The sequence below is a fragment of the Dasypus novemcinctus genome, chromosome 22 (assembly GCF_030445035.2).
Source record: "Dasypus novemcinctus isolate mDasNov1 chromosome 22, mDasNov1.1.hap2, whole genome shotgun sequence".
NCBI lineage: Eukaryota > Metazoa > Chordata > Mammalia > Cingulata > Dasypodidae > Dasypus > Dasypus novemcinctus.
In genome coordinates this window covers 8,760,495-8,832,583 of record NC_080694.1, presented here as the reverse complement: position 1 = coordinate 8,832,583, position 72,089 = coordinate 8,760,495, and the positions used below count along the sequence as shown (strand labels likewise).

Below are 72,089 nucleotides of genomic sequence, written 5' to 3'. Positions count from 1 at the left end.
GATGCTAAGGGGGGTGAGTTTTTCTTTTTGGAGTAATGAAACTGTTCTAAAAAATTTATTGTGTTGATGAATGCACAACATTTTGATTATACTAAAAGACATCAATTATACCCTTTGGATAGATTGCATGGTATATGACTATATCTCAATAAAACCGCTTAATAAGTAAATAAGCAAGAAGAGCCACAAATAGAGCTATTTACAATAGGTGAAGTATAGCTAAATTGAGGGATGAAGAAACTTCTTGTGTGTCTGGTTTTTGTTTATTATTATTATTGAAATAATGAAAATGCTATAATATCAGTGATGCTTCAGAGAAAGTAAAGAATCCTCTTCATTCTAAATAGGAAGAAATCTGATGGGAAGCAAGATGGTGGCTGAGTGAACTTGCCTTGTGGTCTCTCCTGGGAAGAGGTGGCTGGGCACTGCTGAATGTTCTCCGAGGCTGGGCTTTTTCAGGATTTTTGCAGGGCAGGAAGTGTCTGGGCATCGATTTGGTGGAAACGTAATGGAGAGGATTGGTCTATAAGATATAATTAGGGTTCTATTGCCTGGAGGTGAGACCTGCACACGGGTTGCTCACCCTTTGGGAGTGGGTGGAGCCATGGCACTGGCACGGTGGCTCCGCTTTTTGGTGGCTCTGCAGTGCTGGGGAGTTCGCAAGTCCTGGGCGGGCTGTTGGGGGGTTGATGGGACAGGACGCCTTTGCGGATCAATTTGGGGAGACAGACTGTGTTTTGTTGTGAAGCGGGGGAATTTTTGATTGCGGACACAAATAATAGCGCTTCCACCTGAAGACCTGCCCCCACAAGCCCGGCTGCTGATCTCCAATGGAATTAGGTTGTTGGCAATAAAGGGACGTAATTGGGAAGTTGTTACAGGGTGCGGCGAGGGGGGGGGACACGTCTGGAAGCCGATTGGGGAATATTTTGCGAAGCCTGGGAATTCCAGCCTTGGAATCTGTTTTTGGTGTTTCCAACGGGAGCCCAACCCACCGGCCGGGCTTTGGATCTGTGTCATTAAATTGGCTGCCGTGTAGAGGCGCCCTCAGGTGGCTGTTTTCTGGGATCACAGGGTGGGAACTGTCCAAAAGCTGAATTGACGATATACCCACATAAATAAACCAGAGTAAGTGAATTGCAGGGTTCAGACATAATATAGAGTTTGCAGATCTGACTTTCCCCATAGGGCTGGCACCCAGCTGCGGGGATCCATGAGGGCTGTGTTACACTGCGGGGTTCCTAGGATTCCTGTTGACCAGATTTGAGGTTGCCGGGTCTGAATCCCCTAAACTCAGGTGGCCCACACCCCAGAGTCTCACACCTCTTGAGCCTTCAATATCTCAGACTTTCCACCCCTGAATCCATCACGCCCTGAGGTCCATCTGAGTACTTGAAAGCCCTAGCCTAAAATGTTTGCATTTTTTCTTTATTGTTTCATTTTGTTTTGTCTTTATTTTCATTTTATCTTATTTTTTACTTTTTTTAATGTCCTGACTGCTAATATTGCATTATCCCCTAGTCTTTTCTCCCAGCGTATCCCCCAAAGTCTTTTTTTTATTCAGTTATTTAGCTTTTTGTTGTTGTTGTTACTGTAGTTGGTGTTGCAATTGTGGTTCATGTATATTTGTTTTTTCTTTTCCCCACCTGTTCCCCACCCTTTGCCCACTACCTTTTTCTGTCTTCCTTTCCTCTCTTCTTTTTTTTTTCTTTTTCCATTTTCTCTCTCCCTCTTGTCCCTAATTTTCTACTTATTTTATTTTAACTCAATTATACAATAGGTGCGGCAAGGAACACCTCACATTTGCTGGGTTTTCTCATCCTCCACTGCCTCATTTGTGTGTGAACTGATTTAGGCTACCTACACTATCGCCTTTCCCCTACATCTTTTTATTTTTTAAAGATTTATTTATTTATTTAATTTCCCCTCCTCTCCCCTGGTTGTCTGTTCTTGGTGTCTATTTGCTGCATCTTGTTTCTTTGTCCACTTCTGTTGTCGTCAGCAGCACGGGAAGTGTGGGCAGTGCCATTCCTGGGCAGGCTCTCTTTCTTTTCATGCTGGGCGGCTTTCCTCACGGGCACACTCCTTGCGCATGGGGCTCTCACGCGGGGGACACCCTTGCGTGGCACAGCACTCCTTGCGTGCATCAGCACTGCGCATGGCCAGTTCCACATAGGTCAAGGAGGCCCGGGGTTTGAACCGCAGACCTCCCATATGGTAGACAGACGCCCTAACCACTGGGCCAAAGTCCGTTTCCCTCCCCTACATCTGGATATCCACCATCATCTACTGTCTCTCCTATATTCCACCTCCCACCTCCCTTTCTTTGATCCACAAAGTGTCTAACTCTTAATTTCTAATACCTTTGTTTTGTTTTCTGTCTGTTACCCACTCTTGAAACTATTACCTTTCTTTTCTCTTTCCCTCTCTCACAAAAACAATAGCTGTTTAGCTCATACCATATTCCTCCCATATTCTGTCTCTAACTCATAATAGGTACTCTACCTACTGCTATAACTCTACACAATTTACATGAATCTAACCTCCATCCTCCCAGTTCTCATATTCTTGCTTTGTTAACATATATGACCAATACTACTTTACACTTGTTCCTTGCTTACACAATTGCCTTTCCCCAGCACTAATACTTTCCTTTAAAGTGAACTTAACCAGCAACAAGAAATTAGAATAAGAAGAACAAAGTGACAAAGAGAAGATATAACATTTACACACACACACACAAAAAAACAGCTAATTAATCTCCAAGAGTAGACAAAGAAGCTAAGGAACTGATTAAACCCATCAAGATAAAATGTTGATGAGACAGCAACAAAAATATACAAACCAAACCAGCAATCAGGAAAACATGGCTGAATCCAATCAACAAACCAAAAATCAGGAAGGGGAGCAGAACTTCACACAAGCAATGAAAGATCTCAGAACATTTATCACTGACAACTTTGATGAAGTAATGAAAGAGGTTAACATGAAGACAACAATTGGAGGGCAAATTGCAGACATATGCAAAAAGATAACAGATATGATGGGAATGAACACCACAGTTCAAGAAATCAAAAATACATTTGCAGCAAATATCAGCAGACTAGAAGAGGCAGAGCAGAGAATTAGTGATGTGGAAGACAGGACATTAGAAATCAAACAGATAGTAGAAGGGGTCCATAAAAAGATAGAAAAAATCCAGCTAGGACTTAGCGACCTGAATGACAATGCAAAACGCTCAAACATACGTATTATAGGCATTCCAGAAGGAGAAGAGAAGGGAAAGGGGGCAGAAGGAGTGTTGCAGGAAATAATGGCTGAAAACTTCCCAAATCTACTGAAAGAGACAGATGTACATATCCAAGAAGCACAGCGCACTCCACTAGTCATAAAACCCAACAGGCCCACCCCAAGACATATACTTGTCAAATTATCCAATGCTCAAGACAAAGAGAAAATCCTAAAAGCAGCAAGAGAAAAGAAAACCATTACATACAAGGGAAGCTCCATAAGATTAAGTGCTGATTTCTCATCTGAAACCATGGAGGCAAGAAGGCAGTGGTATGATATAGTCAAGGTACTAAAGGAAAAAAATTTCCAACCAAGAATCCTCTATCCAGCTAAACTAGCATTCAAACATGATGGAGAGTTCAAAATATTCGCAGATAAACAGAAACTGAAAGAGTATACCAACAAGAAACCTCCCCTTCAAGAAATTCTAAAGGGAGTTCTGCAGGAAGAAAGGAAAAAACAGGACAGGCAGAGTTGGAGGAGAGTATAAGAGCAACAAAAAAAGACAAAAATAGAAGGGGAAAAAATACAAACAAAATATCACAAACACAAATCCAATCAAAATATGGCTAACACAAATAATTCCTTGAAAGTAATAACATTGAATGTCAACGGATTAAACTCACCTATCAGAAGAATTCAGACTGGGACACTGGATAAGGAAATATGACCCATCCGTATGCTGTCTACAAGAGACACATTTTAGACCGAGAGACGCATGGAGATTGAAAGTGAATGGCTGGAAAACAATCATACAAGCAAACAATAACCAAAAAAAGGCAGGAGTAGCTAAATTAATATCAGACAAAATAGACTTTAAATGTGAAACAATTGTGAGAGACAAAGAAGGATACTTCATTTTAGTGAAAGGGAAAATCTGTCAAGAAGATCAAATAATCATAAATATTTATGCTCCTAACAAGGGTGCCTCTAAATGCGTGAGGCAAACGCTGGAAAAACTAAGTGAAACAATAGATGAATCTACAATTATAGTGGGGCATTTTAATACACCACTATCTACCTTGGACAGAACATCTCAAAAGAGTATCACTAAAGAAACAAAACATTTCAACAGTATATTAGAGGAGCTGGATCTAACAGACATATATAGCTCATTACACCCAAACACAGCAGGATATACATTCTTCTCAAGTGCACATGGGTCATTCTCCAAGATAGACCATATGCTAGGCCACAAAGAAAGGCTTAATGAATTCAGAAATATTGAAATCATACCAAACAATATCTCTGACCACAGTGGAGTGAAGCTGGAAATTTGCAAGGGACAGAGGCCCAGGTTTCACACCATGATTTGGAAATTAAACAGCACACACTTAGAAAAACAGTGGGTCAAAGAGGAAATCTCAAAAGAAATCAATGACTACCTTGAAACAAATGATAATGATAACACAACATACCAAAATTTATGAGATGCAGCAAAAGCAGTACTGAGAGTGAAATTTATAGCCACAAATTTATATATCAAAAAAGAAGAAAGAGCAAAAATTGAAGAACTGCACATTTGAAGGAATTAGAAAAACAACAACAAAGTAACCCAACAGGAAGAAGAAGGAAGGAAATAACAAAGATAAGAGCAGAACTAAATGAAATAGAAAATAAGAAAGCACTTGAAAAGATAAACAAGACCAAGAGCTGGTTTTTTCAGAAGATCAACAAAATTGACAAACCTTTAGCGAGACTAACAAAGAAAAAAAAAGAGAAAATGCAAATACACAAAATAAGATATGAGAAAGACGATATTACCACTGCCCCACAGAAATAAGGACTACCATAAGAGGATACTTTGAAAAACTATATTCCAACAAAAATGACAATTTAGAGGACATGGACAAATTCCTAGAAACACATAAGCAGCCCATATTGACGAAAGAAGAAATTGATGATCTTAACAAACCAATCACAAGCAGAGAGAGAGAATCAGTCATTAAAAATCTCCCAACTAAGAAAAGCCCAGGGCCAGCAGGCTTCACAGGTGAATCCTACAAAACATTCCGGAAAGAACTAACACCAATCCTGCTGAAACTATTCCAAAAAATCAAAACAGATGGAACATTGCTGAACTCCTTCTATGATGCAAACATTACCCTAGTACCAAAGACAAACAAAGACACCACAAGAAAGGAAAATTACAGACCGATTTCTCTAATGAACCTAGACGCAAAAATACTTAACAAAATACTTGCTAATCATATTCAACAACACATTATATGAATTATAGACCACGACCAAGTGGGATTTATTCCAGGTATGTTAGGATGGTTCAACATAAGAAAATCAATCAATGTAATACACCATATAAACTGATTGAAGGAAAAATATCACATGATTATATCTATAGATGCAGAAAAAGCATTTGAGAAAATACAGCACTCTTTCTTGATAAAAACACTCCAAAAGATTGGAATACAAGGAAATTTTTTGAACATGATAAAGAGTATACACGAAAAACCTAAAGCCAACATTGTTTAAAATGGAGAAATCCTAAAATATTTCCCTCTAAACTCAGGAACAAGACAAGGATGCCCATTGTCTCCGCTCCTATTTAACATTGTCTTAGAAGTACTTGCTCGAGCACTGAGGCAAGAACCAGATATAAAAGGCATTCAAATTGGAAAGGAAGAAGTCAAAATTTCATTATTTGCAGATGACATGATCCTATACATAGAAAATTCTGAGAAATCTACAACAAAGCTTCTAGAACTCATAAATGAGTTTAGTAAAGTCGCAGGTTATAAGATCAATGCGCAAAAATCAGTAGAATTTCTGTACACCAATAATGAGCAAGACCAGGAGGAAATCAAGAAACAAATACCATTCACAATAGTAAATAAAAAAATCAAATACTTAGGAATAAATTTAACTAAAGAGGTAAAAAACTCATACACCGAGAACTATAGAAGACTGTTCAAGGAATTCAAAGAAGACCTAAATAAATGGAAGAATATTCCTTGTTCATGGATAGGAAGACTGAATATTATTAAGATGTCTATCCTACCAAAACTGATCTACACATTCAATGCAATCCCAATAAAAATCAACACAGCCTTCTTTTAGGAACTAGAAAAACTAACTATGAAATATATTTGGAAAGGAAAGAGACCCCAAATAGCCAAAGACATATTGAAAAAGAAAAACGAAATTGGAGGAATCACACTACCTGACTTCAAAACATACTACAAAGCTACAGTAGTGAAAACAGCATGGTATTGGCATAAGGAGAGACACACAGACCAATGGAATCGAATTGAAAGCTCTGATATAGAACCTCACATATATAGCCATATAATATTCGATAAAGCCACCAAACTCTCTCAACTGGGAGAGAATGGCCTATTCAACAAATGGTGCCTGGAGAACTGGATAGCCATATGTAGAAGAATGAAAGAGGATTACCATCTCACACCTTATACAAAGATCAACTCAAGATGGATCAAAGACCTAAATATAAGAGCCAAGACCATTAAAACCTTAGAAAGCAGTGTAGGGAAACATCTACAGGACCTTGTAATAGGAAATGGATTCATGAATATCACACCAAAAGCACGAGCAGCAAAAGAACTAATAGATAAATGGGACTTCCTCAAAATTAAAGCCTTCTGCACCTCAAAGGAGATTGTCAAGAAAGTAAAAAGGGAGCCCACACAGTGGGAGAAAATATTTGGCAATCATATATCTGATAAGAAACTTATAACTTGCATATATAAAGAACTCCTAAATCTTGAAAATAAAAAGATAAACAACCCATTTAAAAAATGGGAAAAAGATTTAAACAGACACTTCTCCAAAGAAGAAATACAAATGGCTAAAAAGCAAATGAAAAAATGCTACAAATCTCTAGCTATCAGGGAAATGCAAATCAAAACTACAATGAGATACCATCTTACTCCCATAAGATTTGCAGCTATGAAAAAAACAGAAGAATACAAATGCTGGAGAGGATGTGAAGAAAGGGAACACTCATCCACTGCTGGTGGGAATGCAGAAGGATCCAACCATTCTGGAGGACAGTTTGGCAGTTTCTCAAAAAACTAACCATAGATTTGCCATATGACCCTGCAATACCACTGCTGGGTATATACTCAGCAGAACTGCAAACAAGGACACAAACCGATATATGTACACCAATGTTCATAGCAGCACTGTTCAGTATCGCCAAAAGTTGGAATCAACCCAAATGCCCATCAACAGACGAGTGGATCAATAAAATGTGGTATATACACACAATGGAATACTACTCAGCTCTAAGAACAAATACACTACAAACACACGTGATAACATGGATGAATCTTGAGAACCTTATGTTGAGTGAAGCAACCCAGGCATTGAAGGACAAATACTACATGACCTCAATGATATGAAATAAGCAAGCTGCCTCTGAGAGCTAGAGCCTGAACGATAGGCTTACAGGAAATCGGGGGGTGGAGGAAGGATATGAGCCGATGTCTGCAGGGGTGGAATTTATGATGAGCTGGCGGTAAGTATGAACACAAAGAAGAGATAAAATGGGGGCAAGGGGTTGCCTTTGGGTGGGTCTTTGCGGGTTTTAGAGGGGCTGGGGATAGGCAGATGGGTAATATTGCCCAAAAAGTGGAGGGAGGGGTAGCATACAAACATAGGAGAGTGTCAGGTGTTAGTTGAGAGTAAAATGCTGAAAAAATTGTATCAAAATATAATTAAGAGGGTTACCTGTGTAGGATGCTCGGAGGGAATGGTCTGATGCGGGTCGGGCTCCTGGGGAATGTCTGAATGCTCATTTTGCCAGAGTGGTTGGTACCACTGGGTAGAGACCCAAGTAGTGAGAGTGGGGGTGGACCCACATCCTGGGGAGGACTAATGCCATCAAATAGAGGGAACTGTATCTCTCGAGAGAAAGGTTGGCTCCCAGGGCATTGGGGCAGTTGAGCAAGTTAGGCCCTGAACACTCTTGTAAGTATCTCTGGACGTGGCTCCTCGGGAAAAGGAGGTTGGCTGTCACTGTGGGCACCAAGGGGATGGGAAAATGGATGTTAAATGTGTGGAACCAAGGTAAATGTGGGGTAAGAGAGGAGTTTCGTGAGAGTACACAAGGATGGATATAAAACATGTAATATTACACCATAAACATACAGGGGATGACAGACTGATAATGTAAACCATAATGTAAACCATAGGATAACTACAAATTTAGAAAACTGTGTGTCCTAAAGTATCCACCACAATGTAAGCACAGATGTCACCTTGTTTGAAAGCTATTGTTTCAGACTCTGTACCTCACTTTAAGTAAATATGATGTGAATACGTTGTAAGAATATCGCTGTGGAAGGGAAAAGACTTTGTGGTGAATGTGTGGGAGTGCTGTATATTGTATATATGAATTGCTGTGGTCTAGGGCTCTTGTTAAGAGAAGTTCAATAATTAGGGGGAAAAAAAAAGAAAAAGATAGGATGTAGAATTTTTCCAAGTCAACACGTATTCTATATCTAACCTTTAAACCCATCGCTATATGCCATTTTGCTAGTAAGGGATCCTGACATTATATTGGGCTTCAATTTTCAGGAAGTTCTGGATCACAGAGTGGTTCAACAATGGCAGCGGAGGAATACTGGTATAGGATAGTATTGAGAGGTGATATATGGCTGTCAGGGAGCTATACAGGGCATATGTCCAGGGTGCATCCTAATGTTTGGATATACTCATAGTGGCAACAATTAAAAACTACAGCTGGGGGGGTACTGGGTTCCTGGCTGGGGGTGCTCTGTCATGGTCCCTAGGGGAGCAGCGGCAGTCCCCCACATGCAGCGGCAAGGACCAAGAAGGAATGAGGGTCCAACAGTGAGCCCCTGATACTAATGACTATGCTTGTGAGCCTATACGCCTGCAATAAGAACAAGGCCTAGAGCAGCACTGCGTCTGGGAATTTCCTCCTGACAGCCTTCATGTTACTCAAATGTGGCCAATCTCGAAGCCAAACTCAGCATGTAAATGCAATGCCTTCCCTCCAGCGTGGGACATGACACCCGGGGATGAGCCTCCCTGGCACCGAGGGATCACTATCAACTACCAACTGATGATGCAGCTGGAAAATGACCTTGAATGGAAGGTTCGATGTGGATCAGCAGAATATCCCTGTCTACATATAATAACATGACTTTAAAATGCTGTTTGACCTAATGTAAGGGGGAAATGGAAAGGAGAAATGAGTTTATATGGCTACGAGTCTCTAAAAAAGAGTCTGGAGGCTGTCAGAAGGATTGCCCTTATGCACAACTGAGCAGAGTCTATGAGACAGATAAAGTAGATACAATCCCCAGGTATTGGTTCCTTGGAGGGCAAAGAGACCCACGGGTTCTATGGTCATGGCAGATGGGGTTAACTGCCATGTCAGATGGCCCTTCTTTGGAGCTGGTGTTTATGCGTGATGAATCTGGACTCAGATGGGATCTCTCTTCATAAGACTTTCATGCTACTGTGCTTGAGTTGTAGTTGGTGTTGGGGTTTAAGATATATTTAGGGGATTTGAATCTCTGGACTGACAATGTGATAGCCAGGCCTTGAGCCTCAACAGACTCCAGCTCCTACAATCTGATTTATTGGACTCACCGCACTCAGCTAAGATGGAGTTGAAGAAGGACAACCACCACACCATGGAGCCTAGAGTGCCTACAACTGAAAGCGGGAGGATTGCATCCAGTATTCATGTGGAATCTGAGCCTCCTCTTGTCATAGAGGTGCAATGGACACAACCAATCCAAGGTCCACAGAGAAAAGGTGGCATTGGAGTGGGAAAAGTAGACATGGCGGCTGATGGGTATGGGGAATGGCAGGAAGAGATGAGATGTGGAGGCGTCTTTGGAACTTGGAGTTGCCCTGGATGGTGCTTCAGGGACAATCATCAGACATTGTAAATCCTCCCAGGGCCCACTGGATGGAACGTGGGAGAGTATGGGGCATGATGTGGACCATTGACCTTGAGGTGCAGAGATGTCCAGAGATGTACTTACCAAATGCAATGGATGTGTCATGATGATGGGAGTGAGTGTTGCTGGGAGGGGAGTGGGGTGGTGGGGGTGGTGGGGTTGAATGGGACCTCATATTTTTTTTTAATGTAATATTTTTACAAAATCAATAAAAAATAAATAAATAAATAAATAGGAAGAAATCTATGTTTCCACTGTGACTGAATATTTTTTAAAACAATCAATTTTTTTATACATATTAGTAAAGCACATGATCCATCCAGGGTGTACAATCAATGGTTATTTGGAATAATCACATAGCTGTGCATTCATCACTTCAATCATTATTACAGCACTTTCATTATTTCAATAATAATAAACAAAAAACAAAGAAAAAATTCATTACCCCTCAATCTCTCTATGAGCCATGAGATTGACTTTATGTTAAAAAATCCAATAAACAAATTCCACCAGAATTATCTAAATTCTATCTGGGAAAGGGCATATGCAATTTTTTTTACTGAAAACTCAGCATAGCCTTTGGAGCAGAATACTTATTCCACAACAGGTAATTATCCGTTTTAAAAGTATTCATTGAGTTCTCCACACTGCACTGAGTGTTGGAAATGGAGATTCACAAAAGACATTCAATTGTGGTCAAGATTGAATTATATTTGGGTGAAATAGAGGTAAGTAAAAGTAAGGAAACAAATTTCGTTTAGGCAATTGTATGTGTTATGAAATAATATATTTAAATTATAATATATAAAATATAAGAGAAAGTAATGATTATATGACAATATGAAAAAAGCTGACCTACATATTTGAATTAACAAATGGAAGATGATTTATGGTAAATATATAGGTAAATAGTAGATACATAAGTGAGATAGATTGAAAATAGGGATAGATATAGATGATAGATAAATTTTTAGATTCTTACCCACTGAGACCAAGTGATTGATATTCTCCAGCATCACTTCTCTGAATAGCATTCTCTGGGAGGAGTCTAGCATGTTCCACTCTTCCTGGGTGAAGTCTACAGCTACATCTTTGAAGGTAACTAACTCCTAAAACATCACAGAAATTTGGGGTTCACACAGGGCTATCTGTAACAATGTTCTGAGTGTGATGCTCAAATTAACAGTACTAACCTCTAGAATAAACTCACATGTTATACTGAAGTCTCTTAATCATAAAAACTCTTTCATATTTAATGATTCCCCATTTTGGCCAAGGTCTTTTCCAAATGCATCACTAGTTCGTGCTTCATAATAGTCCCTTGGTGCTAGAATTCATGTCCCTTTCAGGGAATAAGGTAGTGATGTTATTTGTTCATTAGGGGTTTGGCATTTTGTCTGTTTTCTTTTATTAGGCATTGTTTATGTACTTGAGAGATTCCTGCCTCTCTATTTGAGAATGTAACAGGAATCCCAGGGTGGGAGCTTAAAATTTTGTTATTGTGTGCGTCTCTATCTACTTAAGATAATATTTGATGTCAACATGAACACATTCATATTTCAAAGGGGCATGTTCCAGATGTACCCTTCCCCATATATCCCCACACTGGCAGCATCCTGTATCAGTGACCCTCTCCTGCCATAGCTGCCAAAATAACATTCCCACAATGTATTATCAACTACAGTCCTCCACCTCCCCAAAGTTCATCTGGTCCTTACTCCTGCCACATTCACATTCCATTACCACTGACCCCACTCACACTGTTCCTCCAATATTAGCCCATTTTTGCCAAACCAAACCCATCTACCTTATCACAGTTTCTCCCTAGATTGAGCATAACCTCACCACTCTCTACTCCTTATTTCCTGGCAAACTATCTTCCAGAATCTATCTCTGTGAGTCTGCTAAATATCCTTAATACCAGTGAGATCATGCAATATTCCTCTTTTAGTAACTGGCCTATATCACTCAACATAAAGTCATTGGGGTTCTTCCATGTTGTCTCACGTGTCAATACTTCATTCCTTCTTACAGCTAAATAATATTACATCATATGTATATACCACATCTTGTTTATCCATTCATCCCTTGATGTAAACTTGGGTTGCTTTCAACTTCTGGAAGTAGTGAATAATACTGCAATGAACATTTGTGTGCATATATGTGTTAATGGTCCTGCTTTCATTTCTTCTGGGTATATTCCTAATATTGGAATTGTTTGGTTATATGGCTATTCTATACTTGACTTCCTGAGGAACAATCAAACTGTTCTCCACAATAGCTGCACCATTCTACATTCCCACTAGCAGTGGATGAGTGTTCCTATTCCTCCACATTCTCTCTTATCAATGGGCATTACCTTGCAACATATGACAACCAATTTCCCCAATGTAATAGAGTTAGACTCATTTATAATTTACCTACACTTGACTCTTCTACCCCTTTTGTTTAAGCCAATGAACAGTGTCATACCGGTTTAAGATACAACCCTGAGACTTGAATCTTCAGACTGTTCATATGTCACCTGAGCCCTGAATCTCAGCAGAGGTGCAGCCAACACCTAATCTCCAGTTCATCAGACTCACATAGGAGAACTAACATAATGTTGATGCTGGAAAACCCCCATCCCCCAAAACAGGGAGAATCTACAACTGCAAGCAAAACAGTTCCCTCCACCTGTCCCACAAGATCTAAGTATCTTCTCAATCTGAAGTGGAGTGGAAATTGCCATTGCATAATCCTCAAGATTGAGGAATGAACAAACATAAAGGGGGAATGCAACCATGGAACAAAGTAGACATTATTATTGTAGCAATGGAAGAACTTGATTTTAGTAGTTACCAGAGGTTCTGAGGGGTAGGGGAGGGAAGAATTCATGGAAAATAAGGCATTTTAAGGCTATTGGAATTGTTTTGCATGATATTGCTATGATGAATACAGGCCTTATTTAAAAAAATGACCCAGCACTAAAAAGCAGAGACTATGCATGTAAAAGTCTATGTGTGTAGGGTTCCAGTATAATTATTATTAAGGCTGAACTGTCATCTGCCATTCTGATATGCTCACAGCCACATATACACTTTGACTGCATAAAACCCTATAGTTAAAGAATATTACATGAAATATATGATATACACCTGGAAATTTCACAATAAACTTGTAATTGTGACTTCTTACTGCTGATTATAAAGCTTTCACTCATGCATTCATAACTAAAACAACTTTCCCACCAGTTTTAAGTTAATTTACAGACATCATCAATATTATTTTAACTGTCCTGTAAGTTTGAAACTATTTCAAAATAAAGTTTTTAAAAGAAAAAAATGAGTATGCTTAGGTTATAAATGTATATATGACATCATTTTCCTCTAATTTATAACATTGTTTAAGAATATATTATGCATTTTGACAAATCCAACCAGCTAATGTATGAAGTGCTTTCTATTCAAATTAAATTCACATGTCTATTATTCATGAAAATTGCAGGGAACTCTCAAGCATATTCAGAAATATGCAGAACAGTTTTCATACAGAACTCAGATTCTAGAAGGTCTGCTTGCTTCAACTCTACATACTTCAAGTATTCACTATATTGTGGAAGTACAGATGAATCAGGGTCACAAGCCATGGACTTCTGAGACCATTGTACTGAAACTGACCCTAGACTGACCAGTCCTATGGTAGGGAACCTCACGATCTCAACATTTTCTGGGACCTACAAATATCTGTTTTCATTTTCTCTCTTTTCTTCATGTCATCTGTCTAATAAAGATTAAGAGAAGCCTCTTCATTGCTTCTGATATCAACAAATGTTCAAAAATTTTCACAGGGACATAAACTTTATTCTGCTTATGATATGCAATCTGAATACCCAGCCAAAATGAAGGAAAAAATTCATATACATTGCATCCGTTTATTAAATTTTATATACAAAAATTGAAATTGGGAAATTTGAAGAATAGTGGTAGGAATTTTTTAAATATTTAAACATGTGCAAATACATTCTATAAAAACTTTAGATAAAATTAAAATTTGGGAAAGTAAAATGATTCCTCATTTCCTTTTATTTACTAAATTTCTCTTGTGCTTCTGGTGAATATACTTAGCCTTACACCCTAGTATCTGTAACATAACATTGATTGAATGCACCAGTTGTAAAGTCAGGCTCTTTTCTACCCATAAACTTATATTCTTACTCCTCACTGTCACCTCTACTCACTGCATGCTAAACCAATTTCAGACACTAACATGATTCATGAATACATTATTTCTCTAATAAGGTTACTGGTTGGGAGAGAAAAAGAAAACACTTCTTATCTTTCCAGAGAATACACAGCCTTTGTGGAAGCTGGGAACAATTACTGTAATGGTTGGAAGGAGATTACTAATTATCAGTCCCTAATTTACCATAAGCATTCTAGAGTCCTGTACAATCTTAATTTAAGACCATATCCTTGAATAGTTCATGAATGCACTTGCGTAACCCATGCCAGTAGTAGAAATCACCCCATCTACTGTCAACAGAGGTGCAATTTCAGTTAAAGAATTCCCAACTCACCTGTGATTCCATTGTCAGTACCTCAGCTGACATCTCTCTCTTCCTCTGGATTTTCACTCAAAACCAGACAAGCAGAAGGTGAGGAAAGCTGAAAATGGAGAAAGAAGCCTTCAAGACCTGATGACAAGTTCCAGGCCCACCTGTCATGACTGCCAAACCCTTCACCTGGTAATAATGCCAGCCCAGTCAACAAGAGGAACATGAAGTGTGCTCCAAGGGAAATAAGGGGAGGAATCTCCTTTCTGAGGGTCAAGAGGCCAGAGGTCTTGTCTTCCTTGGCTAATAAAGATGATATGAATACCTTCATTGTACAGATAAGAACATGAAAATCCATGAATTTTATTAATTAGCCCATGATGTTCAGAGACTTTTTTTAAACTTTTTAAAAGATATTTAGATTACATAAATGTTACATAAAAAATATAAGGGATTCCCATATGCCCGGCTCCCCACACCACCCAATTTGCCCTCATTAACCACATCCTTCTTTAGTGTGGTACATTCATTGCAACTGAACACATTTTGAAGCATTGCCAGTAAGCATGGATTATAGTTTACATTGTAGTTAACACTCACACAATTCTGTAGGTTATGGCAAGATATGTAATGGCCTGTATCTGTCATTGTGATGTCATTCAGGAAAATCCCCAAGTCCTGAAAATGCCCCTGTATTTTATATCTGTTTTCCCTCTCCCTGACCTGAGAACCTCCAGTGGCCACTGACTCCACATCAATGATATTTAAATTCTTCCATTGTAGAATCACAATATGTCTATAGTAGAATACCCATAAGTCCACTCTAGTCCATATTTCATTCCCTAATCCTGAGGATCCTGGCTTGGTGATGCTCACTCTACCTCTAACTGAGAGGGGCTTCCCATATGGCCAGTGGATGGGACTCACTTGCTTGCAGTTCTAGGTTCTCTTGGTACCTTTGTATGGTGGTTAGCCATCATCACATCCTTGTTAGTTGTCCTTGGTGAATTCCATGACATGGAGCATAGGTGTTGCAACTCTGTTGAGGCTCAGGGCGCAGCTGGGACATGGACAGTCCAAAGATTCAAGTTTCTACACCTAACAACTCCAACTCTAAATATAGGATCAAAGAGAAGGGCTCAAAGAGCCATGTGTAGGGAAACCACAACTGAGATAAATTCTGCTGGGGGCACAAACCCCAAAGTAGGGCCCACTGGCAAGGTACCAATTTCATGAGCTATCTACCTGGGCCTTAGTACCTGGGTGTCTTCAGAGCCCTCAGGAGCCCTGCTATTTGGGGTAGTGTCTAAGTTGGCAGTCGATGAGTGTTCTACATGATCTTGCAATGATTGATACAATCCATGTTAAGTTTCATCAATATTTATAAAAATGTATTGTCCAAAATGTCAGCCATCATGTAAACCACTGACCATGGTTGGTAGATATGCTTCAATATTTGTACATCAGTTGTACCATTCATGTATAAAATGTTATTAATATGGGAAGGGGGACTATGAGGAGGATGTTGGATATATGGGTGTCCCCTTTATTCTATACGTGACATTGCTGTGATCTAAAACTTCTTTCAAGACAAAATGAAAAAGGTAAGACACTGGGGGACAAATGGGAAAAAAGTAACTATGTATAGGACAACAGATCTTACAGAGATGAAAGGCACAACGTTAAAAAGAATTTTATATTTTTTCATTATTTATTATCCCAAAATTCATTTATTTTATTTTATTTTTTGTATCTTATTTCCAATTATCAAAACTATCAATATTATATCATTTTCTTAATAATTGTATTTGGCTATTTTATTGGGTGAATTTTTAAAGAAGTTTTAGATCACAGAAGGGTTAAAACTATGGCAGGGGACAGCACAAAAGAAAGTTCAGCCTGCCCAGGAATGGCACTGCACACATGGAGAGCTGACACAGCAAGATGATGCAACAAAAAGAGACACAGATTCCCATGCTGCTGACAACAGAAGCGGACAAAAAAGAACATGCAGCAAATAGACACAGAGAACAGACAACTGGGATGGGGGGAAGGGGTAGAGAGAGAAATAAATAAATCTTTAAAAAAAAACTGTGGCAGGGGAGAACAATTTGTGTGGGATGTCAATGAAAGGAGATACATGGGAGAAGATTAACATGGGCATAAATATTAGGCTTATAAATGCATTCAAATAGTCATAGGGCATTGTTGTCATGGATGGAGAGTCACACAATAACTGAAAGAACATTGAATTCCCATCCGGGGGAGCTCTGCCACATTCTCTGAGGAAACAGCAAGAATCCCCAAAGTACAGAGGCAATGGCTAGAGAAGGAAGCTGGTCCATTGACAGGCCCTTGATATTGATAACCATACTTAAGAAACTTTACTCTTGAAAGTGAAACTTAGCATAGTACTATGGAGAGTCTAAAGTTTACATCCTGAGAACCTCCTTGTTGCTCAAATGTGGCCTGAATCTAAGCCAAACTCAGCATATAAATGCAACAATTTCCACCCAATATGTGACATGACTCTTAGGGATGAGCCTCCCTGGCAGCAAGGAATTACTACCAAGCACCAATTAGCAATGCAACAGGAAAAAGACCTTGATCAAAAGGCGGGGACATTAAAGACAAATTAGCTTATATGGCTAAGAGAGTTCAAAGTGAGTTGGGAGGTGATTTCAGAGATTGGGCTTATACACATTTCAGCAGGATTTCATTAACTGCCAAATTATATGGAGATTTTCAATTCCATCCCTGATTCTAAAACATATGAATCCCTGACCCATGTCACATTTGGCATTATGCCTCCACCACCAGAGAAGCAGACCAAAGGTATTTGATTATACTTATCCTTAGGTTTAGCACTAACATTGATTCCCCAACATCCATCCTTGTCTTCTAGACTCTCTCTCCCCTTATCTATTCTGCACCTGAACCTGTGGATACACTCCTAAATCATCTTGTTATTCCATATGAATGTCTAACAACACACCCCTTCTAATGCTGAGTTCTACATCTCACCCCAATGTATATGAAAATCAACTGAAAGAAAAAATCACATGATCATATCTATAGATGCAGGAAAAGCATTTGACAAAATAAAATACCTTTTCCTGATTAAAAAAACTGCAAAAGGGAAACACCTGTGGCTTAATCAGTTGGGCTCCCATCTACCATCCTGGTGCCTCCTTGTGAAAGCAGGCTCATCTGCATGGTATGGAGAGCCGCCCAGCCCACAAGCATTGCAGAGCACTGCGCAGCCTGCCGACACCATGGAGAGCAAACTCAGCAAGGTGATGCAACAAAAAAAGGAGACAAGCAAAAACACAGAGAGCTTGCATTGAATGGACACAGAGAGTAGATAGCAAGCAAGCTGCAATGGGGGAGGGGAAATAAAATAAATAAGTATAGACACAGAAGAATACACAGCAAATGGACACAGAGAGTAGAGAACATGCAACAACAACAACAACAACAACAAAGCCACAAAGGGGGGGATTAAAAATAAAACACTACAAAAGATAGGAATAAATGGAAACTTTCTGAACATGATCAAAAGTATATATGAAAAATCCACAGCTAACACCATTTACAATGGTGAAATCCTAAAATCTTTGCCTCTAAGATCAGGAACAAAACAAAGATGACCACTATCAACACTCCTATTTAAGTTAGACGGACTTGCTTGAACACTGAGGGAAGGAAGAGATGTAAAAGGCATCCAAATAGGAAAGGAAAAAGTCAAAATGTTCACTATTTGCAGATGATATGATCTTATATATAGAATACACTGAGAAATCTACAACAAAGCTTCTAGAACTTAAAATCAGTTCAGTAAAGTCACAGGTTATAAGAACAATGCACACAAAATCAATAGCATTTCTGAACATCAATAATGAGCTATTTGAGGAGGAAATCAAGAAACAAATACCATTTAAAATAGCAAATTAAAAAATCAAATACCTAGGAATAAATTTAACTAAAGATGTAAAACACTTATACAGAGAAAACTACACACACTGTTAAAGGAAATCAAAGAAGACTTAAATAAATAGAAAATATTCCCTTTTCATGACAAGGAAGGCTAAATAGCATTAAGATGTCTATCCTACCCAAACTGACCTACAGATTTAATGCAATCCCAATAAAAATCAACACAGCATTTTTTGATGTCCTGGAAAATTATGAAATTTATTTGTAAGGGAAAGAGGCCCCAAATAGCCAAAGAAATTTTGAATAGAAAAATGAAATTGGAGGAATCACACTACCTGACTTTACAATATACTACAAAGCTATAGTTGTCAAAAAGTCATGGTATTGGCAGAAGGATAGACATAATGACCAATGGAAGCAAATTGAGAGTTCTCATATAGATCCTCACATATACAGTCATCTGACATTTGACAAGGCCACCAAGACCTATCAATTGGGAGAGAATGGCCTCTTCAACAAAAGGTGCTTGGAAAACTGCACACACAAATACAAAAGAATGAGAGAGGAATACCATCTCACACCTCATTCAAAAATCAACTCAAGATGGATCAAAGGTCTAAATATAAGGGCCAAGATCATAAAGATCTTGGAAGAAAATGTAGGGAAGCATCTACAGGACATTGTAATAGGAAATGGTTTCATGAACTTCAAAACCAAAGCACAAGCGGTGAAAGATAAATGGGACCTCCTCAAAATTAAAGCCTTTTGCACTTCAAAGGAGTTTATCAAGAAAGTGAAAAGACAGCCTACACAAGGGAAGAAAATATGTGGTAACCATATATCTGATAGGATCCTAATAACCAGCATATATAAAGAAATCCTATATCTTGAAAATAAAAAGACAAACACCTTTAAAAAAATGGGCAAGAGATTTGAAAAGATGGTTCTTCAAAGAAGTACAAATGGCTAAAAAGCACATAAAAAGATGCTGAATATCATTAGCTATTAGGGAAATGCAAATCAAAACTGCAAGATACCATCTTACACCCATTAGACTAGTGGTTATTAAAAAACCAGAGGACTACATGTTTTGGAGAGGATATGGAGGACTGGGAACCCTCATCAATTGCTGGTGAGAATGTAGTAGGATCTAGCCATTGTGGAGGACACTTTGGCAGTTTCTAAAAAAACTACCTATAGATTTGCCATATGACCTAGCAATTCCACTGCCTGGTATATATCAAGAAGAACCAAAAACAAGGATGTGAACTGATATATGCACACCAATGTTCACATTGGCATTATTCACTATTGACAAAAGTTGGAATCACCATGAATGCCCATCAAAAGATGAATGAACAAAATGTGCTACATACATACAGTGGAATATTACTCAGCTATAAGAAGGAATATTGTACTATCACAAGGATAACATGGATGAATCCTGAGGACCTTCAATTGAATGAAGCAAGCCAGGAATTGAAGGATAAATACTACATGACCTCCTTCATATGAATTAAGCAAATCAAGCTGTCTCAGAGAGCTAGAGACTGGAAGATAGTCTTAGAGGAAATGGGGGGAAGAGGAGGAAGATTGTGAGCCAATGCCCACATGGATGAAATCTATGATAAAGTGGAGGTAAGTAGTTGTGCAGTGAAGGGATAAGATGGGGGCAGAGGGATACTATTGGGTTGGGTTTTGCAGGCTTGAGGGGGGCTAGGGTTGGGAGGATGGATCAGATGGTCCATGGAATTGGGGGGAAGTGTGGGGGAGAGCAGGTGAACAAAGGAGATTGTCAGGTACATGACTAAAACTATAATACTGAGAAAATTCTTTAGAAAACATAAGGAAGGTTTACTGGTTTTAGGTGTTTGATGGGGGACATCTGGCACAAGGTGCACCTAGAGCAGGCTTCTAAAGAGTGTGTGCATGCTCGTTTTGTCATTGTGTCTTATGTCAGTGGGAGGAGACACATAAAATGAGTGGGAAAGTGTTGTAAACCCATCATGGGGAGGCCTGATGTTCTCAAACTGAGGGGATGGTGTCTCTTGAGAACATGGATAGCTCCCAATGGGGACGGACATACTTTACAACATACTACAGAGCTATAGTTTTGTATAGCTTTGTAGTCTAGTATGTCATGTCCTCAGCACTGTTCCAAGTATCTATGAATCTAGCCCTTCATGCAGTGAAGCTTAAATGTCACTGTGGGCCCTGAAGGGTGGGGGAGAGAGCAATAGAACAGATGGAAGAGAGCATAAAGAGGGGCAATGTAAGTGTTCTGCATGATCATTCAATCATGGATACAGGCCATGTTAAATGTCACGAAAATTTATAACAGTATATAGTCTAAAATGTAAACATAATGTAGAACATAATGTAACCATGGTTGGTAGCTATGTTTCAATATTTCTGCATCAGTTGTAGCAAATGTAGCATCTGCATGTGAAGGAATTGTGGCTGGGGAAGGGGGAGAAGGGTGAGGATGTTAGGTGTATGGGTGTTTCCTATCTTCTATAAGTGACTTTACTGTGACCAAAACCTTATTTGAAGACGTAATTTTAAAAAGATGTAAGACACTGGGGAAGAAATTGAAGAGACTGCCTTGCCACCATACATACAGTACAACACCTGTTGCAATGAAGAAAGGCAAAACATCAAAAAGCATTTTATGATATTTTTCATTTTTTAATACCCCAGTTTATTTTTTTTTAGTTTTTCCAAATTATTATGTGTTTTATTTCTAATCTTTAAACCTATCATTACCATTTCATTTTCCTACTGGTTGAATTTGGCAGTGTATTAGGTTTCATTTTTTAAGAAGTTTTGGATCATAGAGGGGTTCAGTTATGGCAGGAGAGAATTGGTGTGGGGTCTCATTGATGAGAGTGCATGGTGTGAAGGAGTTCACCAGGGCATGCAAGTGGGGTTTCTGTATATGTTTGGATGTTCATTGTGTGCTGACATAGTGGGTGGAGTTTCACATGATGGCTGAGGGGGCTGGGTTCCCATCATGGGGGCTCTATCATTTTCCCCAGTGGTGTGGCAACAGTCCCCCAGGTGCAAGGAAAGAGAACAGTGAAGAGGGATTGTTCAATTGTGTGCCAGTGCTGCTGAAGACTATGCTTGTGAGCCTGTGTGACTGAAATTTTAACTTGGCTTAGAGCTGCAGGGTGCCTAAGAGTTACTTCCTGAGAGCCTTCATTTTCCTCAAATGTGGCAACTCCCTAAGCCAAACTCAGCATACAGATGCATTGCCTTGCTCCTTTGTGGGACATGACTCATGGGGATGAGCCTCCCTGGCACTGAGGGATTGCTACCAGGCTCTGGCTGGTGATGCAACTAGAAAAAGATCTTGAGTAGAAGGGAGAAATGGTAAAGACAAATGAGTTTACATGGCTAAGAGACTTCAGAATGAGTGTGGATGTCAACACAGATGTCATGTTTTGCACATCTCAGCGATCACAGAGATAGCCAAAATAGATACAACCCCAGGTAGTATTTCTCCTGAGGGCTGCAAAGAAGCTTAGGTTCTATGGTCATGGCAGATGGCTCTGTAGTTCAGTGCCTTTCAGGTGGGCCCTACTTTGGAATTTGTGTTCCTGAGTGTGATGGAGATGGACTCAGAAGTCATTTCTCTAAACATGCCTCTTCTGTTACATTTACTAAAACTGGGGTTGGTGCTAGGGTTGGTTTATGTCCAGAACACTTGAATTGAATTTCTGGGCTGTCCATGTGACAGCTGAGTCCTGGGTCTCAGCAGAGATGCAACACCTATTCTCCAGTTTGTTGGAACTACCCGCCTCAGATAACAAGGAAGTGAAGATGGTCAACCACCATATCAAGGAACTAAGAGAGTCTACAACTGCAAGCAGGAGAATCACATCCATCAGGCATGTGGGATCTAAGCCCCCTCTCAATTTAGAGGTGGAGTGGGCATCACAATCCCACGGTCCTCAGAATGGAGGAATAAAATATGGATTCGTTTGGACTACAGGTATTCTACTATAGAATTAATGTGACTCTAGCAATGGAAGAAATTGTGTCATTGATATGGAGACAATGCCCACAGGAGTTGCTGAAGGCAGGGAGAGTGAAAGAGTTGTGATACGGTGGCATTTTCAGGACTTGGAGTTGTCTTGAATGATACTGCAGAGACAGATGAAGGACATTATATATCCTGCCATAAGCCACTAAATGGAATGGATATGTAAACTATAATTCATTTTGTATAGCAGTGCTCCAAAATGTATTCATCAAATGCAATGAATATACCACACTAATAAAAGAAGTGGTTGATGTGGAAGGAGTGGGGAGTTTTGGAGTGGGGTATATTGGAACCTCTTATATTTTTTTAATGTAACATTTTTTATATATGTACCTTTCAAAAAGACTTAAAATTTTTTTTTAAATGTTGGGTACTGTGGAACGGACGCAGCTGAAGTGGTTGAGCACCTGCTTCCCATTTACCAGGTCCTGATTCAATCCCTGGTTAAAAAAAAAAACTCCACATAATCAAAACATTTAAGCAAACCTCCACAAATTTGATGGAATAGAAGATTCTATATTAATAATAGGTGACTTTCAATAATGGGTAGAACATCCAAACCAAAGAACATTAAGGAAATAGAGGGTCCAAACAATATTACTTACCAACAAAACCTAACAGACCAATATAGAGACACCCAGGTCCTATGGTCATGACAGATGGCTCTGGAGTTCAGTGCCTTTCCTGTGGGTCTTACTTTGGAATTTGTGCTCCTGAGTGAGATAGATTTGGACTCAGATGTGACTTCTCTACACATGCCTCTTCTGTCACTTTTACATAACCTGTGGTTGGCACTGGGTTAGTGTATGCGCAGGACACTTGAATCTCTGGACTATCCATGTGCCAGCTAGAACCTGAGGCTCAGCAGAGTTGCAAAACCTACTCTCTGGTTCATTGGACTAATCTAGGTCAGTTAACAGGTAGGTGGGAATAGTTTACCACTACACCAGGGAACTGAGAGACTCTACAACTGCTAGCAGGAGAATTCCATCCATTAGCCATGTGGGATTGACGCACCCTCTCAATTTAGAGATGGAGTGAGCACTACCATCCCAGGGTCCTCAGGATGGAGGAATAAAATATAGATTAAAGTGGACTTACTGGTATTCTACTATAGAATTATTGTGACTCTAGCAATGGAAGAAACTATCATTGATGTGGAGGCAGTGGCCATGGGAGTTGCTGAGGGCAGGGAGAGGGAAGAAGAGGTGTGATAAGGGGGCATCTTTGGGACTTGGAATTGTCCTCAATGATACTGCAGAGACAGATGCAGGACATTATATATCCTGCCATAACCCACTGGATCTATTGAGAGAGAGTGTAAATTACAATGTAAACTATATCCATGCTTTGTGGCAGTGCTCCAAAATGTATTCAAATGCAATGTATGTGCCACACTGATGAAAGAGGTTAGTGACATGAGGGGAATAGGTGGGTGGGGAGTGTGAGGTATATTTTTTAATGTAACATTTTTTATGATCTATGTATCTTTAAAAAATAAAATTTAAAGACCTATTTAAAAGTAAAAAAAAAAAAAGAAAAGCAACTGAAAAACTTAAGAATGTATTTTATTATGGGGTTTATTAATTCAAAGTCTTCATCAATTGGGAGAAATCAATGGCTCCCATCAAGCAAACCTAGTCTTGAAATTCCCCTGCATCAAAAAATAGCAGAAGTACATAGGTCATAATGGTCTTAGTCATGTCCCACAATTCTCATAGGATTAGGAGGCTCAGACGATGAAGAATGAAGGAATTTGGGAGAAAATACATTTGAACAGTTTGGAGTGATAACTGAAATCTTGTCCTATATTAATCATGATCAGCTACAACATCTCTACATTTCATTATTTGTGTTTGAGAAAATGTGTATACTGTAAATTCTCCTCTAAACTATCATTAACAATTTTATCCATTTCATGGACAATTAATGAGAAGGTTTCATAAACAGAGCTAGGATTAATTTAGCTATTTGTAGCTGAAGTCTGGTACGAAAATGGTTGTATTCTATATGCTTGGAGACTTACATATTTTTTTTAAATTTAATCCTCACGCTAACCCTGCTGATAAACGCTAATGCACCAATTTAACAAATTTCCTAAAGAGAGGTTCAGAAAGAAAAATATGACAAACTTACATGGCCAGAAAATGACAGCTAGAGTTTGAATTTTTTCTTCCTGTATTCCAATCACAAGTAACTTAAGGGTCACATGCCACTCCTGGGTATTACCTAGAATGCCACCACTCATATCAATAATCAGATCCTTACCATGTTTTCAAAGTATTCTCTTTATATAGTCTGTTACCACAATTACACCCTGTGATGGACTATTGTGTCAACTCAGTGAAGTGATTGTGCCCAATTGTTTGGACAAGCAAGCACTAGGCTTACTCTAATACAAGGGCTTTTATGGACTTTAGTCACCATTGACTTTACAGCAGTGGTAAATCATAGATAGCTGATTACAATTACACCAATCAGGGAGATTGCCATCATTAATGAGTGAAGCTTAACCCAATCCGTTAAATGCCTTAAAAGGGGAAGTGATTCCAGCATTAGAGAGAATTTTCCAGCTTGTCTTTGGACAGCCAAATCTCCCAGAATGCATCAATAACCTTCACTCGACGTTCACTGGAGACCCTGGTTGCAGCTTGCCTGTGGAAACTGGACTTGTGCATCCCCATGACTGCATGAGAGACTTATAAAATCACATACTATTAGCAGATATCTCTTGTTGATTCTGCTTCCCTAGAGAACCATGACTAATACACACCCTATGCCCAGGTTTTCTTGTCACAAGAAAAACTCCACTGCATTGGACCCACTTCCAAAACATCAGATTCTAACTCACGTAATGTTTATTACCAATCAATCCAAGCATACTTACTTCAGCACATTCTTCCTGAGAATGACAGAGCTGATGCTTTTTTTACCTTATCTGTCAATAAATATCTTACTATTTACCAGTCCTACTGTATTAGTCAGCCAAAGGTGTGCTGATGCAAAATACCAGAAATTGGTTGGTTTTTATAAAGGGCATTTATTTGGGGTAGGAGTTAAAAGCATAAGTTACTTCCCTCATCAAAGTCTATTTTTATGTATTGGAACAAGATGGCGGCCAGTGTCTTTGAGGATTTGGGTTTTGTGGGTTCCTCCGTTCCTGGGGATTGCTTCTGTTTCCTTTGTGTGCTTACTTCCCAGGGTTCCAGCTTAAGGCTTCAACATCAAACTCCAACCTCAAAAACTCCTAACTCTGTGCTTTGCCATGCCTTTATCTGTGAGTTCCCACCCACCAAAGGGCACAAGATGTTAACATAATTAATCAAGTAAACCTATGAATCCAATATAATCTAATAAGCCCAGAAGAAAAGATCAGTTTACAAACTTAATCCAATATTTCTTTTTGGAATTCATCAATAATGTCAAACTGCTACATCTACCTTCATAGGAGGTGACTGTAATTATCTGTCTTGTTTTTACTCATCTGACACAGAACATTATTAAGCTCTTGCTTTAGGTCTCAATGAAGAATCACTACTCCAAGTGCTTTCAAATATATCTGGAAAACAGAAGACAGCTTGATAATTGAGTTATTTTTCCACATTTCATAATCACTTCACATTCTATAGTTTCAAACATCACATTCCCTCACATTTCACAATACCTCCTAATAAGCAGTTGAATGATGTAATTTGAGAAACCACCTCAATTTAACACCATTATATTCCTGCTTTCATTATTTCTCCATTTATATCCATTAGTTAATCCTTCTCTTTCATGAAATGTCTTATCACCTGATTGAATGTCTCCAACTGAATTCCCGTCCTTCCTGTTTCTTCTTGAAATCTTTCCCAGCAACATGTCTCTTACAATCATCTCATAATTTAACATCATTGTTGCTCTTTTGTTAAGAATGAAATGTCTCCTGTGTCTATTTCCTCTCTCATACCTGATATCTTCCTCCTCTCACAATCAATCCGCATGAGTTTCTTACCCTGTCATCACACACCTTAAAATGATGACTTAATAACATCACTGTCTTTCTCTTTAAAAATCATGCTAATCATCTCCAGTTAGCTCCCTCTGACTAAATCCAGTTTGTGTTCCTCAGGCTATAACTTGGAACTAAAGAATCAGACCTTTTGCAAACTTTATTTTCCCTAGAATTTTCTGTCATCTCAGTCTCCTGAATGTATTCAAACTATTCTAGTTATTTCTTCCTTTTGTGTTCTGCATGGTACTCCTCGAACTATATTATTAGAACATTTTAATACTTAATTGTAGCCCCTTTCTTTTCCATTTCTGTAACTGTCATGACATTCTCACACATTTATTCAATTGTTTCAATTTATTGCACTCTCAGTTCTAAAATGGCAATAAAGATATCTATTTTCATAGGCAAAGGCACAGAAAATCAAATATAACTCAAGACATTACCCACACAAACTCAAAAATTTAAAACCAATTATCCTCCTATAGAGATTACTGTCTGGTTAACCTAGATGTCAATCACAATAAATGTAATCAAGGTATGCTACTTTAACAAAATATTTCTCTTCAAATTGGGTAAATTTCAATTTAGGACTCCTCCAGGTATCCAAGGATTAAAATAGAAATCACTGCTCAGAAACACACAAATGCATTTAAAGAAAACTATTATTTCAGCACTGACCACCATAATCATCCTTCATTTCCACGGCAACCCCTCAAACATTGTCCCATATAACAGTATGTTCTTTTGGTCTCTTTTGTGTCATTTCTTCATCAATTTCTTCACTGAACCCCAGCATAAGATAGTCTTTGCCTTTCCTATAGCCGCTATTAAAATTCTACTATTCCTTCAGGTCACTCATATAAATTTCATTATACATTTGTTTGTTCATTTGTTTCTCCTACTGGCCTAACTGCATGAAATTCTCTGAATATCAATTTTAGGTGAATTTCTCTTTGAAAAATTAATAAATAAGTCCAGAGATATTGTATCTCCACAATAACTTCACCTAACTTCAGATGGCCTTGGCCCAACTGCCTGAAGTCACATTAAATAATACCTTCTGAATAAAAAGAAAATTATTTCCAAAATAAATTAGAAATCTTACACCTGGTTAAAATTCTCTCCTTTCCTTATCAGAACAAAAAAGAATTGAAAAGACAAGAAAGCTAAGTTTTAATGAAGCTGCTTTCACCAAGTCTGTAGTTCAGAGCTTCTTTCTCTCTAGAAAAAGCACAGCTTTGCTGGTGAATCCTCTTTTTATGCAGTTGATAACCTCATCAGTCCTATAATTCAAAAGACATACTTTGTTTAACTCAGATGTTAGGATAAATCTAATAAAGTCATGCCTTGTATCATTCACTTCCTTCTAATAGTCTCAAAATCCATCTTCCTGCCTTGTCCATGAGGCTTCAAATTTTATGGATTTTGGTTTTCCTGGGTAAGTACAGTACAGCACCTATAGCAAGAAGATTCCTACTAATCTGTATGTCTAAAAGGACTTGTAATCTATCAATATTTTCTCAAGTCATTCATGTGACTATAAATAGAAAAATTCATATTGAATAAAATATATTCAAGGAAAAATATTTTAATTTTTCTTGAGTGTGTATATTTTAATACCAAGAAAGGAAGAGACCGTTCAGTAAAGGTCTTGTTATGTCAGATATTGCTTCAAACCTCAAAGTATTTTGTGTTCCCAAAATAAGTAATTAAATTTCACTGCTGATTTTCCTATGATTAAGATGGACTTTAAAGAATTCTTTGCATTTTTTAACTACAAAATTATTCAGACATATCATCAGATATAGAATAAATTATTTCTGTAGGGAAATCAAACAATGCATTTCCATTTTAGATACAGGTATTTACATGCAAATAAATATTTTTTCATTTTCTTTTTAAATTCACTCTTCTGAAATTAAAAAATTGCACTTTATTATTTTGGTAACATGCATTTTAGGTAATCAATTTCTCCCTTTTCATAGTTTTCTAATGTAGTTAGACAGTTTCCTATGTGTTTTCAGCCTAATTTCTGTAGCATTAGTAAAATAAAATCTATGTGTAACCTACCAAGCACCTTAGGATAGAAATAAAGCTTCTGTAGGAAAGCAAATAGTCCTGTCAATGTGCTTTATTTGAAATTAAGCAGATCTTTTATTTCTTCTTTGTATAGAAAAATATATGATGTAAGCATGGAATACTTCACTGATTCTTTTATCCTTATCACCATGAAACTTAGAGTCACCAGGTATGATATTTATCTTGATATTACCTAGAGCAGAACAGTAGAGAAACTCCTGAGACTCTTCCCAAAGATCTCAATCAACAACTAAATTTCTTTGTTTCAAATCTATATTAAAGCTGTATGAAAATCCCTCAATAAGGAGACATATTTGAGATTGATTAGATCTCCTGTCATCCACCTTCTGATTAAACCACTTTTCCTTCCTAGCACAGTTTAGTGTGTCTTCCTATTCTGCTGTGCCATATGATGATCTGCAGACTCTTCTGGTTACCTTCAATTTGGCAACAAAGATGGACTAGTGTCCTCATGATAAAGACACTGCTTGGTGGACTCCAAAGATTAGATGTTTATGGGCTTTGACTCTATAGCTGTCAAGAGTATTTTATTCTGAGACTTGGAACATGAGTTTCTTGCCCTGGGTATCTAGGATCCCTAAAGGAGGCAGGTATGAAAGGAAATATGTTCTCTTCTCTGTGTATTGTGTGTGAGGTTTTCCTGTCCTTTTCAGTAGCACAATAGCTCTGGCTGAAGCTGTAAGTTGAAATTTGTCATGCTTGGTTTTGGAGAGGTGTTGCTTTTTTTTTTTTAAAGATTTATTTATTTATTTATTTATTTATCCCTCCCCCCCCTCCAGTTGCCTGCTCTCTGTTCATTCGTTGTGTGTTCTTCTGTGACCGCTTCTATCCTTATCAGCAGCACCGGGAATCTGTGTTTCTTTTTGTTGAGTCATCTTGTTGTGTCAGCTCTCCATGTGTGCAGCACCATTCTTGGGCAGGCTGCACTTTCTTTTGCACTGGGTGGCTCTCCTTACGGGGCACATTCCTTGCACGTGGGGCTCCCCTATGCGGGGGACACTCCTGCGTGGCAGGGCACTCCTTGCATGCGTCAGCACTGTGCATGGGCCAGCCCCACATGGGTCAAGGAGGCCCAGGGCTTAAAACCATGGACCTCCCATGTGGTAGGTGTACACCCTATCCATTGGGCCAAGTCTGCTTCCCAGGAGGCGTTACTTATACAGGAGGTATTACTTACATTGGTTGCCTAGGTTTCTTGGAACTTGTTTAGCCAAACTATTAAAATGAGAATAACTAGAATTCTGAGAGAAAAAAAGAGAAACTTAATAGGCTGCATTATCAAGCATTGAGAACAATTTGAGTATGAACTAATGACAAAAAAGAGAATGCTCCGTCTTTGTAAGTAAATCTGGCCTCAATATGCATTATAGGATGAACAGAAATGACCAGTACAAGGGTCCTTAGAGTACAATACTGTTCTGCAATTGGATCTATTCTAAAGAAGGTTAAGTAAATGTGATATTTCCTTACTTAATATTTTATGGAGTTAGCCCAAAATAAAAAACTTAAGAGAGTTTGTTTCAGACATGGTATACTGCCAATAAGTCAGGACATGTATCCCCAACACTTGAAAGCCAAAAATGGCAAGGGTTCACCACACCAACCAGGAAAGGAAATAGTTAATCAAACCTCTGAACCAAAGCAGGAGTTAAGTAGCTGTAAGGATGGGTGAATAAAAGTCAGAAAAACCCTCACTGATTCTATCTGCACTGATGATGTTTTATTTCTGATGATGTTTTAGATACAAAAATTTTTAATACATTGAGACTTGAGATTGTCACAATGCCAATATCACCTCCATTGCCATACAAGAGGAATAGAAATGAGCCTTAATTACCATTAGATCCCCCGAGAAATTATATCCCAACCTTACACAGAGGGATGAGACTTTTTGTCAGGGTCCCTGTACCTTGGAAGAACAAAGTCAGGGCCATTTCTCTCTTTGACAACTACATGCAGGGTTCGATGAATAAGGACAATCAAGGGGCTATCTATATACCCATATTCTGTTTTCAATGACAGACCTATATAATTGGAAAGATTTGAGTCCCTAGCTACAGAGAGGACACCATAAAAGTAGAAAATCTTTTCAAATCTATTATTGGAACCATCACAACAAATTGGGCAGATATCCAGTCATTACTGAATGTAATTATAACCTCAGATAAAAAGGAAATTGTACTAGAAAAGGATCATGATCATGCTGATTTTTTAGCCAGTAGTAAACCTCACAATGCTGCTCATGTTTTGGGGAGTCAGGCAGTTCAAATAATGGACCCCAACTGGAATCTGAATGAACAAGGGAGCTGAAATAAACTGAGTAATTACAAAACTTGCATAATAGTTGGGCTCAGGAATATGATCCCCAACTGGAAACCGAAGGAACAATATCAATATTCAGGATAGACAATGAACCCTAAAGTGCATAAATCCAAAGAAAACTACTGTGACACACCTACTGTTCAAATGTCAAAGGCCAAACATAAAGAGAGGATTTTGAGAGCAGGAAGAGAAAAGCAATGTTAATACTTACAAAGGAGCCTTAATAAAGCTGAGTTCTTTCTGTCTTCAGAAACTATGGAGGTATGAAGGTACAAAATATTTAAAGTACAAAAAGAAAAAACTGCCAGCCATGAATTCATTATGTGGAAAACTAGCCTTTAGAAATTAAGGTAAGTTTAAAGTTTTAACAGATAATCAAAAACTGAGATAGTGTTTCACCAAGAGACCAAATCTTTAAGAGATATCAAAGACTGTTACAGCCGGGAAGGAAAAGACAAGGAAGAGAGCCTTGAATAAGAGCATAGAAATGAAGAACATAAGAGAAACTAAAAGGTTTAAAAGAGACACACAATAGCAAGATTTTACAACAGAAACCAAAAGGATAAAATATACAAAATAAGTAATGCTATTATAGTAGTAACATTGAATGTAAATAGATTGAACTCCCCAATTAAGACATAGACTGGTAGGGTGAGGTATGGGAGTCTTGTATGCTGATCTATATGTTTGTTTTGTAAGTTCATAAATAGTACTATATATTTATTGTTTATTTATGTTTATGTATAAGTGATATACTTCAATAAACTTTTCAAAAAATGGTAAAAAAAGGAAACATCTCCATAAGATCACTCATACATTGGTGATGGGAATGTCAAATAGGATGACTGCTCTGAAAAATAGTTTCACAATTTCTTTTTAAAAAACCTAAACATGCAGCTACCATACGTCCCAGTAATCACACTCTTGGGGAATTTACCCCAGAAAAATTAAAACATATGTTCACATAAAAACCTGTACATGTATGTTTGTAGTAGTCTTTGCTTTCTACAGCAGACTCGCCTTAGATGCAAGGATAAAATCAGGCTAAATGTTAAAGTTTGAAATAAGACATTCCATGCTAATAGCAATAAAAAAGAGCAGTTGTAGTGATACTAATGTCAGATAAAATAGATTTTAATTGGCAAACTGTTATGAGATGAAATATGGCACAATATATTAATAAAGGGAACAATTCACCAAGAAAAATAGCAATAATAAATATTTATCCACCTACCACAGATACCCCAAAATACACGGGACATACACTAGCAAAACTGAAGGAAGAGGAAAACAGATGTGGCTCAACAAATTGGGTTCCCTTCTACCATATAGGAGGTCCAGAGTTCAGTGCCCTGGGCCTCTTGGTGAGAGCAAGCTGGACCACATGGCAAGCTGGCCCACACGGAGTGCTGGCCCACTCTGGAATGCTGCCCTACTCAGGAGTGCTCCCCTGCATGGGAATGCCACCCAGTGCAGGAAAGGGACACTGTACAGGATTGCCAGCTGATGCTGAGAACTGGTGAAGCAAGATGACATAACAAGAAACACAGAGGAGAGAAAATAAGAAGATGTAGCAGAACAAGGAGTTGAGGCTGCACAAGAGAGTAATTGCCTCTCTCCCACTCTAGAAGGTCCCAGGATCAGTTCCCACAACTGCCTAATGAGAATACAAGCAGACACAGTAGAACACACAGTGAATGGATATGGAGAGCAGACAATGGAGCAAATGGGGTGGGGAGAAATAAGTAAAATAAATCTTTAAAAAACTGAAGGGAGAAATAAATACCTCTGCAATAATTCTTAGACTTTAACACTGCCAGTCAGCATTAGATTGACCATCTGGACAGAGGATAATTAAGGAAACTGAAAGCTTGCCTAATATGATAAATGAACTATGTCTAATGGATATTTATAGAACATTACAATACAAAAACAGCAAGGTATATACTCTACTCAAGTGTTCATGGATCTTTCTCCATAATAGGACATATATTGGGACATATGTCATATCCCAATAAATTTTAAAAATATTGAAGCTATAAAAAGCACTTTCTCTGATCATAGTGGAAAAATATTGGAAATGAATAACAGGTATTAAAAAGGAAAATTCATAGATATATGGACAGTAAACAATATACTCTTAAATAATTGGTTGTTTAAAGAAGAAATTGTAAAAGAAATCAGTCAATACTTCAAGACTAATGAAAATAAAAACAAAACATACCAAGACTTACAGGTTCAAGAAAAGGTCATCAATGCTCACTTTAAAAAAGAAGAAAGAGCTAAAACAAAAGACCTAACTGCACACTTGGAAGAATTAGAAAAATAATAGGAAATCAATCCCAAAATAAGCAGAAGGAAAGAAATAACAAAAATTATTTCAGAAAGAAGTGAAATAGAGAATTAAAAACAATAGAGAAAAGCAACAGAACCAAAAATTGTTTCTTGGAAAAGAACAACAAAATCAATAAACCCTTAGCTAGATTAACAAATGAAAAATAAATAAAATCAGAAATGAGAAGGGTGACATTATCCCAGACCCAGCAGAAATAAAAGAGATTATAAAAAGATACTATTACTATCAAAAACTGTATGCCAACCAACTAGACAACATTGATGAAATGGACAAATTTCTAAAAAACATGAACAAATCACACTGAACCTAAAAGAAATAGAAGACTTCAACAAACAAAACAAAAAAGTGAAATTGAAACAGTCATCAAGATTATTCCCAAAATGACAGTGGTTGAAAGGGAAGGCCTAAGGACATTTATATTACTAGAAGGAAAGCTAAAAAATGCAACATGGGACTATATAACATAGTGAAACCTCATGTAAAATATAAATATGGATGACATTGCATATATAAGACTTATTACAAAATACACATACAAATAAACTGGAGGGAAGGAAAGAATTGCAGCTATGTATGTCGGGAAGCATACACAGATTGAGAGGTGATGAGTTTTGTTTGCTTCGTTGGTTGTTTTTTAGCATTAACATTATTATTGAAATAATGAAAATGCTCTGGGACTGATTGGAGTGATGAATGCACAACAGAATACCATTGATTGTACACTTTGGATGGACTGATACTTTATAAACATGAATCTATGAAATGAAAAGTCCAAGAAAAGATGGCTTCATAAGTGAATTCTACCAATCATTTAAAGATGATTTAATACAAATATTGCTCAAACTCTTCCAAAAAACAGAACAGGAAGAAATGCTCCCCAACTCATTCTATAAAGCTAGCATAGCCTTAATATCAAGACTAGGTAAAGATATTATGAAAAAAGAAAATTACAGCACATGTTCTTTAATGAAAATAGATGCAAAAACCCTGAAGAAAATACTTGCTAATGAAATCCAAAAACACCTGTAAAATATGATACACCATGATCAAGAGGGTTTTATACTGGGTATGAAAGGTGGTTTGACATAAGAAAATCAATCAATGTAAACATGACAACAATAAATTGAACAAGAATTAATGTATTATCATCTTATTTGGTGCAGAAAAGTCATTTGACAAAACACAGTACCTTTCCTTGATAAAAACACTCCAAAAGGTAGAAATAGAAGAAAAGTTTTCAACATGATAAAGTGCATATGTCAAAAACCCACAGGTAACATTGTTCTCAATGGTGAAAGACTGAAAGATTTTCCTCAAGAATACCCACTCTTCTCATTGTTATTCAATATGGTGCAAGAAGTTCTAGCTAGAGCAATTGTACAAGAAAAAAAGAAGCAAATGTGAAGCAAGAAGTAAACTTTATTTGCTGTTGATATGATTCTATCATTAGACTATCCAAAAAAAATCTCCACAGCAAAACTATTAGAGCTTATAGACAATTCCAGCAAAGTGGCGGAATGCAAGATCTATATGCAAAAATCAATACCTTTTTATATACTATTAATGAGTAATCTGAGGAGGAAGTCAAAAAAATTTGATTTGCAATATTCACTGCTACTTGAACTGCGTGCTGCCCGTGGCTGAGCAAATCCACTCCAGCTTGGGCTGGTCTCTCACTCCTACCCCTTGAGCCCAGTGGCCACCGGAATGCACAACCACCACCCATTGTGCACAATCCCTGCAAGGATGCACCACCATGCCCCAGCCAAAGGCCATGCACAGGCCTCTGTGCAGTGGCATGAGATAGGGCCTCTGCTCCCGGGGGACCAGAAGGGAGCTACATGCTCCACCCTCCCTTAGGTCACCACCAGACCCAGCAGGAGGAGGAGGAGAGCAGTAGGCGTAAGGGCTCCATACCACTGCCACAGGACACATCTGAATCATTGCATCTTGAAGAGCATCTGTAGAAGTGGAAGAAGACGGGTGTGAAAACATTTACTCATAGCTCCTCTTCCCATAGCCAGGAAATGCTTGGAAAGCTAAATATGCTGCAAAACGATGGACATTTTGGTAGTATCAATATATGTGTCCAGGACAAAATCTTCTGGGCACATAAGGTGGTCCTAGCAGCTTGCAGTGATTTCTTTTGCACCAAGCTTATGGGTCTAACCCAGGATGAGAAGAAGAATGTGCTGGATTTACATCATGTGACAGTGACTGGCTTTCTACCCCTTTTAGAATATTTTTACACAGCCACTCTGTCATTTACCACAGAAAATATTATTGGTGTTCTAGCTGTCACCAGCTACACGTAAATATTTAAAGTTGCCAGCACCTATTCAGAGTTCATGAAATCAAGTATTTTATGGAATACACCCAACAGCCAACCAGAAAAGGGTCTAGATGCTGGACAAGAAAAAAATTCCAACTGCAATTTTACTCCTTGAGATGGAAGCATTTTTCTTTGTCTTCAGAGTGCAGTGTGGTAGAATCATTCCTCTTTGCCAAGAGTCCCGGAGAAAGTGTAAAAGCTACAGAGTTATGTCTCCTGAAGGTCCTGGAAAGTGTAGTGAACAAGTTCTCCCCAACTACTGAATTCTTCACCTCCCTCCTCAGAAGGTATAAATCAACTAGCTGACTCTTCTTTAGTTTTTCCGTGGACTTTTCCTTTTGGAGTTGATCAAATGATGCAGCCTGAAAAGGTTAAGTATGTGGAAAATACCCAGACTTTGAAATTTCCTGGCCCATCTGAGCCATGTAGAAGATTGGCTGATTACGTGACTTGTGAGAGCGCAATAATTAGTTTGCCTCTGGTATTAAGATGTCCATGTCTAAGTCAAAAGGTTAAGTGGTGAGGAAGTTCATGAGAAAGTGTCCCAGTCTATCAGTCATTTCATTGTTCACTGAGTGATTAGCAAACAATACCAGGAAGTGAGCAAGTCCAAGAGGACCTTCCCATTGGTCCACAGTCTTCCTCTATAGGTGGAATGTCTTCTGTGTTTTCCATGATACAATAAAGCCAATTCAGCAAATGTTTTGAAGTGCCGATTTTTAAAAAATGCTAACAGCATTACAATATTTTTTCCATTCACACATTGGGAAAGAAAATACAATTAAACAGCAGGTGATGGATCAAAAGCAGACGGTATGAACTGTGAATTATCTTTAAAGCAAAAGAACAAAAACACCAGTTTTTAAAAAAAGAACAGAAAACTACAAGTGCTACAGAGGATGTGAAGAAATAGGAGCACTTCTTCACTGTTGATGGGAGCATAAAATGGTGCAACCTCTGAGGAAGATGATCTGGTAGTTCATCAGGAAACAAAATACAGAAATGCCATATGATCAAGCTATCCCTCTATGAGGAATAAATTCAGAAGAACTGAAAGCAAAGACTTGAACAGATATTCATATGGCATTATTCGCAACTGCTAAAAGAGGGAAACAATCTAAGTGTTCTCTAACTGATGAATGGATAAACAAGATGTAGTGTATTCATATAATGGAATATCATTTAGCTCTAAGAAAAAATCAATTGGAAAGCACATGAAAACATGGAGTAACCTTGAAGATATTATATTGAAAGACACAGGGCAGACACAAAAAGAGGAATATTGCATGGTCTCACTGATATGAACTAAATACAAATGTAGACTTATGGAGTTGGACTATGAAGTGAAGGTTGGTCTGATATGGAATGGGATAAAAAGGGAGAGGAGATACCAGATGTATACAGTATGTTAATAAGGTAAAAAGTAAATATTTTGGTTGGAAATGATAGTAACACATTATAATAAATGTAACAAACACTTTTGCTTTATGGATGTGATTGTGGCTAAAACAAGTAGTCTAAGAAGATTAATGTTAGCTGGAAAACAGCTGGAGGAAAACTTTAGGAATGTATAGCAATGATTTTGGAAGTAGATGAGGATTGTACTTAATATAAATACAGGAATGTTCTTCTATTTCAAGGTGTTAAGAATGTGGTGGTACATGGGAAAAATAATACTAATTATTTTATGAACTATTGTTAACAATATTTTAATGTTTTTGTAGCAAAAGTAAAGTTGATACTATGTTAATTCTAAAGGTAAAAAAAGAATATGGGGTTAGGTTTTGTGAACTATGAAGATGACTATGCATTTTTTCTCATCTTCATTTTTTTATGAATAAGGAAACCTGTTTTATGTCATTTAATGAATCTGTGTTCATCTATGTATCTTTCTGAACTCTAAAGGAACTGAGGTAGTAGTTGTAATTGATGAGGTATAAGTGCTTGAGAAAGAAAAAAAGTTCCTCAGTTGGGACCTAATCAGACCTTGCTTGTCAGATTTTATCATGCCCATTTTTCCAGTCCTAAAACCTGGCACACAAGAGTAGAGATTTGTGTAAGACTTAAGAGCTGTTAATCCAGTGGTTAAAGACATAATTCATATTTACTCTTTGTCAGGACCTTAGATGCTTAAGCTTGGTTCACTATTTTAGAATTGAAAGATGCTTTTCACTGCATAATCTTAGAGAAAGAATCACAAATGCTTTTTGCTTTTGAATGGGAGGATCCCAATACTGGACTAAAACAATAATATTATCAGACTGTATTGCCACGAGTATTCAAAAATGTCCCAAATTTTTTTGGACAGATACTGCCCAAGAATGTACAAAGAATATGCCTCCAAGCAGGACATATCCTTCAGAGAGCTGATGATATACTCATAGCTAGCAAAACCCAGGAAGCCTCAAATCAAAACACAAGAGTAATGCTAACGAGGATAGCAAAGAAAGAATATAAAATACCTGAAAAGAAAACTCAAATATTTTATTGCCACTTTTGATCATGTGTTCAAACAGACTTCAGAATGAAGAAATGTGACCTTAATGCAGGCCGTGACCAGATGTTTATTTGATTACAACTCAATGTTACAGCTTGAATGTTAGCCTGACTGGGGTGAGTATGGATGTGCTGTCAGTGTTACAGCTCAAGCCTGGCCAAGGTGATGATGGAAGCACACCCAGGGCACAGATGGAAGTCTGCCCAGGGATTTGGGGCTGTGCTAGATATAGGTTCCCTGTGCAGCCACCCCGGGGGTGGAGCCTTAAGTTGCAGTGCTCTAATTGGTTAGTTATTGAATTCTGTGTGGGACCATTGGCTGGGGTCTGGAAGCTAGAATAACATTTTATGTTAATAGGGTATGCTAGCTGGGAGGTATCAGATTGGGTGATTACTAATTAGGGGAATGGGTGAAAATATTCTTACCCTTTTGGTTGACTCTCCCTCCCTCTGCCCAGGGGTCAGAGTTCAGCCACCAGCCCACTCCTGCAAAACCCTGGTAAAATACCTTGGGTTTTAATTATCAGAAGGACTATGAGCCCTACTGCCCAGCAGAAAGGAAATCTTTTGATAAGTGTCAAAGCCCCAAAACAGAAAGAAACTTAAATGGTTTCTAGGTGTGGTTGCTATTGCATGCTCTGGATACCAAATTTTGGACTCATTGCTAAATCCTATGGAGCCTTAAAGGGGAAAGGAAAAGATCATTTAGAATAGAACCCAGGATGTTCTCTGGAAATTCAAGAGCTTAAGGATAAGCTCCTTTCAGCCCCAGGCCCTAGATTCCCTAACCTAATGAAAGAATTTATGTTGTTTGTTTATGAATGATAAGGCATTGCTTTGGGACAATTAGTACAAGAATTTGGAAGAAACATCAGGTCATTTGTTTACTTATCAAAGCAGTTCAACTCTGTAGCCTGAGAATGGCCAGCTTGCTTCCTAGCTGTAGTTCCCACCTGTGAAGTTCTCCAGATAGAATTCTCACTGGGCTCTCCCATGTGAGTTTTCACCCCATATTACATTCTTACTATACTAGAACAAAAAGTGAGCCCCCATTTTAGAAAATATCAAGCCATTTTACTAAACAACCCAAATGTCACTCTGAAAACTATAGATAAACTCAACCTGGCCACTTTATTATCTGAACTTAATGAAAGACCAGAATGGAAAACTCCCAGACATGATTGTGTGCAATTTCTTATTGAAGCATACTCTAGAAGTCCTGGATTTGAAGCAGGTTAGTTTGGGGAGAAGGGAAATGAGTCACTGCCTTGAACTAGTAGAAAATATGGCCATGAGACATGTGGTCATGAAACCCCATCTGGAAACTCCCTGAAGGAAGAATAAAGCTGGATAGATCTCACAAAACAGCCACAAGAATCCCATTTGGAACAAGATTGGAATGAGATCCTGTTCAGGGTCAAGTGAAAGCCCCACATACTTTCATACAAAAGGCCTCACCATTGGCCCCTGAGAGCTAACGGGTGGGACAACCAATCAGAAGAGCAAACAGCAGGGGCCTTGCCCCAACATTATAAAGGGGAAGAGCAAAACTTTTTAAAGGCCTGACCTGGGACTCCACACACACATCTCACTCCAGAGCATGCCCACTGTCCATGCCTCAGACTATGCACTTTTCTCAAACTCTTTCTCCCTTGCCTACCCTATGGCATGCCTTTAAATTCTTTTATATGACATAGCCAAGAATATAGAAGCCCAGAACCCAGAGCTTTCTGCTAACAGATTGACTGATGTCCCACTATCAGACACAGCAAAATTTTTCTCTAATGGGAACAGTTATTTGGATCATGGAAAGCACAAGGCAGAATACTCAGTAGTCACTCCCACTGAAATACTAGAAGCAGAGTCTTTGCTCCCAGGAACTTCAGCACAAAGAGGGGAATTCATTGCTCTTTAAGAGTACTGCTATTGAATGCAGGAAAAAAAGGCAAATATATACGCTCATTCTAGATATGCTTTTGTCACCCTGCATGCCTATGGAGTACTTGGAAAGAGTGTAGTTTGCTAACCAATACCAACAGAGATATTAAACATAAAGATTTAATCCTGCAACTGCTGGATGCAGTCTATTTACAGTCAATGGAATCTGGTATAATCACATATTTGTGCATTCATCATCTCAATCATTATTAGAGCCTTTTCATTATTACAGTAATAATAAAAACAAACAAGAAAATTCTTCACCTCTCAATCTCTCTTGCTTCTCCTGTTGTACCTTTCTGCTAATTCTGGCCATTCTTGTACAAGTGTTTGTTTGTTTATTTATTTAGTTGGCAATTTTATTAAGATATATTTACATACCATATGACCTATTCAAAGTGTATAAATAAATGGCTTTTAGTTTAATCACAATGTTGTGTATTCATCATGGCAAAAAAAATTTTGAAACAATTTCATTCCTCCAAAAGGAAAAACTTCACATCCCTTAGCAATCCTTCCCCAGTTCTGCATTACCACTAATTTAATTTTATCTTTTAAATTGATTTATATTTATATTTTATATAAATGGAATCATACAATATGTAGTACTTTGTCTCATTTCTTTCACTTAGCATTATGGTGTTTTGGTCTGATATTAAAGTCTTGTAATATTAACATATATTTGTTCAGGTCCAATGAAAAAGTCATATGTGTAATTTTTTCCACAGTCATATTTCACCTGTGGTTTTACTATGCTACAAAGTTCCATGTTACAATTTTTGGAATAGAAAATGTGAAACTGCAACATGTTTATACCTAGAAATACTAAATTGTAGTTATGGCAGTGGTTTAAAGGCAAAGTCTAAGGTCATATATATATTATAAACAGGATAGATGCAGTTTTACAACCAAAAGAACTGGTGGTCATCCACTCTAAAGGACATGAATCTAATAATAACAAAGATGCTAGATGCATTAAGCTAGCTGATAAGGCAGTCAAAGAAGTGGCCAAGGGGGAAACCCCTTCTGCAACTCTTGCTATGTTTATCCAAAGTACCCACTGTTACAAAGTGAGAAACAATAATATATAGAACAACCCTGAATATAGACAACTGTAGAAAGTTTACAGAAAAGAGGTTTTATTTGTCTTGGCCAAGGACAGTTAAGATTTGATAGGTTGGGAAGCAGACTTGACCCAATGGATAGGGTGTCCTCCTACCACATGGGAGGGCCGCAATTCAAACCCCAGGCCCCCTTGACCCGTGTGGAGCGGGCCCATGCGCAGTGCTGATGTGCACAAGGAGTGCCGTGCCACGCAGGGGTGTCCCCCGCATAGGGGAGCCCCACACACAAGGAGTGTGCCCTATAAGGAGAGCTGCCCAGCACAAAAGAAAGTGCAGCCTGCCCAAGACTGGCACCGCACACATGGAGAACTGACACAACAGGATGACGCAACAAAAAGAAACACAGGTTCCCAGTGCCGCTGATAAGGACAGAAGCGGTCACAGAAGAACACATAGCGAATGGACACAGAGAGCAGACAATGGGGGGGGAGATAAATAAATAAATAAATCTTTAAAAAAATATATTTGAAAGGTTTATAAAATTTTTAAGAGTTTTCTTATCAGACAGTATCTCCATGCAGAACTATTTGGTATTCTTTCTGCTTAAATAAGAAAGTATTCTTGGATAATTGGTCTGTTCTTAATAAAAATTTTTAAAAAAGGCTTTTCTAAAATATCTGAGTAACTTGTTTAGAAAGTAAAGATTTTGTATTTTGTCAAAAAAATCTCCTGTGCTTTATATTGATCTTATTCTTTATTGTTTAAGAGAACAAGTCTTTTACTTCTGAAATAATTAAGTATCTTTTTTTACCATCATGCTATATTGTCTTTTCACTTTTAAAATCTTTTGTTGTCACTTCCATTAAGTAGGAAACTAAATATTGTTTTACAATTCCCCATGATCCTGTTTAATAAAATGTTAAAATCAGACAACTTTTGACATGTTCCTTCAAAAATTGAACAATGTGACAACTTCTTGAACTCAGACTCTTGGGATTTTCCAGAGGCCCACTGGAAAATGACAAAAAGATTTTTTCTTTTACATTGTAAAAAGAGAAGTGTTAAAACTAGTTTTATTTGATATGTTAGTTGCATAGGAAGTTTTATCAAATTAAAAAGGATTTTGGGGAAGCGGACTTGGCCCAGTGGATAGGGCATCCTCCTACCACATGGGAGGTCCACAATTCAAACCCCGGGCTTCCTTGACCCATGTGGAGCTGGCCCATGTGCAGTGCTGATGCACGCAAGGAGTGCCATGCCATGCAGGGGTGCCCCCTGCACAGGGGAGCCCCACGTGCAAGGAGTGCGCCCCATAAGGAGAGCTGCCCAACGCGAAAGAAACTGCAGTCTGCCCAAAAATGGTGCTGCACACACGGAGAGCTGACACAACAAGATGATGCAACAAAAAGAAACACAGATTCCCGTGTGGGTAACAACAACAGAAGTGGACAAAGAAGACAACGCAGCAAATAGACACAGAACAGACAACAGGGGCAGGGGGGAGGGGAGAGAAATAAATAAATCTTTTTAAAAAATAAATAAATAAATTGTTAATGTAACATTTTAAAAATTACATAAAGTTCTTAGAGGCTTATCAATAACCTCAGTGTTCAGGAGTTGTCCAAGTACTGATATATCTGATCTCTGGACAATAGTATCATTGATTATAAGTTCAGTTGTTTTTAAAATAGTATTTCATGAACTCTCATCTGATTGTTCACTTTTATAAAACAGCAACAAATTAACTATGGACATTTTAAGACTTTTGATCATCTACAAATAATTTTTGCTCAGATGCATCCATGAAAACACAATCAGCTACAGGCCAGTGAGCTATGAACAAAAAAGATTGTCTCAGAGACCTACAAAAAGGGCTATGTCATCTTCTCTGGAGCACCAAATTCTAATGATATTTTTAAATAACTATGAGAGCATACCACTCTACTTAAGTCAAGATCTCCAGAATTCTAGTGAAGAAGTTGATAGGTTCATGAAATTGATAACAGATCAAATGAAAGAAGGATTAATTGCCTAAGGCTAATGAACTAATAAGGAATGATTACAGTTTTGTTTGGATTATTGCTAATACTTTATTTTTCTATTTTCTAGATACAAGAGATTAAGCTATCTATAATTCATAAAACATTCACATTTCATTCTATCTTTATGCTGACCCTACCAGATTTTGAAAACTCTTATGGAATATTCTTATATTTATTATGCTCTTATGTAATACATAACAATAATTGTGTTATGGTAATACAAATATTTGCATAGTTCAATCAGTATCTGTCCTCCTTGTTAACAGGAAATAATTGGAGTTAATGATTATATAACCAAGTCTTAGGGATGTTAACTCAAGAACACAGAGGAAATTCCAAATCTATTGCTTTTTAGCCTGCATCTTGATGCAGTTGCCTGTGCTAACCCAAATTGTGTTAAAGCTATAGCAGAAGCTGCCAAATTAGTTAAAGCCTCAGCAAACTAAACTCTAAGTTTACCTAACATTTTTTTCTCCATAAAACTGACTTGAAATTTTTTACTTTACCTCTTAACTTTCCCCTAAAATGTTGCAATGCTCTTAATCCTGCTACTCTGCTACATTTATCTAATGAGGGTGTTCCCCATGATTGTAAACTGGTAACCCCAAAATTAACTCCATTAATACTCTTATGATCAATCCAGATGTCATTTTTTTGTTACTCCTTCTTATGCTAGAAATTTCATGATACAGTCCAAGCAGGGTATGTGGTTACCACTTACTGACTGAATAACGTAGCCTTCCACAATTTTCTTCTGCCAAAGAGGAGGAACTCTATGCTCTTACCCAAGCCTGCCCTCTGTGTGCAGGAAATTCTAATATCTGTATTAGTGATACAGATATTAGTGATAACATATGCTTTTGCTTCAATTCTTGACTTCAGCATGCTATGGAAACAAAGAGGGTTCCTAACTTTTTCTGGAATACCAGGTGAAAATTGTGAACAATTATCTCCCTTCTGTCATTTTATTCCCAACTACAGTTGCCTACATTAAGATAGATACACATACAAAAAACTGAGCGTGAATATTTCTTAAAATGTTCTTGCATACTTTCATGTGAAAACAGCTACTACTAAAAGAGCTGTTAGTATAAACTTAAATTAAAACTGTCTGTGAATTAACTGAACAACATGGCCTTCCCTGGGCCAAAATTTTACCTTTGGCCTTCATGTTTATTCATACCATTCCCACTGGTGAACACAAACTCTTCCCATATGAAATTGGTACTAGCAGACCTGTCCCTGTGAATAAAATTGAGAACCAATAACTTATTGTCACATTGTGATATAACACAATTTGTAAATCCTAAAGGCATTATCTTCAATGGGTAAAGGACACTTTTCTTTTCCCACACGACAAACACTCCACTAACCATAATCTAACACCAGGATAATGGTTCTACTGGAAATGACACAGACAAAAGGTAGCATAGATGCTCATTAGAATGAACCCTGCCAATTACTCCTAATTTCTGACAGTGCATTTTAATGACAGCGTGTTGAGCCATGGGTCCACATCACTCAACCAAAAAAAGGTCCTTCAACTCCTGGACTTGTTCTAACTTTGGAAACTTTAAAACAAACTAGCCAGAAAGTGAAGTAAGCAATGTAATGTGGTAGACAACTTATTCCCAAGGTGGCAGATCAAATGCTCACATAAATGAATCTCAAAAAGACTTTAAATAACACTTATAATGCATGTTTTCCTATGCTTTACCCTTGCACTGGACTGGAAAGACAGTGCAAATTTATACTTCTCCAAGGACATTTCAAAGGGAAGTAACAACACAGACTGTTGGATTTGTCACCACAAACCCTGATCTATGCACATTGAAGGGGACCTCATTGTTCTACCCACAACAAATTTCTTTCTTGTCCCAAATAAACTATTAGGGCCTTAGCCTAACCATCACATGTCTCTTTGTATCAAACTGCATATTTGTTTTATATCAAATATGAATACTAGACCTAAGGACCTCTTTACTCTGTTTTAAGCTTTCATGGACCTATAACCTTGTAACTAAGAATTAAGAATAATAATAACAAAAGTTTATGGTTACTGAATTGTTATATAAATTCATTTTTTCCCTTTTTTAGTATAATATAAAATAACCAAAAATTAATACTGAATTTGGTAGTTCACCCTCATTCTTATTTATGATTATTTGAAACTTGGCTCTCCTTTGTGTATACTTACTGTTGTGATGGATATTCTAGTTTGACCTCACATTTTTTATGGTTATTTGAAAACTACACTCACCCTTGTGTATATTTATAGGCTGATGGTAACCACTTCACCCTCCTGTCTGAACTCATAAAAACCCTAAACTCTTCAAAATCTAGAAGGCAGATTTTGGGGCCCTTGTGCCAATGACCTCTTTCCTAGACCAGCAAAGAAATTCTTTCTCTCTTAGAACACCAGAGTCTCAGGAATTGGTCTTTAAAGAGCCAAGATTAGGTTCTGTGGCATTGTACCTTCCTCCATTTAGAACCTCCAGGAAATCTATCACCAAGCAAGGGGACCTCACCACAACAAAATTGTAAACATTGTTAGATTTTCATCCAAGAATTGCTGTACCATGGTTAACTGATTGGTGATTGTGAACTACACATGGCTACCAGCTACACTAAGTTTGCAACAGCATTTTTACTTTCTGTACAACAAATACAGCTTTGTAAGTAAAAACTTAATATTTTGGGTCTGTTTTCCTTGCTTTTATTTGATTTTTTAATTACTATTTTTATATCAGGACATTTTATGTTAGAACTGCCAAAAAAGTATTGTTACCAAAAAAATATTCATGTTATCCCATGTGTTAGTACTGTAAGGGGAAGGGAGAAAAGGGTTTGATGTTAGGTATATGGGAGTTCCCTATATTCTCTATGTGACTTTACTGTGACCTAAAACTTGTTTGAAAACAAAAAAAGAGGTTGTAGACACTAAGGAAGTAATGGAAGAGACTGCCTTGCCGCTGCATATATACACTGTAAATACTACAATGATGAGATGCAAAACATGAAAAAAAATTTATATTTTTCATTTTAATACCCTACTTTTTAACTTTATTTTAGCTATTCTAAATTATTATGTATTCTATTTCTAATCTTTAAACCTATCATTATTATTTCATTTTCTTATTAACTGAATTTGGCCACATAATAGACTCTTTGAAGAATTTTTGGAATGCAGAGGGGTTCAATTATGGCAGGGGAGGAGCATGGACACAGGGTGTCATTGATGGAGTAGGCATTCTCCAGGGCATTCATATAGGATATATAGATATGTTCAGATGTCATTGGGTATTGACATAGAGGATAGAGTATCACATGACAACTGAGAGAGTGCTGAGTTCCCATTCTGGGAAATGCTCTTGCACTCCCCAATGGAGCAATAACAATCCCCCAAGTACAAGGGCCGAGACCAAGAATAAGGATGGCCCAATGATGGGTCCTTGATACTGATGACTATGCTTATGAGCCTCTGTGCTTGAAATTTCAACTAGGCCTAGAGCTGCAGGGTACCAAAATGTTACCTCCTGAGAACCTCCATGTTCCTCAAATATGACCACTCTCTAAGCCAAACTCAGCATGTAACTGCATTACCTTCCTCCCAGCATGGAACATAACTCCTGGGGGTGAGCCTCCCTGTTACTGAGGTATTAATGCTAAGCATCAGCTTGTGCTGGGATTGCTGGTGATGCAACTAGAAAAAGGCCTTGAATAAAAGGGGGAAACAGTAAAGACAAATGAATTTATATGCCTACGAGACTTCAAAATGAGTCAGAGGTCTCAGTGAGGTTACACTTATGCACACCTAAAAGGATCTCAGAGACAGCCAAAGCAGATACAATCCCAGGTAGTGGAGATTCTGAGGGCTATGGAGATACCCAGGCCCTATGGTCATGACAGATGGCTCTGGAGTTCAGTGCCTAACCAGTGGGCCCTACTTTGGAGTTTGTGCTCCTGTGTGTGAAGCAGTAGGACTAAGATCTGACCTCTCTACTCATGCTTCTGCCACTCTTACTGAACCTGTGGTTGGTGCTGGGTTTGGGGTATGCTCAGGAGATTTGAATCTCTGGACTGTCCATGAACCAGCTGGGCCCTAAGCCCTAGCAGAGTTGCAACACCTACTCTCTTGTTAGATGTACTTAACCAGGTCAGTTGACACTATACCAGGGAACCAAGAGAGTCTACAGCTGCAAGCAGAATTCTATCCATCAGCCATGTGGGATCTAAGCCCTTCTCGATTTTGAGGTGGAATGGACATCACCATCCCAGTGTCCTCAGAATAGAGGCATAAAACGTGGATTAGAGTGGACTTACTGGTATTCTACTATAGAATCATTGTGACTCTAGCAATGGAAAACATTATATCATTGATGTGGAAATGGTGGCCATGGGAGTTGCTGAAGGCAGGAAGAAGGAAAAAGAGGTGTGATACTGGGGCATTTTCAGGACTTGACATTGTCCTGGATGGTATTGCAATGATAGATGCAGGGCATTATATATTCTGTCATAACTCACTGAATGGACTGGGAGAAAGCATAAACTACAATATAGACTATAATCCATGCTGTGTAGCAATGCTCCAAAATGTACTCATCAAATGTGATGAATGTATCACATTAATGAAAGAAGCTGTCAATGTTGGAGGAGTGGAGGTCATGGGGAGTGGGGCATAAGGGAACTTCTTATATTTTTTATTGTAACTTTTTGTGTGATTTATGTATCTTTAAAATAGAAAGATAATAAGAAGAATTTGTTTTAAAAGAAATAAACATTACCCTTTGGTTAAAAACATAATAAAGTGAATTGGGAGGAATGAGTCTGCCTTTTACTGGTCTAGATGATTAAACATATAGAAGAGCATGAAAATCTTATTAAAATAGTCAATATCCCTCCATAAACTACAAGTTACCTTAAAAATGAATGTCCAATTTCAGATTTAAGATACTGGATCTGCAAAAGATTCACAACACAATAAATTTGGTCAGCTCCTCATTTATACTCTGAATACCACAGAAACTTGGATACAAAGAACAAGTGACAGTATTCCCAGTAATGGATATATCAACAAGATCACTTTGGGTGCACTGACATTGTTCTGCCAGGCAATATTTTTATTGTGGAAATTTTATAGGATATTTGCCTGGGCAGTAAATTGCTTCAATAGCTGGTAAATACCAGGGTAATGTGCACTTGGTCTCCTCACAGCCCCTTTGGAGTTTACAATCAATCTGAAACTTCTCACTGGACTATTGCCCTTCATCTACATTCTCAAGCAAAACAGGAAAAACCCAGGGAGTTAATGATTTTGGTTTTGCCTCTTTTGGCAGATTGTTACTGCCTTGCCTTGTGGTTAACACGAATGAAAGCAGGACCAGATATTTATCAATCACAATAGGAGAAATTACTAAATCCACTACTAGAGCTGTAGCAGCACAGCAAATCACTACATTTATTTGCTTAACTTGTTTTAGACAATAGCATTGCCAAACTTGATTACTAAGCTGAACAAGGAAGCATTTTTGCTATTGCGAACACCACTTGCTCTACTTGAGTAAACACTCCTGAGGAAGTTGTTCCACACATAACACAATAGCATGAAAAAATTAAAACATGCAACTTGATTTAAACAGGTAAAGCCTTCCTCAGGGCCCTGATTTGATTACTTTGCTTTCAGTTCATTCAAACCTTGGGCCCTTGGCATAGAAGCATATTATTAGGTGGGCATTTGGGCATTTTCTAATTCATAGTACTCATTTTAGTCTCCCTGGTGCACTGTTCTCCCTCAAGAGTTTTGAATGCATGTCACCAGACACTTGTGAAATAGCAAATGATTTCTTTCTGTCTGGAGTGACATAAAAATGATGATCAAGGAAAAATCTGCAACATCATGACTTCCTATGTGCCCAACATGAAAACAACCTGCAAGTACTATTTCAAGAACTTAGGCAGTAACTGAAAATGGGCTCAACACCTTAAATTTTTATCAAAAGCTGATAGCCAGATCAAACTGGGGGAAATTGTTACATAAATTAATGTATGCCCTAGCTGGAGTCCCTCATACTAAGCCTTCCACCAGCAAACTGAAACTTAATTAAGGTCCCATCTCTTTTAAGATCTCCTTTTCCCAGAACTTGAAACATGAGCACAACCTGCCTTAACTTACCAGCTTCTTTCCTCTCTGCCTTCAGCAGGAAACTTGATAAGTTCTGCTTATTTTTGTGCAGAATTCTGTCCCCAGTTCCTGGGATTTGTTTCCATTCTCTTCCTCACTCAGTACCCCATTTTCCTTGCACATTTCGTATCTGATACCCTCCCATCACACCGCAGTTCAGTTTAACCCTCCCCACTATTTTCTCCACGAGGCTTTTCTGCCTTAGGTTTCTTCCCTGCTAGGTTATCCTGCCTCTGGGAGTCAGATGGAGTTATTCTACAAAGGTGGGTCCTTCAGAAAAGTCAATTCTACATTTAGAATCCCACCAACTGCAACTAGATTGCACGAGTGAACCACTTAGCTACGGCCATTCTGCCATGTTTTCACCTCCCCCCCTCCACACAGGGGCACTTTTGTTTTCAGAACTCTTCAGGAGCTCGTTTTCCACCATGGGTCTCTGTGGATGGGCTTGGGTCTATGTGCCTGGATATATATGGCGTTCTAACTCACTGCTTTGAGTCCTTCTAAAATCTTCTTCAGTAAGAGGGATTCATGCTGCTTGATGCCTCTGGAGAACTCGCAAGCATTACATGAGGCACACTGAGAGGGAAGGGAAGAGGACCGCCAGGTCATGGATGGAATTTTCCCTCCTGATATTTTTCTCTCTCTTCACTTCAGTATTTGTGGAGTCCTTCTCCAGCTTCTACCATCCTTCAGAGCTCTGGAACCTACCCTCGTAGTCCCTGGATCAGACCTCTTAGGTTTTTTCAGGGGATATCCTCCGTCGCAGTATTCATGACGTCAACCTTAGGTTCCGGCGGAAGCCGAGGGAGGGAGCTGTCTTACAAATGAGACTGGGAGCTGAAATCAGTTTAAGCACAGCCTTTAATGAGAGAGAGAGGTCTTAGCCCTAGGACTGTGTCAGACAGACTGCAGTAGCCAAGGAGGGGGAGGAGAGTGTATTTATACCTCTTTTGGGAGCTATACTACAAAGGGATTAGTTTGTGATGGTTTATGCTAGCTTTATAGTTTTAAGGTCAGGGCATGATAACTCGTATAGGCTTCGTAGTTCCATGTGCATACCTCAGACACAGGTTGCTACTCTCGGACCAGAATGTTTAGGGAGGGACCTGGGAGGGAGCAGGGAGAGGAGTTTTGGTTTCATATCCTTTAGGAATACACAGCAGGAAGGGGCAGGAGAGGGTATGAAGAGTGGGGAAAGGATGGGGGCCCTGGGCTTAACACCTTCCACCACTGATTTTTTTTTTAAACTAATTTCAACTTCAAAAAATAAAAGAGACAAAAAGCAGGTTAACAAATTATGGAAGCACTACTCTAAATAAATTCTATCCAGGCTCATTTATCTTATTTAATTCTAAAAGCAAACAATTGTTTCTCCAGTGTTCCAAAAGATAAGTAAATAAACACAGATTGGTTGACAAGACTGAGGCCCCCTTGTTAATGAAGATGAAGGGAAAAAATGCTTAATCATATTCATATCTCATATCCTAAAATCTATTTTCTCCTGGAAGTTTTATTATTATACATTTTAGAATTAGTTCCTTGACATACTTTTTAGGTAATTTTTGTATAAGATCTGATATAAGGGTCTTCTTTCTTTCTTTTACATATGGGTATCCAGTTTTTCCAGCACCATTTGTTGAACAGACTGTTCTGATACAGCTGGGTTGGTTTGACAGTCTTGTCAAAAACACTTGACCTATACATGTGAGTGTCTATTTTTGAACTCTAGTTTTGATTTTTAAACCCCATATAATATTTTTTCATCTCTAGCATTGATCTAGTACCTTCTTTGCTGTTGCTACAACGTTATTGGTAACTATCATCTCTAAGTTATATTAGTGGCATTTTTCCCATGTGTCACCATATTCTTAGCACTGTATAGTAGAAAAAAAAAACATTCTTGTATTTATATTACTAGCTACCATCCTCATTTACCACTAAAATCATTGTTATACAGACTCTAGATTATACTCTAGGTGTCTTTCAATTTACACTAACCTCCCTAGACTATCCCTTTCAATCACAATCCCATTTAAAAATCAGGAATATTTTCATACTCATTATAATGTGTCACTATCAACTATATTCATTAAAATATATTTAATTTAACAAACCTTATTAAACATTCTATATACATTTAGTATATCTCCCCATTCATAATGAACCTTCTGTCTCTATATTCTATAGTTTAATTCCTTAACCTTATTAATGGTATTTAGATCATATCAATAAGAACATACAATATTCATCCTTTTATTTTACTTCACTCAACATAATATCCTCAAGGTTCGTCCATGTTGTCATGTACTTTCTCAGTTCTTTCTACTTAGTTGAATGGTATTCCATCATAGGTATATATCACATTTTCTTTATCCATTGTAAGATGATGAGCACTAAGGTTATTTCTGTCTCTTAGCAAATGTGAGTAATGCAACTATGAAAACTGGTGTGGAATATCTATTAGTATTCATGCTTTCCATCCTTCTGGATATATTGATACTAGCAGGATGGCTAACTGATAAAGTAGTTATTTATTTAGCTTCCTGAGGAAACACTAAACTGTCCTCCACAAAGGGTATACCATTTTACAATCCCACAAACACTGAAGGAGTGTTACTATTTCTCCACATCCTCTCCAGAACCCATAACTCTCTTTCTTTTAGGTTGCCATTGTATAAGTCATAAAGTGGTATCTCATTTTAGCTTTGATCTGTATTGCCCTAATAGCTAGTGATGTTGAGCATCTTGTCATGTCCTTTTAGATTATTTTTATTTCCTCTTTGTCAAGATTTCCAGTCAAGCCTTTTAATTAGGTTGCTTGTCTTTCTGTCCTTTTATAATCTCTTTATATAACATGCTTGTAAAACCTTTGTTAGATATGTGTTTTCTAAAACTTTTCTTCTCTTGAGTAGGCTCCCTTTCCCCTTTAACAAAATCTTCTGAAAAATCTTAAGGAAGTCCAATATAACTATTTTTTCTTTTATTGCTTATGCTTTGGGTGTAGACCAAAAAACCATCACCTACCACAAGAACTTGAAAATGTTTCACTACATTTTCTTCTAGGAGTTTTATGGTTATAGATTTGGAATTAGTTTCTTGAACTATTTTTGGGGTAATTTTTTAATAAGTTGTGAGATAAGGGTCCTCTTTCTTTCTTTTAGATATGGATATCCACTTTTCCCAGCACAATTTGTTGAATAGGCTGTTCTGATGCAGCTGGGTTGGTTTGATAGTCTTGTTAAAAAAACACTTGACCATAGATGTGACGATCTACTTTGAACTCTTGTTTTGATTTGATCAGCCAATCTATCTATATGCAAGCATATACACTTTTTACCACTGTGCCTAAATAATATACCTTCAAGACTTGGAGTGCATGTGTTCCGAATGCATTCTTCTTTTCATAGGTGTATTTAGCTACTCAAGGCCCTGTTTTTCCAGATAAATTTGATAATTGACATTTCCAATTCTACAAAGAAAGTTGTTGGCAATTTTATTGGATTGCATTAACTCTATAGATCAGTATGAGTAGAAATGACATCTTAATGATATTTGGCCTTCCAACCCATTAATACAAAATGCCATTCCATTTACTTAAGTCTTCCTTAGTTTCTTTTGCCAATATTCTGTAGGTCACTGAATACAGGCCCTTTATCTCCTTGTTTATGTTTATTCCTAAATATTTGATTCTTTCAGTTGCTATTTTAAAAGTATTTTGTTCTGACTTTTTCCTAAGTTTTGCTCATTAGTAGTGTGTGATAGTTAGAATATTGTGTCAATTCAGTGAAGTAATTATGCCAAATTGTTTGGTCAAGCAAGCACAGGGCTAACTGTAATACAAGGGCATTTATGGGCTTTAGTCACCATTGACTTTATTGCAATGGTAAATCATAGATAGCTGATTATAATTACATCAATCAGGGATGTTGCCATCAGCAATGAGTCATGCTTAACTCAATCAGTTGAATGCCTCCAAAGGGGAAGTGATTCCAGCACAGAGAAAGAATTTCCAAGCTCTTCTTCAGACAGCCAAGATCTCCCAGAACTCATCAAGGACCTTCATTGAAATTTCATTGGAACCCCTGATTGCAGCCTGCCTGCAGAAACTGGACTTGTTGATCCCCATGGCTGCATGAGAGACTCATAAAATGGCATACTATTGACAGATATCTCTTGTTGATTCTGTTTCCCTAGAGAACCCTGACTAATACAGATTGGTACCAGGAGTGGTTCTTGAGGAATAGAGTCTTAAACATGGGTGTCTGAGGTGGTTCTGGGAGTTTTGTAATTGGCTCTCTACTCTAATTAGACTCAAGTGTGCTGATGACTCCCTTTCCAATAACAAAGAGGCTGCTAAGAACTGATGGCACAAGTTGGCAATTGAGATACACAAAATAGCATCACTGGATTCCCCTACTTCCTTGCTTATAAGAAGCAAGGATCTGGGGGACAGTGTCTTCAACACCTTAAGAGAGTCTTGTGGAGTCAAAAGGTATAATGATGTTGGCTGATTCCTCCTAGATACTCTGGATACTGTTACAAGTGAAAGAGATGAATTAAAGTCTTCAAATTTGAAACTTAAACACTGCATGAATAATGTGAAATTTTCTATGTGTGCTTGGAAAGAAAATCTTGTTTCCTGTACCACAGGCTCAAAATATCTGAGAACCAAACTCAGACTCTCATTGTAGGAGTAGTGGAGTTACAAAGGAAACTAAAATCTCAACCTGGTAGGGTTTCTACAGTTAAAGTGAAGGCGTTGATTGGAAAAAGAGTGGAATTCAGAGAATTGGGATGGAGACATATGGGATGATGATGATATTGATGGAGACATTGGAACCCTGAATTCTGCTGAAACTTTGCCAGATAAGCCTACCATGGACTGCCCTGTTCAGACCACACCTTGTCAACCTTGTATCATCCAGCACTGACCCTTCCCCAGGGAGTCTGAAACAACTTCCAGCCCTGATGTGGGTACCAGTCAAACTAAAGCCTGCCCTACCCAGCCTCTGGCCTGCCCCAGGGAGTCTGACCTCCTCCCAGCCCTGAGTCATGTACCAGCCAAGCTCCAGCATGCACTGCTGAGCCTCCAGTCTGCCCTGAGGAAACTGCCTTCCAACCTCTACCTGAAGAGATTAATCCTGTCTCACCAGAAGAAAATGCAAGGAAATGCCCCGAGGTCAGAGCTTGCAAGGCATTTCTAATCCTTCTCCTTACCCATCCCACCACCTCTCTTGTCTTTGATTCATAATACTAGACTAAAATCACAAGCCCCTAAAACTGAAATACAAAGTGTGACCCATGAGGAAGTAAGGTATACTCAGAAAGAACTGCATGCATTTTCTAACATACATACACAGAAATCAGGGGAATATGTGTGTGAATGTATTCTAAGGGTGTGGGATAATGTTGGAAAGAATATAAAGTTGTATCAGGCTGTATTTATTGATATGGATGCACTAAGCAGAGATTCTGAATTCAATGCTGTAGCTCCATGGATTAGAAAGGGTTCTAACAGTTTGTTTGGGTGGCTGACTGAAGCATAACCAAAAGATGGCCTAGCATATCTGAGGTTGAGGGGGCCAATATGCCCTAGTATACAGTAGAAGAGAGAATTCAAAGGCTTAGGAAGATTGGAATTCTAGAATGTATTTACCATTTGAGAGCTGCCCACCCACCCCAGGACTGTTCAGAGGACACACCTTTAACCAGGATTGTAAGGAATAAATTTGTAGGACTAACTCAATCTTTCCTGAAGAACTCTGTGTTTGCTCCTCTCTGTAGTCCAGATGTTACTGTAGGGAGGGCTGTGATGGAATTAGAATCCTTAAACATCATGGGGATAATTGGATGTCAATCTGGTAAAAGTCAAGTGTAGGCAGTTAACCGCCAAAGTCAAGGTGGGCATGGCTACTGCAGTGAAAGGCAGATTCAAAATTAAATATTATGAGTCACATAAAGTTATGGCATTAGCTAATACAACATGGGGAACCTAGCAGTGAAATATACAGGTAGTCTACTAAATTTCTTCTGGATCTGTATAAACAGAAGACTTCTAGGTTGAGTGAACAAAACTCTAACTCAAATTGAACAGCCCCTTAATGAATTCCCAGACTTGAGAATTCCCAGGCACGGAGCCCCTTGAATGAGGAGAAGGCCAGGTCTCCTTGGGGAAGGATCCTGTTAAACTGCCCAAAATTTATACTCTTAATCTTCCTCCCACCTTTCCCCAAGGGGATCTATGGCCCTTTACCAGAATAATTGTGCATTGGAGAATAGGAAATGATCAGACATTTGGGGGAGCATTAGACACTGGCTCAGTAGTGAAGTTAATTCCATGAGACCCAAAAAATCACTGTGGTCCACCATTCAGAGTAGGGGCTTCTGGAGGTCAGGGGATTAATGGAATTTTAACTATAGTCCACCTCACAGTTGGTCCAGTAGACCCCTGTACCCATTCTGTGGTTATGTCTCCAGTTTCAGAATGCATAATTGGAATAGACATACTCAGTAACTGGCAGAATCCCCACATTGGATCTTTGACTTGTGGAGTGAGTACTATTATGGTTGGAAAGGCCAAGTGGAAACCCCTAGAACTGCCCCTAGCTAGCAAAATAGTAAACCAAAAGCAATACCAGATTCCTGGAGGGATTGCAGAAATTAGTGCCACTATCAAGTATTTAAAGAATGCAGAGGTCGTGATTCCTCCCATCCCCATTCAATTCTCCTATTTGGCCTATACAGAAAACAGATGGAACTTGGAGGATAACAGTAGATTATCCTCTACTTAATCATGTGGTGACTCTAATTGCAGCTGCTGTCTCAGATATGGTATCACTGCTTGAGCAAATCAGCACATCCCCTGGTAACTGGTATTGAGCTCTTGATTTGGTGAATGCTTTTTTCCCAATTACTATTAGTAAGGACAACCAGAAACAGTTTGCTTTCAGCTGACAAGGCCAGCAGTATACCTTCACTGTACTTCCTCAGGGGTATATCAACTCTCCAGCCCTATGTCATAATATTGCCCACAGGGATCTTGATTGTCTCTCTCTCCCACAAGACATCACACTGGTCCATTATTTGATGATATCATGTTGATAGAACCTAGTGAGCAAGAAGTAGCAAAGACTCTAGACTTATTAGTAAGACATTTGTGTGAGAGAGGATGGGAGATAAACCCAACTAAAATACAAGACCCTCCCACCTCAGTGAAATTTCTAGGTATCCAGTGGTGTGGAGCATGTTGAGATATCCTTTCTGAAGTGAAGGATAAGTGCTGCAACTGGCTCCTCCTATGATCAAAAAAGAGGCACAATATTTAGTTGGTCTCTTTCAATTTTGGAGACAACACATTCTTCATTTGGGTGTACTGCTCTGGCCTATTTACTGGGTGACCATAAAAGCTGCTGGTTTTGATTGGGGGCAAGAGCAATAAGAGGCTCTGTGTCAGGTCCAGGCTGCTGTTCAAGCTGTACTACATTTGAGCCATATGATCCAGCAGATCCAATGTTGCTGGACATTTCAGGGGCAAATAGAAATGCTGTCTGGAGACTTTAGCAGGCCACTATAAGAGAATCACAATGCAGACACTTAGGATTTTGGAGCTAAGACCTGCCATCCTCTGCAGGTAACTACTCCCCTTTTGAGAAACAGCTTTGCCTGCTACTGGGCCAGAGCGGAGACTGAATGCTTAACCATGGGTCCTCATGTTACCATGAGACCTGAATTGCCTATTGTGAGCTGGGTATTGTCTACCCACCAAACCATAAAGGTAATCATGCACAGCAGCATTCCATAATAAAGTGTAAGTGGTATATATGATATAGGGCTTGAGCAGGTTCTGAAGGCACAGGTAAGTTACATGAAGAACTAGCCCAAATGCCTATGGTCATCATGCCTGCCATGTAACATTCCCTTTCCCAGCCCTCAGCTTTGGCTTCTTGGTGAGTCCCTTATAATCAGTTGACTGAGGAACTGATTTACAGATCGTTCTGCATGGTATGCAGGTACCACCTGAAAGTGGACAGCTGTAGCACTGCACCCCCTTTCTGGTCATCCTTGAAGGACAGTGGTGAGGGCAAATCCTCTCAGTGGGTAGAACTTTGAGCAGTGCACCCTGTTGTTCATTTTGCTTGGAAGAAGAAATGGCCAGAGGTGCATTTGTACACTGATTCATGGGCTGTTGCCAATGGTTGGACTGGATGGTCAGGGAATTGGAAGAATATGATTCAAAAATTGGTGACAAAAAGGTCTGGAAACAAGGTATGTGGAGAGACCTTTTTGAATGGGCAAAAACATGAAAATATTTGTTTCCCCTGTAAACACTCACCAGAGGGTAACTTCAGCAGTGGAAGATTTTAATAATCAAGTGGATAAGATGACCTGCTCTGTGGCTAATGCTCAGCCTCTTTACCCAGCCACTCCTCTAGTTGCTCAATGGGCACATGAACAATGTGGCCATGGAGGTAGGGATTGAGGCTATGCATGGACTCAGCAACACGGACTTCCACTTCCCAAGGCTGACTTGGCTACAGTCATTGCTGTGTTCCCAATCTGCCAGCAGCAGAGACCCACACTCAGCCCCTGATATGACAGCATTCCTCAAGATGAACAGCCTACTACTTGGTGGCAGGTTGATTACATTGGGTCACTTTCATCATGGTAGGGGCTGCAAATTTGTTTTAACTGGAATAGACACATACTCTGGATATGGATTTGCATTTCCTGCATTCAATACTTCTTACAAAACTACCATCCATGGACTTCCTGAATGTTTCTTATCTACCACCATGGCATTCCACACAACATTGCTTCTGCCAAGGAACACATTTCACAGCAAATGTTGTGCAGTAATGGGCACATGCCCATGGAATTCACTGGTCTTACCATGTTCCCTATCACCCTGAAGCAGCTGGAATGATAGAACAGTGGAATGGCCTTTTGGAGACTCAATTATGGTGCCAACTGGGTGGCAATATTTCAAGGGCTGAGGCACTGTTCTCCAGGAGGCTGTGTATGCTCTAAATCAGTGCCTGCTCTATGGTGCTGTTTCTCCCATAACCAAGATCCATGGGTCCAGGAATCAAGGGGTGGAAAAGGGAGTGTTACCACTCAGTATTACCCCTAGTGACCAGCTAGGAAAACTTTTGCTTCTTGTCTCAAACCTCAAACTCTGCTGGTCTACAAGTTTTAGTTCCAAAAGGAGGAAAGCTGACAACAGGAAACATAGCAATGATTCCATTGAACTGAAAGTTAAAGCTGCCACCTGGCCCTTTGGGTTCCTCTTAACTCTAAATCAACAAAGAAGGGAATTATTGTACTGGCTGGGGTGATTGATCCTGAATATCAAGGGGAAATAGGACTGCATCTACATAATGGGGATAAAGAAGAGTGTGCCTGGAATACAGGAGATCTTCTGGGGCATCTCCTAGTACTTCTATATCCTATGATTAAAGTCAACAAAAAGAAACACAGATTCCCATGCCACTGACAACAACAGAAGCAGACAAAAACAAGAACAGGCAGCAAATGGACAACGTGGTGGGGGAAGGGGAGAGAAATAAATAAAAGAAATCTTCTAAAAAATAAAAATAAAGTCCATGGAAAATTGCAACAACCCAATCCAAGCAGGACTAACCCTGGCCCAGAATATTCAGAAATGAAAATTTGGGTCACCCCACCAGGCAAAGAACAATGGCCAACTGAAGTGCTTGCTGAGGGTAATGGAAACATGGAATGGGGAGAGTAAGAAGGTAGTGATAAATATGAACTTTGACCACGTGACCAGTTACAGAAACAAGGACTATAATGGTCATGAATCTTTCTTCCTTGTTTCATGATGATGATTGCATAGGTACACAAAACAAATTTCTTTGTCTTCTTCCCCAAACTTTTCCCTTATCATATAACAAGAAGTATTAGTTTCAAGTCATAACATTTGAGTATGTCAAGTTTGAGAGTCAATATTACCCAAGAACTTGCAGTCTATTCTGTATGGAATTAATGCATTTCCAGTTGTATGCAGGAGAGTCAAGCATGTCTGTTATTGATTTTACTTAGAGATTAAGTATGATTTAAGGTAATGTGTATGGTTGCCAAGTTGACAAGGGGTGGACTGTGATGGTTAGACTATTGTATCAACTTGGCCAGGTACTTACCTGCTTAACTGGACTTGTGCATCCCCACAGCTGCATGAGAGACTCTCATAAAATCACATACTATTGACAGATATCTCTTGTAGATTCTGTTTCCCTTGAGAACCCTAACTAATACATAGGGTATAGTAAATTTATTGGTTCTTGGCACATTAAGCATCAAGGTACTTTGCTGAACTAATTAATTTTTTTCTAGTTGTTTTATTGTAGATTTTAAGGCATTTTTTATATATAGGATTATATCATCCATGAAAAGCAAAAGTTTTACTTCTTCCTTTAATATTTTGGTGACTTTTATTTCTTTTTCTTGCCTAATTACTCTAGCTAGAACTTCTAGCACAATATTGAATAACAGTGGACACCGTGGGCATCCTTGTCTTTATTTACCAGCCTCATTGGGAAAGCATTCAGTCATTCACCACTGATTACAATATTTCTCATGAGTTTTTCCTATATGCACTTTACCATATGGAGAAATTTTACTGCTATTCCTAACTTTCAGAGTGTTTTCATAAAGAAGGGTTGTGACATTTTTTCTGTGCCTTTTCCACATCAAATTAAATGATCCTGTGATTTTTTCATCTTTATTTTATTATTTTGGTATATTACACTGATTATCTTATGTTTAATCACCCTTCCATTCCAGGTATAAAACCCATTTCATCATGATGAATAATATTCTAATGTGCTTTTGAATTCTTTAGAAAATATTTTTGTTGAGAATTTTTCATCTTTACTTATTAGAGAAACTGGTCTATAATTTTCTTTTTTCATAATATCTCTATTTGACTTTGGTATTAAAGTGATGGCTTCATTGAATGGATTTGTTAGCATTCCATTTTGTTCAATATTTAGGAAGAGTTTTGAGGAAGACTGCTTTAGAGCTTCTTTCAATATTTTGTAGAAATCACTTGAGTAGCCATCTGGTAATGGGCTTTCATTTTGGAAAGGTCATTGATGACTCTATCAATTTCTTTATTTTTGGTTAGTTTGTTGAAGTCTTCAATCTCTTCTGGGGTCAGTGTGGGTTGTTCATGTGTTTCTAGGAATTTGTCCATTTCATCAATACTCTCAATTTTGTTGGTGTACAGCTGTTAACAGTATCCTTTTATCATCTTGTTTATTTTTGTTAGGTAAGTGGTCATGTCCCCTTTCTCATTTCACATTTTATTTATTTGCACCTTCTCTCTTTTTTATTTTTAGTCTAGCTGAGGATTTGTCAATTTTGTTGATCTCCTTAAAGAATGTCCTTTTCATTCTGTTAATTTTCTGTATTGATTTTTATTTTTTATTTTTCAAATTTTATTGTCTTTTAAAGATAAATAGATAACACAAAATGTTACATTAAAAAACATAGGAGGTTCCATATACCACACTCCCCACTCCCCCCTGACTCCTCCCACATCACCATACCATTTCATCAGCAAGGACATTCATTGCACTTTGTGTATACACTCTGGAGCACTGCCACACCACATGGACCATTGTAGTACACTCTCCCCCAGTCCATCCAGTGGGTTATGGCAGGATATAAAATGGCTTGTATCTATCCCTGCAATATCATTCAGGACAACTCCAAGTCCCCAAAATGGCTCATATCACACCTCTTCCTCCCTCTCTATGCCCTCAGCAACTCCCATGGCCACTGTCTACACATCAGTGATGCAATTTCTTCCACTGATAGTCGCTACAGTTCTATAGTAGAATACCAGCAAGTCCACTCCAATCCATATTATATCCCAACATCCTGTGGACCCTGGGATGTTGATGTCCACTCCAACTCTAAATAGAGAGGGGGTTTAGATCCTACATGGCTGATGGATGAGAGGGGGTTTAGATCTTACATGGCTGATGGATGTGATTCTACTGTTTGCAGTTGTAAATACTCTCAGTTCCCTGGTGTGGTGGTTGGCTAATCTCATCTCCCCATCAGTTAACCTGAGTAAGTCCAACAAACCCAAAAGTAGGTGTTGCAACTGCTGAGGCTCAGGACCCAGCTGGCACATTGACCGTCCAGAGATTCAAGTCTACTGAGATTACACAAACCCCAGCACCAATCACAGGTACAGTAAAAGTGACAAAAGTGACATATGTATAGAAGTCACATCTGAGTCCAACACCGTCACAATCAGGAGCACAAACTCCACAGTAGGGTCCACTGGCAAGGCAATGAACTCCAGAGCCATCTGTCATGACCATAGAACCTGTATGCTCCTGTAGCCCTTACGAGCACCAGCATCTGAGGTTGTATCTACTTTGGCTGTATCTGGGATCCCACTGAGATGTGTACAAACAAGACCACTCTGATGACCTCCTGATACATTTTTTTAAAAGATTTATTTTTTTATTTATTTCTCTCTCCTTCTTCCCCTACTCTGGTTGTCTGTTCTCTATGTCTATTTGCTGCATCTTCTTTGTCCACTTCTGTTGTCGTCAGTGGCATGGGATTCTCTGCTTCTTTTTGTTGCGTCATCTTGTGTGTTAGCTCTCCGTGTGTGCAGCACCATTCAAGGGCAAGCTGCACTTTCTTTCGTGCTGGGAGGCTCTCCTTATGGGGCACACTCCTTGCGTGTGGGGCTCCTCTACACAGAGACACCCCTGAGCGGCACAGCACTCCTTGCGCGCATCAGCACTGTACATGGACGAGCTCCACATGGGTCAAGGAGGCCCAGGGTTTGAACCGCAGACCTCCCATGTGGTAGATGGATGCCCTAACCACTGGGCCAAGTCTGCAACCCCTGACTCATTTTGAAGTCTCCTAACCATATAAACTCATATGTTTTTATTATTTCCCCCTTTTATTCAAGGTATTTTTCTAGTTGCATCACCAGCTGGTGATGATAGTAATTCCTCAGCACCAGGGAGGCTCATCCCTGGGAGTCATGTTCCATGGTGGGGGTAAGGTAAGGCATTTACATGCTGAGTTTGACTTAGAGAGCCACTACATTTGAGCAAGATGGATTCTCTCAGGAGATAACTCTTAGGCACCCTGAAGCTCTCGGCCTAGTTGAAATTTCAAAGCACACTGTCTCATAAGCATAGTCATCAGTATCAAGAGACCACCATTGGACCATCATTCTTCACTGGTCTTTGTCCTTGCACTTGGGGGATTGTTGCTGTTGCAATGTGAAATGCAACAGCAACAGGATGGGACCTCAGAACTCCTTCAGTTGGCATGTCTTACCATGGTTCCATTATGGCTTACATTATGGTTTATATATTATACTGTGCACTTTTCTAAATTTTTGGTTGCATTATGGTTTACATTTTGATTTACATTTTAGACTATGCACTTTTATAAATTTTTGATGAAATTTAACATATGCTTATATCCATCATTGCACAATCTTGTGGAACACTTCCATTGCCTCCATCTACCCCCTCTTCCAACTATTCTATTCCTCTCTCTTCCATCTCCCCTTAGGGCCCACAGTGACAACCAAGCTTCACTGAGTGAAGGACAAGATTCATAGATACTTACAACAATGCTGAGGGCTTGACACTCTAGTCTGTCCTCTCCCATTGGGAGCCATACATGCTCTCAAGAGACACACTCTCCTCTGTTTGAGAACATCAGTTCTCCCCAGGATGGGGGTACAACACTTTCCAGCTCATTGTATGTGTCTCCACCCACTGATATAACACTATATGGTAAGATGAGAACTCACACCCTCTCTAGACTCTGGTGACAGATGTACCCTGTGCCAGATGCCCCTGTCAAACACCTTAAAACAGTAATGCTTCCTTATTTATTTTCAAAGTGTTTTCTCAACATTTTAGTTTCACTTACCTGACATTTTCCAATGTCCACCTGCTCCCTTCCCCCAATTCCATGGACCATCTGATCCATCCTCCCAAGCATAGCCCCCATGGAGCCTCCAAAGCACCACCCAATAGTATCCTTATGACCCTGTCTTATCGTTTCGCTGCACAACAGCTTACCCCTAGTTTATCTTAGATTTCACCCATGAATGCATCAGCTCACAATCTTTCTCTCTCCCTCTTTTTCTGTAAGCCTATTATCCAGTCTCTAGCTCTCTGAAACAGCTTGATTTGTTTAATTCATACCAGAGAGTTCATGTAGTATTTGTCCTTCAATGCCTGGCTTGCTTCACTGACAGCTGAGTAGTATTCCATTGTATGTATATACCACATTTTGTTTCTCCATTCATCTGTGGATGGGCATTTGGGTTGATTCCAACTTTTTGCAATAGTGAATAATGCTGCTATGAACACTGGTATGCATGTCTCAGTTCATGTCCTTGTTTTCAGTTCTTCTGGGTATATACCCAGGAGTGGAATTGCTGGGTCATATGGCAAATCTACAGCCAGCTTTTTCAGGAACTGCCAAACTGTCCTCCAAAATGACTGGATTCTTCTACATTCCCACCAGCAGTGGATGAGGGTTCTAATTCCTTCATATTCTCTCCAACACTTGCAGTCCTCTGGTTTTTCAATCGCCACAAATCTAATCAGAGTAAGATGGTATCGCATTATAGTTTTGATTTGAATTTCCCTAATAGCTAGTGATGTTCTGCATCTTTTCATCTGCTTTTTAGCCATTTGTATTTCTTCTTTGGAGAAGCATCTGTTCAATTCTCTTGCCCATTTTTTATTTATTTATTTATTTATTTTTATTTATTTTATTTTATTTTATTTTTTTATTATTTTTTTAAAAGATTACATTCAAAAAATATGAGGTCTCATTCAACCCAACCACCCCCACCCCCCACTCCCCCCACAGCAACACTCTCTCCCATCATCATGACACATCCATTGCACCTGGTAAGTTCATCTCTGAGCATCACTGCACCCCATAGTCAATGGTCCACATCATAGACCACACTCTCCCACGTTCCATCCAGTGGGCCCTGGGGGCATCTACAATGTCCCATAATTGTCCGTGAAGTACCACCCAGGACAACTCCATGTCCCAAAAACGCCTCCACATCTCATCTCTTCCTCCCATTCCCCAAACCCAGCAGCCACCATGGCTACCCTTCCCACACCCATGCCACATTTTCTCTGTGGACATTGGATTGGTTGTGTCCATTGCACTTCTATGTCAAGTGGGGGCTTAGATTCCACATGGATACTGGATACAATCCTCCTGCTTTCAGTTGTAGACACTCTAGGCTCCATGGTGTGGTGGTTGATCTTCTTCAACTCCATGTTAGCTGAATGGGGTAAGTCCAATAGATCAGAGTGTAGGAGCTGAAGTCTGTTGAGGCTCTGGGCCTGGGTATCATGTTGTCAGTTCAGAGATTCAAATCCCCTAAATATATCTTAAAGCCCAGCACCAACTACAATTCCCGTAAAGTAGCATGCAAGTCTTGTGAAAAGAAATCCCCTCTGAATCCAGTTCCATCACGCAGAAACTCCAGCTCCAAAGAAGGGCCATCTGACATGGCAGTGAACCCCATCTGCCATGACCATAGAACCCATGGGTCTCTTTATCACTCAAAAGAACCAATGCCTGGGGTTGTATCTACTTTATCTGTCTCTTAGACTCTGCTCAGTTGTGCATAAGGGCATTCCTTCTGACAAACTCCAGACTCTTTTTTAGAGACTCATAGCCTTATAAACTCATTTCTTCTTTCCATTTCCCCCTTAATTTAGGTCAAACAGCATTTTGAAGTCATGTTATTATATGTAGACAGGGATATTCTGCTGATCCTCATTGAACCTTTAATTCAAGGTCATTTTCTAGTTGCATCTTCAGCTGGTATGTGGTAGTGATCCCTTGGTGCCAGGGAGGCTCATCCCCGGGTGTCATGTCCCACGCTGGGGGGAATGCACTGCATCTACATGCTGAGTTTGGCTTTGAGAGTGGCCACATTTGAGTAACATGAAGGCTGTCAGGAGGAAACTCCCAGGCACAGTGCTACTCTAGGCCTTGTTCTTATTGCAGGTGTATAAGCTCACAAGCATAGCCATTAGTATCAGGAGCCCACTGTTGGGCCCTCATTCCTTCCTGGTTCTTACCGTTGCACCTGGGGGAATGCCGCTGCTCCCCCAGGGCCCACGACAGAGGCCCCCCGGCCAGGAACCCAGTACCCCCCCAGCTGTTGTTTTTAATTGTTTCCACTATGAGTGTATCTAAACATTACCATGTACCCTGGACATATGCCCTGTATAACTCCCTGTCAACCATATATAGCCTGTCAATAACATCCATTATCAGTATTCCTCTGCCCCCATTGTTGAACCACTCTGTGATCCAAAACTTCCTGTAAAGTGAATCCCAACATAATGTCAGTTTCCCTTACTAGTAAAATGGAATATAGCGATGAGTTTAAAGGTTAGATCTTGAGTACATACAGATTTAGAAATATTTCTACATCCTATCTTTTTCTTTTCTTTCTTTTTTGTCTAATTGTTGAGCTTCTCTTCACAAGAGTCTTAGATCACAGTAATTCACATATACAATATACAGTACTCCCACAGATCCACCATAAAACCTTTTCACTCCCACAGCGATAATCTTTTAACTTATTCATATCATATTTCCTGAGACTGATGTACAGATTCTGAAACAATAGCTTTCAAACAAGGTGACATCTGTGCTTACAATGTGGTCCATACTTTAGGATGTACAGTTTTCTAAATTTTTTAGTTATCCTATGTTTTGCATTATGGTTTACATTATTAGTCTGTCATCCCCTATAAGTTTTTGGTGTAATATTACATGTTTTATATTCATCCTCGTGTACTCTCGCAAAACTCCTCTCTTGCCCCCACATTTACCTTGGTTCCATCCATTCCACATCCATTTTCCCCTCCCCTTGGGGCCCACAGCACCAGCCAATCTCCATTTCCCGAGAAGCCATGTCCAGAGATACTTGCAGCAGTGTTCAGGGCCTGACTTTCTCAACTGCCCTAATTCCTTGGGCGCCACCCTTTCTCACGAGAGATAAAGTTCTCTCTATTTGATGGCATTAGTCCTCCCCAGGATGTGGGTCCATCCCAACTCTCACTTCTTGGGTCTCTACCCAATGGTACAACCCACCATGGCAAAATGAGCCTTCAGCTATTCCCCCGGAGTCCGTCCCACATCAGACGATCCCCCCTGAGCATCCTAAACAGGTAATCCTCCTAATTATATTTTGATACGATTTTCTCAACATTTTACTCACAATGAACACCTGACATTCTCCTATGTTAGTATGTTGCCCCTCCCTCCCCCCAATTTTTGGACAATATTACCCCTCCGCCCATCCCCAGCCCCCCTCAAACCCACAAAGCCCCACCCAAAGGCAACCCCTTGCCCCCATTTTTCCCTTCTTTGTGCTCATACTTACTGCCGGCTCATCATAGATTCCACCCCTGCAGACGTCAGCTCACATCCTTCCTCCACCCCCCAATTTCCTGTAAGCCTCTTTTCCAGTCTCTACCTCTCTGAGGCAGGTTGCTTATTTCATATCATTGAGGTCATGTAGTATTTGTCCTTCAATGCCTGGGTTGCTTCACTCAACATAAGGTTCTCAAGATTCATCCATGTTATCATGTGTGTTTGTAGTGTATTTGTTCTTAGAGCTGAGTAGTATTCCATTGTGTGTATATACCACATTTTATTGATCCACTCATCTGTTGATGGGCATTTGGGTCGGTTCCAACTTTTGGCGATAGTGAACAATGCTGCTATGAACATTGGTGTGCATATATCGGTTTGTGTCCTTGTTTTCAGTTCTGATGGGTATATACCCAGCAATGGTATTGCTGGGTCATATGGCAAATCTATGGTTAGTTTTTTGAGAAACTGCCAAACTGTCCTCCAGAATGGTTGGATCCTTCTGCATCCCCACCAGCAGTGGATGAGTGTTCCCCTTTCTTCACATCCTCTCCAGCATTTGTATTCTTCTGCTTTTTCATAGCTGCCAATCTTATGGGAGTAAGATGGTATCTCATTGTAGTTTTGATTTGCATTTCCCTGATAGCCAGAGATTTTGAGCATTTTTTCATGTGCTTTTTAGGCATTTGTATTTCTTCTTTGGAGAAGTGTCTGTTTAAATCTTTTTCCCATTTTTTAAATGGGTTGTTTATCTTTTTATTTTCAAGATATATGAGTTCTTTATATATGCAAGTTATAAGTCTCTTATCAGATATATGGTTGCCAAATATTTTCTCCCATTGTGTGGGTTCCCGTTTTACTTTCTTGACAAACTCCTTTGAGGTGCAGAAGGCTTTAATTCTGAGGAAGTCCCATTTATCTATTTGTTATTTTGCTGCTCGTGCTTTTGGTGTGATATTCATGAATCCATTTCCTATTACAAGGTCCTGTAGATGTTTCCCTACACTGCTTTCCAAGATCTTTATGGTCTTGGCTCTTATATTTAGGTCTCTGATCCATCTTGAGTTGATCTTTGTATAAGGTGTGAGATGGTAATCCTCTTTCATTCTTCTACATATGGCTATCCAGTTCTGCAGGCACCATTTGTTGAATAGGCCATTCTCTCCCAGTTGAGAGGGTTTGGTGGCATTATCAAATATTATATGGCTATATATATGAGGTTCTATATCAGAACTTTCAATTCAATTCCATTGGTCTGTGTGTCTGTCCTTGTGCCAATACCATGCTGTTTTCATTACTGTACTTTGTAGTGAAAACATACTTTGTAGTATGTTTTGAAGTCAGGAAGTGTAATTTCTCCAATTTCGTTTTCCTTCTTCAATATGTTTTTGGCTATTTGTGGCCTCTTTCCTTTCCAAATAAATTTCATAGTTTTTCTAGTTCCTTAAAGAAGGCTGTGTTGATTTTTCTTGGGATTGCATTGAATGTGTAGATCAGTTTTGGTAGGATAGACATCTTAATAATATTATTAAGATGTTTTAGTCTTCCTATCCATGAACAAGGAATATTCTTCCATTTATTTAGGTCTTCTTTGATTTCCTTGAACAATCTTGTATAGTTCTCGGTGTATAAGTTTTTTACCCCTTTAGTTAAATTTATTCCTAAGTATTTGATTTTTTTATTTACTATTGTGAATGGTATTTGTTTCTTGATTTCCTCCTGATCTTGCTTATTATTGGTGTACAGAAATGCTACTGATTTTTGCGCATTGATCTTATAACCTGCGACTTTACTGAACTCATTTATGAGTTCTAGAAGCTTTCTTGTAGATCTCTCAGGGTTTTCTATATATAGGATCATGTCGTCTGCAAATAATGAAATTTTGACTTCTTCCTTTCCAATTTGAATGCCTTTTACATCTGGTTCTTGCCACAGTGCTCGAGCAAGTACTTCTAAGACAATGTTAAGGAGAAGGGGAGACATTGGGCATCCTTGTCTTGTTCCTGACGTTAGAGGGAAGGATTTTAGGATTTCTCCATTGTAAACAATTTTGGCTGTGGGTTTTTCATATATACTCTTTATCATGTTCAAAAAATTTCCTTGTATTCCAATTTTTGGAGTTTTTTTTATCAAGAAAGGGTGCTGTATTTTGCTTTTTCTGTATCTATAGATATAATCATGTGATTTTTTTCTTTCAATCTGTTTATATGGTGTATTACATTGATTGATTTTCTTATGTTGAACCATCCTTGCATACCTGGAATGAATCCCACTTGGTCGTGGTGTATAATTCGTTTAATGTGTTGTTGAATACAATTAGCAAGTATTTTGTTAAGTATTTTTGCATCTAGGTTCATTAGAAAAATTGATCTGTACTTTTCCTTTCTTGTGGTGTCTTTGGCTTTGGTATTAGGGTAATGTTGGGATCACAGAATGAGTTAGGCAATGCTCCTTTTGTTTCGATTTTTTGAAAGAGTTTCAGCAGGATTGGTGTTAGTTCTTTCTGGAATGTTTTGTAGAATTCACCTGTGAAGCCGTCTGGTCCTTGGCTCTTCTTAGTTGGGAGGTTTTAATGACTGATTCTATCTCTTTACTTGTGATTGGTTTGTTGAGATCTTCTATTTCTACTTTCATCAATATAGGCTGCTTATGTGTTTCTAGGAATTTGTCCATTTCCTCTGAATTGTCATTTTTGTTGGAATATAGTTTTTCAAAGTATCCTCTCATGATAGTCTTTATTTCTGTGGGGTCAGTGGTGTATCTCCTTTCTTATTTCTTACTATGTGTATCTGCATCTTCTCTCTCTTTTTCTTTGTTAGTCTTGCTAAAGGTTTGTCTATTTTACTGCTCAGAAAACCAGTTCTTGGTCTTATCTTTTCAAGTTTATTTTTTTATTTCATTTACTTCTGCTCTTATCTTTGTTATTTCCTTCCTTCTTTTTCCTGTTGGATTACTTTGTTGCTTTTTTCCTAATTCCTCCAAATGTGCAGTTAGTTCTTTAATTTTTGCTCTTTCTTCTTTTTTGATGTATGTATTTATGGCTATAAATTTCCCTCTCGGTACTGCTTTTGCTGCATCCCATAAATTTTGGTATATTGTGTTATCATTATCATTTGTTTCAAGGTAGTCATTGATTTCTTTTGAGATTTCCTCTTTGACCCACTGTTTTTCTAAGAGTGTGCTGTTTAATTTCCATATCTTGGTGTGAAATCTGGGCCTTGCATATTTCCAGCTTCACTCCACTGTGGTCAGAGATATTATTTTGTATGATTTCGATCTTTCTGAATTCATTAAGCCTTTCTTTGTGGCCTAGCATATGATCTATCTTGGAGAATGATCCAGGTGCACTTGAGAAAAATGTATATCCTGCTGTGTTTGGGTGTAATGATCTGTATATGTCTATTAGATCCAGCTCCTCTAATATACTGTTCAAATATTTTGTTTCTTTACTGATTCTCTTTTGAGATGTTCTGTCCAGAGTTGATAGTGGTGTATTAAAATCCCCCACTATAACTATAGAGTCATGTATTCTTTCACTTAGTTTTTCCAGCATTTGCCTCACATATTTAGAGTCGCCCTTGTTAGGAGCATAAACATTTATCATTGTTCATTCTTCTTGAGAGAGTGTCCCTTTCACTAATATGTAGTACCTTCTTTGTCTCTCACAATTGTTTTGCATTTAAAGTCTATTTTGTCTGATATTAACATAGCTACTCCTGCTTTTTTTTGGTTATTTTTTGCTCGTAAGATTGTTTTCCAACCATTCACTTTCAGCCTCCATGAATCTCTTGGTCTAAGATGTGTCTCTTGTAGACAGCATATAGATGAGTCATATTTCCTTATCCAATGTCCCAGTCTAAATCTTTTGTTAGGTGAGTTTAATCCATTGACATTCAGTGTTATTACTTTCAAGGAATTATTTATGTAAGCCATATATTGATTGGACTTGTGTTTGTCATGTTTTATTTGTTTGTTTTTTCTTCTCTGTTTGTCTTTTTTGTTACTCTTACACTCTCTTCCAACTCTGACACTCCTGTTTTTTTCTTTCTTCCTGCAGAACTCCCTTTAGAATTTCTTGAAGGGGAGGTTTCTTGTTGGCATAGTCTTTCAATTTCTGTTTATCTGTGAATATTTTGAATTCTCCATCATTTTTGAATGCTAGTTTAGCTGGATAGAGTATTCTTCATTGAATTTTTTTTTCTTTTAGTACCTTGACTATATCATACCACTCCATTCTTTCCTCCATGGTTTCAGATGAGAAATCAGCACTTAATCTTTGGAGTTTCCCTTGTATGTGATGGTTTTCTTTTCTCTTGCTGCTTTTAGAATTTTCTCTTTGTCTTGAGCGTTGAATAATTTGACAAGTATGTCTTGGGGTGGGCCTGTTGGGGTTTATGATGTTTGGGGTGCATTGTGCTTCTTAGATATGTACATCGGTCTCTTTCAGTAGATTTGGGATGTTTTCAGCCATTATTTCCTGCAACACTTCTTCTGATCCCTTTCCCTTCTCTTCTCCTTCTGGGATGACTATAATATGTATGTTTGAGCATTTTGCATTGTCATTCAGGTCCCTAAGTCTTCGCTGGATTTTTTCTATCTTTTTATCGATCAAGTCTACTATCTGTTTGATTTCTGATGTACTGTCTTCCACTTCGCTAATTCTCTGCTCTGCTTCTTCTAAGCTGCTGTTATTTGCTGTGAGTGTATTATTGATTTCTTGAACTGTGGTGTTCATTCCCATCATATGTGCTATCTTTTTGCATATGTCTGCAATTTCCCCTCCAAGTGTTGTCTTCATATTGTTAACCTCTTCCTTTACTTCATTAAATTTGTCTGTGATACATGCTCTGAGATCTTTAATTACTTGTGCAAAGTTCTGCTCCCCTTCCTGGTTTTTATTTTGTTCATTGGATTCAGCATTGTTTTCCTGATTACTGGTTTGGTTTATAGATTTTTGCTGCTGTCTGGCCATCATTTTATCTTGACAGTTTTAATCATTTCCTTAGCTTCTTTGTCTAGTCTTGGGGATTAATAAGCTGTTGTTTTTGTGTAAGTATTATATCTTCTCTTTGTCACTTTGTTCTTCT

At 38.6% G+C, this 72,089-nt stretch overlaps 1 pseudogene; it reads left to right on the top strand.

Moving 5' to 3' along the window:
* Window positions 1–20,289: 20,289 nt before the first annotated feature.
* Window positions 20,290–58,889, top strand: LOC101421595 (zinc finger and BTB domain-containing protein 44-like; annotated as a pseudogene).
* The last annotated feature ends 13,200 nt before the right edge of the window (window positions 58,890–72,089 follow it).